The 58,800-nt window shown below is 36.7% G+C and overlaps 3 protein-coding genes across 3 annotated transcripts; 2 read left to right on the top strand and 1 right to left on the bottom strand.

Moving 5' to 3' along the window:
* The first annotated feature begins 317 nt into the window (after window positions 1-317).
* On the top strand, window positions 318-4,460 carry LOC149008584 (C2H2 and C2HC zinc fingers superfamily protein). Its single transcript, XM_089167478.1, has 5 exons — window positions 318-589; window positions 707-768; window positions 3,065-3,146; window positions 3,424-3,498; window positions 4,174-4,460. The coding sequence occupies exons 1-5, from the start codon at window positions 460-462 to the stop codon at window positions 4,281-4,283; spliced, it is 459 nt and encodes a 152-aa protein (XP_089023604.1). The 5' UTR covers window positions 318-459; the 3' UTR covers window positions 4,284-4,460.
* Window positions 4,461-9,424: 4,964 nt separating this feature from the next.
* LOC149008583 (polygalacturonase At1g48100-like) lies at window positions 9,425-11,610 on the top strand. Its single transcript, XM_089167326.1, has 6 exons — window positions 9,425-10,084; window positions 10,200-10,364; window positions 10,457-10,501; window positions 10,589-10,796; window positions 10,877-10,958; window positions 11,060-11,610. Exons 1-6 carry the CDS (start codon window positions 9,704-9,706, stop codon window positions 11,559-11,561), a joined length of 1,383 nt encoding a protein of 460 aa, XP_089023452.1. The 5' UTR covers window positions 9,425-9,703; the 3' UTR covers window positions 11,562-11,610.
* A 28,811-nt stretch (window positions 11,611-40,421) lies between these two features.
* LOC149008582 (putative boron transporter 2) lies at window positions 40,422-45,376 on the bottom strand. The gene is made up of 12 exons (XM_089165162.1): window positions 44,740-45,376; window positions 44,521-44,603; window positions 44,203-44,395; window positions 43,967-44,105; window positions 43,537-43,702; window positions 43,075-43,241; window positions 42,791-42,964; window positions 42,616-42,711; window positions 42,125-42,262; window positions 41,539-41,858; window positions 41,177-41,444; window positions 40,422-40,919 (listed from the first exon to the last, which is right to left on the bottom strand). The coding sequence occupies exons 1-12, from the start codon at window positions 44,841-44,843 to the stop codon at window positions 40,608-40,610; spliced, it is 2,160 nt and encodes a 719-aa protein (XP_089021288.1). The 5' UTR covers window positions 44,844-45,376; the 3' UTR covers window positions 40,422-40,607.
* Between the last annotated feature and the right edge of the window lie 13,424 nt (window positions 45,377-58,800).

Here is a 58,800-nt window from a genome sequence, read left to right as displayed (position 1 = left end):
AACCGGTGGTATTCCATTAGCCTGATAATAACAAACATGCTACCATCAAAGATCAGTTCAGTTGACAACATATTCTCCTGAGATTTTTTCATCACACGATAGTAGTCAGACCGATGTATAAATTTTGAAGAAAAATTAAAAATAAAAATCTTAATGGGTCCCATGTGGGCTCACCCCCGACTTTGTGGTTCAGAAACATTAGAGGGGCACTGTACAATTCCCTAGGGGCTGCCCTCAACTCTCCACTGTACAAAGAATCGGTATATGAATCGGCTGATCAACAGATTCTATTCCCGTTTTAAATCGTTGGAGTCGAAGAACACTTACTCGGAATCGCAGGTAATTCGGTTAGAGGGCTTCGACTTCATCTTTGGTTTCCCTTCTCCTGATTCCCAGAAGTTCTAGAGAAGAGCTTTTGATGGTGAGGAAAGAAAGGAAGGCAAGGAAGATCAGCAAATTATGCCGTTGACGAAGTACTACTGCGACTACTGTGACAAACAATTTCAAGATACGCCATCGGCTATAAAACGTCATATCCAGGGCGTACAACACCAAAGAAATAAAGCTCTCTGGTACGAAAGCTTCAGAGGTTAGTAATTCTTTTCCTTTATTAGAGTATACTTAGTGTCGCTTTTCCCTCATTTAATTGCTTTGTTGATTGATTTTAATTGATTTCGCTCGCACACGCATTGCTGGTTCGTGCCAGATCCAAATCAACATCAATTGGAGGGCTTCGGAAGAGGAGTCTGCAATCGTTTCGTGAGGACGGTAATGCCCATCATCTCTTTTCATTTGTTTCTGTTCTTGAGTTTCCTGCGTCAATGTTTTATTGTTTTCCTGTTAGAAATGGAAGTTGCTCTATGGTTGCTTTGCTTTGGGGGATAGTAGAACATACTCGTTAGGGTTATATTTCCCTTAACATTATTGGTCATCGTATGAAGTTCAAAGCTTACTATTACATTCACTGGAGTGGAAGGAAATTTTTGTTGGGTATCCACGAGTGCTTTCATTCATTGGGCATTTCATATTATTATTATTAATATTTGGTTCTTAAGAATGCCAGTCGCTTGTATGATAATTGTGTTCAACTCATATGATTGGACATAAACTATCCCCGAGCGATAATCTCGATTGGTTGATCAGCTGATTACACTTGGTGATTAGTACCTTGTAAACCAGAATAGTCTGATGAATTCCATTTGTCATAAAACTCTTTTTCTCTCAAAAATGCTAGATGACTTTGATGAGATATTAGAGTCCAGTACAAGAATAACAACTCAGCCATATCCCAAGTTTCCCAACTAAATTTATTGACCTACATGGACACTTCCTCTCCAGTTCTACTTGAAGTCTTCCTTTATACAGGGCCTCAGTTATACATTCATCACCATTTCTCCTAATGTCATTTTAGGCCTGCCTTGGGCTCTTTTAGATTCTCCAATCTAAATCAAGTCACTCTACTCTATACTGGGGCATCCTAAGGTCTTTCCTTACTTTTATCATTCCTATTTTTTCCATATCCTTCTAAATATCCTCATCTTTGCTATGCTGAGTATTTATACGGATGCTTCTTAGCTGCCTAACGTTCTACACTTACATCATAGTTGGTGTTATGACTGTCCTATACATAATTCATTTTAAAGGAATACTCCTATTGCACAACTTCAAACACACCTGTCCACTTCATCCATTCTATATTACAGTCCAATCAAATGTCAAATATACTTCATGACCAATTGCTGGGAATTCATCACTCAGCGGCTAAACATGACCTCTGTGGCAAGTTACAAATTCTTTTTTTTTCCTTTCTTTTCTCTGTTAGTCGTAGGGAATTTCCCACTAACTTCTCTTCTAAATTAAGTCAGTTTCCGGTACTGGGGCATCCTAAGGCCTCCTTTGAGCACTGCCTTGTAGTTTATTATGTGTTAGAGCTACTCTCCTGTCAGCTATGATATGATATGATCTTTCCTTACTTTATCATTCCTGTTTTTGCCGTATCCTTCTATACATCCTCTTCTTTGCTATACTGAGTATCTATATGATGCCTCTTAAGTCTTAACTGCCTAACGTTCCACACTTACATCATAGCTGATCTTATGACTGTCCTATACATAATTCATTTTTAAGTTTTGAAGGAATACTTCTATCACACAACTTCAGACACACCTTCCACTTCATCCATCCTATATTATAGTTCAATCAAATGTCAAATATACTTCATGACCAGTTGCTGGGAGTTCGTCACTTAGTGGCTAAACATGACCTCTGTGGAAGGTCATTCTATTTTCTTTTTTCTTTAAAGTCGTAAGGAATCTCCCACAGCCTCTCTTCTGTGGCAAAGTGTTTATGTAGTAGGAAATCTTCATGACCAACTGCTTCAAGCTGTGCAATGAATGTTAAAGTGGTCTACCAATTCTATGCATTACATACTTTTTTGTTCAAGAAATGCATGAAATGCACCTCCTCAATTGTAACAGTGTAGTTTGGTTATGTCACAGAAATGTTATGTTGACTTTACATAGGACTAATCAATTTCTCGGCGGCATCATTTGCATCACAGCTTCACAGGAGCTATTTGTTGTGAACTCAGTTTTTAAGAAAAAATAAATATGTAAAAATAAAAAAATAAAAAATATTTTCATGGACTTAACTTTGTTCTGCTGTCATTTGGCGATCCATGAGCTTGTTGAATGTTCAGATGTTCTACCTGATTTATCTCAAATTTTTAATTGTTTATTATTATCTTTGTTTATTTCTATGGGGATCTAGAAAATTGTGAGGAATGATCAATTGTTCGAGCTCAACCATTCATATCCTGACTGCAGTCTAGGCAGTTACCCTTTGGTTTATGGGATTTAGGTCCAGATTTCTGGACTAGACTTTGAATGCTAGGCTTCTTGCATATTTATAGAACCAGGTCCCTAATTTGTCTCAGCTTTATTATGCACATATTTGAAGAAAAAGAAGAGAATTCAATTTTGTCGGTCAGAAAATTTGCTTTAATTGTTTTTGCTTTTTTTTTTTTTCTTTTCCTTTTTCTTTTCTCACTTGTCATGTTCTGTAGGGTATATGTCATTACGGGGATTCCTGTAAATATTTTCATCCGAAGCAAAATATTCAGAATCCAAATATTCAAGGCATACCAGGTAAGTGCTGCTTTAATATGGTAACTTTCAGTATACTGTTTATTGATCTCTAATTCAAACTAACTCCAATTATTTCTTAAATTCTTTTTCTGAAGCTTAAAAAAATTGTGTATCTTTTTCCAATTAATTATGTAAATATGCATCAGAGCAATGAACTGAAGTGAGATATAGATTGTTACTTAACTCATTTTATTTGACAAGGCATGGCATGTGATGCCTTTTTTGGAGGCAAGTCAAATGATATTTCTGGTAATATATAACATGTTTCCTTGTTCAGGAGCAAACTTTGCCGGAAATTTTAATTTACCTGCTATGTTGGGAACTCAACTTACAAGTGGAAGCACTATGACAGGTAATTCTAGGTCACTGCCTCATTAATAGAAGCATAATATTCTCCTCCTTAATTGCTAAGGTGTCGGGTACAGTCATGAATTTACATTTTCAGTTGGTACTGTGAAAGCTATGGATTTTGTGCACCTGTTAGGTTTAAACAGGAGAAAGAGGGGGGGGGGGGGGGGGAAGGGTTTCGGGTTATTTTGTTCGATGCAGTGTTAGATGCCATCCTCCCCTCTTTTTGTGAGTACCTAGAACCGGAATACATATTACAAAAAAGGATTTAGATACTTAAAATGGCTTAGGATTCAATCATGAGATAAGGAGAACCAAACCGAGACTACTGATAAGCTAGCCTAAAGCTTGGCCGGCTCAACATTGGCTTGCTTAAAGAGCCTGGCTCGACCGAAACCCAGCTTGAAGTTTCATTGAGGGTCCTGTGTTTAATATCACCGTTTATGTTTTTGGGTTATACAATAAATGGTAAGACACTGAAGGGCATTTCGTGGAAGATTAAGGTGGGTAACTTAATCTTTGACCTGCACAATGACAACCTCTGCAGGCTTTACAGAGGAAGATATCAGCTCCTTCTCAATTAGTTGTAAACTTGTAATTGCTTATTTGCGTTGGATGTTTTGTCTTAAAAAACCCAGAAGGGTTCTTTTAGAATATTGACTAGTTGTTTATTTGGCAGGGAATGTGGTTGGAGATGCAATGGGAATTTCTTACGGTAATTTGCCTCCATCATTAAGGCTTCCTCCAGAGGGTGGTTATCCACCTCTTCCCTTTGTTGACTGGGGATAGATCTAATCATTTTCATTTTAAGTTCATGCGCGCTGTTGGTAATCTCATTTCCTTCATCCCTTGGTGAATGTAATGTAGAGTTATTATGTATATATATATATATCATTTGGCAGGATTTCATGTACATGGTGCAAATCTTGCTTCAAATCTTGCTTCAAATCTTGCTTCAAATCTTGCTTTATGGGTTGTTATCCTCTCAATTTGACTTGTCATTGGTTTGTCATCCTTCCGCCCGTGGTTTTTGTTTTTGGTTTCGGTTTCTTCAAAGGTTAGTGATCAGCCCACATGCAGGCGACTGACCAGTTGCTGTGTAAGCTTTTCTTTCTTTAAGAGGAAGAGGAAGGAGTGCTGATTCTTACCTGCATTATCTCACTCACGTAGACACCTACCTAGCTAGCGGCGCAAGAGACCCCAAAGCTATTGCTCAAAACAATAATCCCATCATTTTTAGGGTTTGACTCATCTCTGAGGACTTCAGCAGGGAATAGGGATGCATGTCTAGTGACAAAATGTGGGGTTTACATCAACTCTCTCTCTCTCTCTCTCTCTCTCTCTCTCCCACTGATGAATACTAGCATGCGGGTTTCTCTCTACGCTATAGACATGAAAACTTTTCTTTTCCTTAAATTAACTTTTATAGTTTTCTCATATCGATGGGATTGGTTAAGTCGTTAACATGTGCTTATTTTTGTTCTTGTTAGTATTTGGCCTTTTCTGAATGGAAGAAGCTCTTATGGTCTGAGTTGGAGTTGTGTTTTTTTTTCATGTACTCACTTAAATTGGATCCAAAATCTCCTTTGTCCACTTAAGGAGTTAATATTTTATTTTTGCTCAATCGGGTGAAGTAAACTATTTTATAAAACTTCATTTTATTTTTTCAAATTTACAAAACAACCCCATGTTCATTCGATTCAATAGGTACAACACCAGCGCTCTTCCCTTCTCTCCCTCTTGCGCTCTTCTCTTCACTTTTGGCTAAACTCCATCTCTCCTTGTCTACAGAAAACCTCTCCCAATCCTGAAAATTTTATAGGGCTTCTCTTCTATAAACCCATAGTTTTGAATGGAAGAATCCATTGTGCTTATTTTTGTTCTCGTTAGTATTTGCCCTCCAAGTGAAAAGTGAATAGGGAGTTGTTTTGTATATTTGAAAAAAATTAATGAAGTTTTGTAAAATATTTCCCTTCTTCCTATGGGCAAAATGGTAATTCAAATTTAAAGTTTGACAGAAAATTAATATTGGGTTTTTGTAATATTCCAAGTTCCTGCACAAAATGAAATATCGGCCACTTAAGTGGGCAAACAAGAATTTGGATCCAACGGAAAAAAAAAAAAAACAACCTCTATTTGAATGAATATAGAGGATTGTGTTCTCTTCAATTTCTTTACTACACATTTAAGAGGGGGATTAACTCTTAAGTACCGAAAAGATGAATCAGAGGTGAACTTCATTCATCTATCTAGGAGCTGGAGGGTACATAAGGATGCTCCTCTACAATATTCATGTTATAGTATTAGAAAAAAATGAAGAAAAGATTGTAGTTTAGGATACTTATAAGGATATGATTGATGGCGTGGTGGTTATGGAAAGCTAGAAATGATCGCATTATGGGAAAAAAGACTTGGAAACCCCAAGAAGTAATTGGAAAGGTGGTCTATACCATGAAAGAATTTTGAGCTAATTAGAAAATGAGCATACCAACTTCAGTTGGAGGGGTTGCTTGTGAAAGTAAATACTGATGCATCATGGGTTGATAAAACAAAAAAATGTGATGTTGGCATTATTATTAGAGATGCCAAAAGCAAACCCTTGGGCGCTTCATCATTACCTGGGCATTATAATTCTGCTGAAGAATGAGAAATTATTGCTTTTAGAACAGGTTTATTGGAGGCGCTGGCATGTGGATATGAGTCAATCCTAATTGAGTCGGGTTGCAAGTAGTTAATCCGGTATCTTGAAGGTGAGATTCAACCCCCGATGATAGTGGAACCCTTGATCCAAGATATCCACTATATGATGGATAACTTCCGCCATTGTATCCTTGTCTTTATTACTAGCAGTTCTAATGAAATAACAGATCTCTTAGCCAAGAAGACCCTTTCGGTTTCCGGCCCAAAAAAATGGTTAATTTTCGCTGAGTGATTGGTGGCATTATGTTCACCCTACCTCTTGCCCCACTTTGAAAGATTGATGGCAAATCTAAAAGGCCTTCACTATAAATATTTTAATTTTCCTTCTCTGACTTGCTGGATAAGGACATTAGTATTTATTAATAATCACAAAGATGCATGGAAGGGATCAAAAGCAGTACAATTTTTTTTTTTTAAAATCCAGAATAATAGGTAGTCAGGTCTTGGAACTTTACCACCTTTCAACATTTCAATGAAGGATGAATTTTTTTATTTTTTATTTTTAAATCTGCAGATTTGTGTTGGCCATTCTTCTGGTTACAAAATTTCACTCCCCCTTTGATATAGTAGCTCAAATGTTCAATGCTGAAGTTGCATAATACATATAAGAATCTGCCAATGATGAGTTTGCTCAATTTACAAGAAAAACCACCTATTGAGGGGAAGAAAAAAAACTGTAATTCATCCCATATCAACTGAAGTAAACAGCAAGAGATTCTATTCCTTGTATGCACACTCTTACAAGACTGTGCTGGTCCTTATTCGAAATGAAATCAATATTTAATTAATTACATCTGATTGGTGTTCTTACTTCTTCGAACTAAAATTAGAGATGACAGCAATATGCAACTACATCTTCTTGATTAGGGTTTTCAAGGAACGTGGTCAAATTTTAAATGATTATAATTCAATTCTATTGGGATTCTTTCTAATTTTGTAAAAGAAAGGCCGGCGGCATGTCATATGTGGGGTTTGAGGTGTGGAGTTTGTAATTTTGTCTTTAGAGACCAAAAAAGTGGACAGAAGTGAACTATATAAGTGGCTTCAATTCATAGTGGTTTTTACTCTTATCAAGTTGGTTTTGTTTTTTAATTTTTTTTTTAATGGGGTGGGGTTGTTAGAGAAATTAAAAATGGTCACCATTTCATAAAATGTAAAGTTCCATATGAAATTAAGCTATGTTATAGGGACACCAATATTTATCCAGAAGAAAAAAGTAACGCAGAATCAATATTAGAACAGTGATACATTATAAGTAGAGGGTAAATTGATGAAAAATACGATAATAATGCCTATTCGTTATGATGTCAAGTACTGAATTAAAACCCTAATCAGGACTGCAAGTACAAGCTTTCTTACTTGAATCCAATGCCAAAACCATCGTCTACAGTACATAGCAGAGCAGCACCACATGCTGACACTTGGATATTATTGAATTGAACGGCTGAGATTAAAATGAAATGGGTAAAGTCTTAGGAATTGAAATTTAAACCCATCATACATATCCTAACATAGAGTTAAGCTTGCAAGTACAAGCTTGCTTTTTTCTTTTCTTTTTTTTAACAACCTAGTGCTCCCCGCTATGCAATGTTCGGACTTTTAATCGAGTGAGACCTATGCAAGCATTAGCCCTCTGCAGTACTAGTGCAAGCACTAGCCCGATTAGCAAAACCCCACCAGAAGCCTAGTATAATCCACAAAAACCAATAGCACCCATGCCTAGGCCAAAAAACACACAATTGTTCAATGCAAGAAACAAAGGAGCAAAGGGAATTCGAACTTACCTTAGACATGAAGTTTATCAAACCACTTGGGAGTGAGCTTGGGACCACAGTCGGTTGACTCACAAAGGTTGGCAAATTTGATTCGAACGTAAAAGGTGAACCCAAAAAATAGGTCTAGTTTGATAAATTGAAACTCAAAAATCCTAATCACAAGATTGTAATATTCCACGTGACATTTCAAGAGAGTGCACCATTGTGCACAGCAGACGATGTTTTTCAATGCTGGGCCTGTTTATATTAAAATAATGAATTTAGGAAGATTATACTATAAAAGAAAAGAAAAAAATTAGGAAGATGGCCATAAGGATATATCAGTCTTTTTCACTATCTCTTATGAAAAGAGGACAAAAAAATTTAGAGACTATTTTAGTCTAATGCTCTAACAGGTTAGAAGTTTCTAGATTTTATGCACATACGCCTTATATCTTGTAGATAATTGTTTTCTTCCTCTCTCTCTCTTACTAACCCAAAATCTTTTATCTTATCCATCTTAATTAAAGAATCTAAAAACCTTCATCTCAATGGATGAAAACCTAAAAATTAAAAACCAAGTAATACCCATTCCAGACAAAAAAGAAATCTAAAGTGGGCACTAGTAGTTGTCAGCAAAAAAGCTCAAAGCAAACCCAGCCACACACAAGGGTTTTTGGTCGGTAGATTAAATTTCCATAGGCCTTCCATCTCAGGAAGTGGATTATCCACGTCCATGCTTCTATGTCAACAAAAAGTTGAAGTGCAAACCTTACTCCATGGCTTTGTCCAAATTAGAAAAATTAAGAATTTCAAATACCAAATCAGACTTACTCCGTTTTCAGCAACTGAACTTGATTGAAACCCACCTGCATTCTTAATAGGTAGTCAATCTCTTTCCTTTCTGGTAAATTTCTGTCATGGAACAAAACAAATAAAATGTTAATCCGGCTAGAACTATCAAATTTGATGCCCAAAAGAGCTAGAGTCACAAGAACTGATATAGTATCAACTCCTGCAATTGAATTGTTTGGTTCAGATGCTATTGGGAATTACAGATAAATTCTCTTGATATCTGTGCCCACCAAATTTCCGTTCTTGATTCTGCAACTGGGAACAAAAGAAGATTTGATTACTATAGAACTGTGCTGAAATAACTAAAGATTGGGACCAAAGAAACTGAAAGTTGTGGGCACAACATGGGGTGGGGAGGGGGTTGGGGTTGGGTGGGGGTGGAGGTGGGGGGTGGGAAGATCATCTATTACCTATCCAATCTACCCTTATTCAATCTCACCTTTTCCACAAGGGTGGCTTGCAGGTTCCACATTCTCCAAAAGGGACATTCTTAAATGGAATTGGTCGGTTCCACCATCAAACAAATGATTAAAAAAATATATTGGAAGGTGCAGATTACCAGGAAAGAGCCTATATAAATGGCTTCAAGCTAGTTTACTCTGTACCTGTCTTCCTCAAGCTGACTCAGTTCATCCCTTGCAACTTGTTTTAGTGCTTGGTTGCTTAGAGTGCTTACAACATACTCAAAAGAAATAGGTTGAAATCGACTTCTTGAGACATAGGTGCCCTTGCCTTGGTTCTGCATTCCCTTGTTCTAGCTGCAGAGTAGTGACAAACCCAACTTTGGTTCTCTGAAATTTGACACTGTATGTTGCCTATCTACTGCGAGAGACCACCCATAAGTTAGCTTAGTTCTCCTAGCAACATTTGTCCCCTGTTCAGAGCTACTTCAACCAAACAATGAAATTTCCCCGCGCGTTCTTTCTAGTCTTCTGCATTTCCATTTGTTTCTTCTTCCTATCTGCCCAAGCTAGACTGCATAACCACACAAAACACAAGCACAGGCACCAAATATCCCCAATTTCACAACCCCCCGCATTAGCACCAGAGCCTGCCAGCCCAATTTCTGAAGGGAACTGCACCAATTCTACTGGCATTTATAATGTACTATCATATGGTGCTGTTGGGGATGGCATTACCGATGACACACAGGCTTTCACGATGGCATGGGATGAGGCTTGTCAAGTCGAATCAGCAATTCTTCTAGTTCCGAAGGACTACTCATTCATGATACAGTCTACAATTTTCACTGGTCCATGCCAAAACAACTTTGTGTTTCAGGTAAAGTGGTTCAACCCTGTGGTCCTGGTCAATTTGCAATCTTAGTTTGTATCTTCTAATTAACAGAACAAAATGCAGACTAATTCTGACCTTGTTACTTTTTTCATCTGAGAAGATTGACGGGACTCTTATGCCACCTGATGGACCTGATTCCTGGCCACAAAGTAATAAACGCCAGTGGTTAGTCTTCTACAGAATTAATGACATGGCATTTCAAGGAGGTGGGCTTATTGATGGAAGAGGAGAGAAGTGGTGGAACCTTCCCTGCAAACCTCACAAGGTAGAACTACATACATGCATGTCGTTAAACTCTCTTGAATTACAGTTTTGAAGGCTTCTGTTGATTCTCTGTTGTGTTTATCAATGAAACAGGGAATAAATGGAACAATGATGCGGGGACCATGTGATAGCCCTGTTGTAAGCCCACTTGGAACCCAATGCATTTCCAACTATTCTTCTTTTTAACTACAGCAATGGCTAAGTAGTCACTGTTTCTGATTTCAGGCCATAAGGTTCTTCATGAGTTCCAATTTAACTGTCAAGGGGCTCAGAATCCAGAATAGCCCCCAGTTCCACTTTAGGTTTGATGGTTGCAGAGGTGTTCATATAAATGGAATCACCATAAAGTCACCTGCTCTAAGCCCCAACACTGATGGAATTCACATAGAGAACACAGACTCTGTGGAGATATATAATTCAGTTATCGCCAATGGTATGAACACAGGTTCCTCATCTTTCCATTCTTTCCATTTGCCAGTGTCACCTGCTTATACCAATTGAGACTTCCTGTAGGTGATGATTGTGTTTCAATTGGAACTGGTTCTTATAATGTAGATATAAACAACATCACATGTGGGCCAAGTCATGGAATCAGGTAATCTTTTTCTTCTTAGTTAATTGAATGAATGAGAAGTGAACATTAAGATAAAAACTTTCATTAAGCGATTGGCTTCCCTCTCTTTCTACTATCTCCAGCATTGGTAGTCTAGGCAATCACAACTCGAGGGCCTGCGTCTCCAACATCAGTGTCACAAATTCTCTCATAAAGCTTTCGGACAATGGAGCAAGGATCAAGACATGGCAAGGCGGATCAGGTTCCGTATCTCATGTGACCTTCAACAATGTTCACATGGATACTGTGAGGAATCCAATCATAATTGACCAGTTCTACTGCATCAACAAACCATGTACTAATGCTACATCAGCAGTCTTTGTTTCAGACATCTCATACACAAACATTAAAGGAACTTATGATGTGCGAAGTCCCCCGATTCATTTTGCCTGCAGTGATCAAGTCCCTTGCACCAACATAACACTGTCAGATGTGGAGCTTCTTCCATCCCAAGGGGAGATTGTGTCGGACCCACTTTGCTGGAATGCATATGGTGAATCAGAGACATTTACCATTCCACCTGTCTACTGCTTGTTGGAGGGCGTGCCAAGATCAGTCCTGCAGAGTGACAACGAGCAATGCTGATTCATCATGTTAAATTAGATGATGTAAAGCAGATTTAAATATGTACGATGCAAAAGAAAAGCTGTAGATGGATCAAATCAATCTCTGATCAACTAATTAGTGGTGTAACATACACCCAATAAGTGATTTTGGAGATAGCTTCTAGCTTCATCCATGGTGAACAGAGTCAAGGTCATAAATCTCCCTCTGGTATTGTAATATAACAAGTCCAACACTGTCCCTAAGGTCCCCTTTAACAGCAATAAAGACAATGGATCTCCTCACTGTGGGAAAAGAGAACTTCACTTATAACAAATATGTCGAAATGAAACAAGACCATTGAACTGATCAAAAGCCCAGCAGGCTTGCCCTATCAGTTCTGGACTTTTTTTTTTTTTTTTTTTTTTAATTTATGAAAAACGAGACTGATAAGGACCACTAAACTAGAAAATCAGTCCAAAACCGACCATCTGCCATTGTTAATAACAGGACAGCCGCAGCAGTCAAGACTGTAATCATCCATTTGATGAAGAATCGAAGAGGACCCAAAATTAATACAAGGGTCTTATAGCTAATTAAGCTTCTTTCCAAGATTTGATGGGCATGTTCCATCATTGTTTTGCTAGTTCCAGAAAGATTCCATTTGAGCCACAAAGGAAGTGTGGAATCCAAATTTGGTATCTATAACATGTTCCTGTGTTAACCCAAGTAGTAAAATATAATTTCACTTGCCCAATGAGTAAAGAGCCATCATTAACAGACGAATGAAGCGAACAGCAACCGAAAAAGTAACCCATTAACAGCAAGAGACGGCAAAAGAAGAGAATTATTTATTCATTTGAGTGAGTGAAGATGTTTCGTAAGTCGTAAAGCTTAGGTGGAGGACGGTTGTGGTTTCTTACCTGATTGAGTTTCTTCTCTCTCTTCTCCATCTCCTCCTTTCCAGTGTCACGCGCAATTTCACAAACAGATTGTATTCGATTTCTGTGACAGTGATAGGATGCTGCATTGGGTGGTGGAAGGGGAAGTAAACCTTTGTGTTGGTGGTCTGAGAAAGCTCAGTGAGTGAGGGCCGGTGCACGGGCTAAACTCATAAAGCAGACCCAAATAAGGAATCTAATGAGTCAAGTTGTTAGTTAAATTCCTTATATCCATTGATGGTCTCCTCCATGGACAAGCTTTTTCCTCTGCTGACGAGTCTTTCTTTGTCTCTACATGAAATTCAAATTGTTGGGTTTTGTTGTTTTTTTCCGTTAGAACCTTCAACTTTCAACTTTAAACTTTAAACTGTTAAACCAGAAAAATGAGAGAATGAAGTCAGTAGAAAGGAAGAAAGCTTTTAAACAAGAACAAGTGGTAGTAAGAATTGGTGGGTTTCCATCTTTGATGATGGGCAATCTACTGGTTACAGACGGAAAAAAGAAGAAAAAGGCAAAAGGAAAGCGGTTTCATTTGAAATCAACTGTGATTTGTAAGATAAAATAAAAGAAAAAAGCGTTTCGCATGAATATGGACAGAAGCCTGCGCAAAGTAGTCCAAAAGAAGAACCTACAGAGAATCTAACTGGAAACTCCTTGTCCCGAGAAAAATGTTCTAATTCTTGATTCTGGATTGATTCGCATCAGTTCTGGGTTTTTTTTTTTTTTTTTAATCATTTCTCGAAGGGTCCAATACTAATGTTCGATGTTTGTGGCGCCAATTGTAAACGTTCTTGTGCTGCATCTATTGGTCAGGTCTTCTTTAGTGTGTGTGTGTTTTTTTTCTTTTTGATAAAACAGATGATTTTATTAAGGCTAAGTGGAGGAAACAGTTTACAAAGATTTCATAGCCAGGGAGTGGATAAAGGCCAACTAATCATGCCTGTGAGTGACTTGGTCCTCCTTGCTAGATGATCTCATACATGATTGAATCTCTTAGAAATGAAAGTAAAATTGCATTCTTCAAAAGCAAAACTTAAATATCAGATGTCTTCTATGAATGCTTGAATCGAAATAGGCGGCAGCTTCTGACTTTGTAGAATTAAAATTAATTCTTCACAGTCAGACTCAAAAATAACATGGTCAATGCCTTCAGCTAATGCAAGAAGTGCTGCCTTCCTCATAGCCTCCGCTTTTGCCATTAAAACTGTTGATGCAAAACTAGGCTGAAAAACTGCAAAAGATGGTGCTTCTTGCCAATTGCACATGATGAAGCCCATCCCACTTTTCTATTAATATGATCAAAAGTGGCATCTGAATTTACTTTGTAAATGAGTCTCATTTTTCTCTTTTCCAAGCTAATAACTTGTCTTATAATGGTAGCAAACAAATCCAACATAGTCTTAAGCATGCAACATCAACAGTAGCCCTACATAATAGGAAAGTATCATAAGCAAAAAACAAATGTGAGATTCCAAGTGCATTTCGTGCAATTGCGATACCCTCAAAGGCCTCTACTCATTGGAAAGTACTTATGAGCCTTGAAAGAACCTCCATAACTAGTAAGAACAAGTAAGGGCTAATTGCACATCCTTGTCAAAGGCCCCTAGACCTTGCAAACCAGGAGTATGGGGTACCATTGATTTTTATTGAGAAAAAAGTGGTAGTGATGAGGCATTTGATGAGTTCGCACCACTTGGGCTCCAAGTCTAAGCTTCCCAACACTTTCAAAAGGGTAGGCCATTCTACTCTGTCACAAGCTTTAGACAAGTCAAGCTTTAGCGCAACATATCCTAGCTTAGCTCTAATCTTGCTCATAAAATGGAAGAGCTCTTGGCTATCATTGTGTTATTAGTTATTCATCTTTTTGGGACGAAAGCCCTTTGAAAAGGAGAGAGAACTTCTAATAACAAGGTTTGAGCCTTATAGCAAGCAGTTTGGTCAAGATTTTGCAAAAGACATTGCACAGGCTAATGGGTCTATGGTCAGAGACTAAAGTAGCATCTTCCTTTCTAAGGATGAAACAGAGTAATGTGTGACTAACCCCAATAATCTACTTCCCATTCCAATTGATACTAATATACTGATCTTAAAAAAAGATTGAAAATTTATTTTTTTAAGATTATCTATTTTTGAGTTTCCCTTTACAATATTATCAATTGTTTGAGTTTTGTTTTGCTCATACATTTTGACATGTTCTCCCCTCATCTTACGACAGGCTGAAAGCCAAAGTGTGTTTCTGTTGAAAATACTAGAAATAATTTTGTTGTTTTTTAAAGTAAAACCACTTTTTTGGCACTAGATAAAATTGGCTATTGAAAGCCAAAACACTTTGGTTTCGGCAGAATTCTTATGTTTAAAATGTCAAATTTTATGAATACCCCTCTCTAAGAGCCTGTTTGGTTATATGAGTCTAGAGATTTCAAATATCTAGAGATTTCAAATATGTGGAGTCATAATTTATAAAATTAAATGTTTGGTTGTGGAATGAAATCTGTGGATTCATCCTAAAAAACTATTTGATTGACGTGATTTTTATGAATGTGTAAATGCATAGCTTTTTTGAAATCTCTAGATTTCACCCCTCACCCATAAATCTACAGATTCACGTTTATTAGTGTAAAAATGTGAATCTCTAGATTTCATGAATCTAGAGATTTTTACAACCAAACAAGTATAATTTTAGATTCATGAATCTAGAGATTTGAAATCTCGGGATTCATGTAAACAAACAGGCCCTAAAGTCATTTACTTAAATCTAGTCTACACCCAACTTTTGCTTCATGAAAGAGACGCAACAACTATACAACAAATAGTTGTTGCATCAAAATTATTTCTTGAAGCAAAAATTTTCATTTTATGTTTCATAAGTTACTTGAAACAAAATAGTTTTGTCACATGCTATTCAACCGATTTTTTTTTCTCTAGGCAAGAAACACCAGAAACTGTTTTTCGATGGCCTAGCAAACTAATCATTATTCTCCACCAAGTTGCATAGGAAATATACTATGTAGGACTGCAATAGGGCCGGGCTTTTGTAATCCCAAGCCCAACCCTATATATTCTAATCTAAGCTCATTCCTGCCTTGATTGACCCTGTCTCTAGTCTGATTGGCCACATCCCTAGCCCTAATTGGCCCTATACTTGTCTCTGACCTTGATTGACCATGTTCTTATCCTTGTTCTTAATTCATTAAAATCAAGCATCAATGACAAAATTAGGGTTATGATTAGGGCTAGAATCAGGGCCAAAATAAAGGCCGTGTCAGGACAAAAAATCAGGGGAGGTCGAGACAGGCCTCGTAGGCCAAAGAGTAATCCCAAGCCCGCCCTTAAAGCCAAAATCTTGAGCCCAAGCCCTGACTCAAGGTAGGCTTAGGGCTGGTCAGGGCCGTCAAGGTTAAACTTGCACCTTTAATACTGTGTAGTTGACCATATGGCATGTATATACTCTGGTTTTTTAACCGGGCCGCCAACCGAATGACCACCTTCAACCAGACCAAACTGTTAAAACATGAATCAGCTTATTTATGGGTATTTTGGGTATTTGGTCTGGTTCAGTTTGATACGCAAGGCCTCTGGCCCAATGCAAGCCGGCCCAAAGACCAGTTACGTGGTTTGCGATTTCTTCGTTAGCCCATATTGAGAATGATTTTCTGTTATAGCCTTATAGGTCCATTTTCCAAGGCCCAGAGTGAGGCTAGCTACAAATGGGGGCCCACTCAGTTAAAACTAAAAATATTACTTTATCTATCCAAACGTCAAAATATTAATTACTCCGTTTTTTTTTTTTTTTTTTGGCAAACAATTGTATTCTATTAGTCGACTAGAAAGTAGTATTAATTTATAAGTAGAGCGATCCATCTTCTACATGGTATAAATATAATAGATCCCTAACTGGTCATGTGGCCTCTGGGTTGAGATCACGGTACTGTGTGTCGGCTAGGTATTGCTAGGGGGCGATACGAAACCTCCGATAAGATTTTTCTAAAAATCGATGATAAATCTTCAAAATATTGAAAAATATAGCGTCGAAATATCGCGATATATCCCCTTTTTGGCGATATATCGCGATAAATTTTCAGAATATCGAAAATCTTAAAATTAAAAAAAAAAAATCGCATTAACTATTCTTTCTCTCTCATCTATTTCTTTCCTTTCTCTTTCTCTGCAGAACAGAAGCGACAACGGAAACCATGGTGGACGGTTGAAGAAGCCGTGAAATCTCGTACTCTCTTACCGGCGAGATTTATTTTCAGTAAGTAAGAATGAGAAAAATTAGTTTTCTTATAATTTCTTACCTGCAACCGTGACGGGGTCATGTTTGCATTCAGGATTTCAGTTCTTTCCTTTTCCCTTCAGGTCTGATTGCATGCACCCATCACCATAGTATAGTTGTAGGTGTCTGTCGAATGTGCCAGATGCGAAGACCACTGATGCAGTGGCAACTGAAGCTGCATCACTCAAAAAATCGCCAACATGTCAGCGATATGTCGCCATGTTAGTGGTGTCGCCAGCCACCGACACAGCAACTTGGTCGGACATGTCGGACCGTGGTTGAGATCCTCTCTGCAAGGACATGGCGTCTGCCACCTCACCCCCCGCCCCCAATAGGGTTGGGCCACCCGTGTGCTAGGAACAAGTCGTGTGTCACTCATTCAGTAGGTGAGTGAATTAACTAATGACTTGACCAAGCGAAAAGGATCGGGACTCACCGTTTCTCTACGTCTAACTTAGAAACTAATGAAAACGTGTCTCAAGGAAATGAATTAAAATGAATATTTTATAACATGAAAGATGGGATAAGAATTTCTTTTGACCCAAACAAAACAAGCACAATGATTTCAATATCAACATACACGACTTAGATAATATTTTTTTTGTTTTGATCATCACTATTAGCAAGTGGATTACACCCAAATTAATGAAATTATGGGTTATCATTCAGCTGCCACCACCTAGAAAGCTTGGCTCTTCTCTTTGGAGGTAGTCCCTCGATAAATGTCCAATAAATTATAAGACTTAATGACTATAATATTTATATTTTAGTCATAGATATAATAGAGACATTTTATGGGGTCAGCTTATACATATAAGTCTTAACTACATTATTAAAGGGATAACTTTTTATATGTATTATTTAAATATAATGGAGGATTTTGTCCCTAATTCAGAGGAGATTTGAACTCTTTGGTTTTTTGGCCAACAAAGCAACTTCTCGAGGTTCAATTTGTAAATTTTGAATTGTGTTTACCTTTCACCATTTATCTTAGAATACTCTTAAATTTTGTCAAAATTTAAACAAAAGAGCTTAAATTTTTTTATTCTTTTACTTTTTAGTTTTGTAATTCATCCAAACCAGTTTAACATCTTTAAGATAATATTTATATAATATTTAAAAAACCTCTAGGGAGAGTTAACCCGTAAGCTCTTTACTAAGAAGTGTTGGTCAAATGACTTAATTTTGATTTTTTTTTTCAAGCAAAAAACTAAATGATTTAATTTTTTTTTGGTAACTATCAAATGTCTTAATTTGATAACACAGAAAGTCTAGTTTGTTTATTTTCAACACCATCCCACTTGCCCCTCATACACGGTTTGCTTCTAGTTAGCTATTTTCATATTTTTATTTCGTAAAAACCTGATTATTTTTTCACCAAAAAAAAAATTATTTGTGATATTTTCAAATATTACCTTGGACGATGTCCTTGCCATTTTCCACATCCTTAAGAAGCATGAGATTGTATCGAGACAATAGCTGAATGCTACAAAGTCAACATGTCTTTAGCCCAAGTACCTCCACATAGGTCAGAGGTGCATCTCTTTCATTATTGGAATCAAAGAGGTCTAGTTTTTTTTTTTTTTTAAATGAAATTTATTTCAAAGAGCAAGCATCATACAAGGTGTCAGAGTTACACAAATCTAACCACCAAGAAGAGAAATTTGGCCAGATAGTCCTCCTTACCGAGGTAACAGCCTTCCCAGCTAAGGAATGAGCAACAGTATTGCATCCCCTAAGAACAAAAGAAAAATTACATGAAATAAAATAGAAAACCAAATGAGTGATGTCTTCACAATGTTTAAAAGACCCACTGGAGTAGAAACTTGTGAATTAATAGTGTTAATCAGGTCTAAGCAATCACTTTCTACCTGCAAATGATCAATCCCTTCAGCTGCTGCAAGTAGCAAACCTTCTTAAATGCTTAGGGCCTCGCCTTCACATGACCTATATCTAGGTCTTTCCTCATCTTTCGGGCACTCTAAAAGGTAGTGCCTTCAAACATCAAGAACAAGAAGAAGAAATCAAAGATGCGAGCGTGGCAAGAGAAGTATCTATCACCGGTGGGGAATCAGGTGTTGATTTGTGTGGTGGCTTTCAGTTTGCCTTTCATGTGCCATGCATGTATGTGTCGCTTCTCCTTCGAAGTCCTTATGCCCAAAGCTCAAATTCCTTTATTCCAAGTTTTTGGTGGAAGAACAGCACGACCCAGGGGATTCCTTGGTCAAAGTGGTCCTTATTCTGAAAAGCAAAAAAGAGAGAGGTTTAGATTTAGGTCCAGGCCATCATATATATCTTCTTCTCATATCCAGACAAATTTTATGCCAAGTCCTCTAGTTGTGGTCCATCCTTCATTCTCTAACCATTTCAAATGCTTATGGATGCATGGGGCATCGAACTTAGATACTTCAGTTGGAGGGGAAGGTTGTTTCATTTGAGACCCAGATGAGGTTTTCATCGTTGCTCTCTTCGCCTATAAGGATTTCTTCGACAAAGGTTGTGCAGACAAAGGCAGTTAAAGAGGGAATTTACTTAAGCCTTGGGAGGTGAATCGACTGTAGGTTTTCAGTAGTAGATGAGATTTTACAGCTTTGCAAGTTTTTGAATTGGCTAATTACTGTTTCACTATAAGAGATCTAAAAATCTCCAATCACACTTCCTGACCTCAGGTAGCACTAGACGAATTCAGATCATCAGACCGTCAGAGAAATATTCTGTACTCTCCAATGGTTTTTTCACCACAAATCCTGTGAGACCCACAAGTAAAAAATAATAATAAAAAGACTTACCCAACCCCTGGGTCTCCCTGTATTTATGGTGGTAAAGTCGTTGGGGAGTACAGAGTGCTCCCCCAACGCCCCCAACAGGTAACTGATCCGGACTCGCTCTAGACAAGGGCTGGCCCGCATTTGGTGGCTTGGGTCCATCCAACTTTATTTATTGTCAACTAGCACTTAACACCCTCTATGAAGTTTGTTCGGGAAGTTTTCTCTTCTTAATAAAATTTAGAAGTTTTTCATTTCCTTACGACCAAAAAAAAACTATTATTCCTAAAAAATGTGTATCACGGCAATAAAATAAAGATAGTGTGGAATGACGTCATCTAAAACACGTCATTCTAGGTGAACGACGTGATGGCTGATGACGATAGCTCGTGACCTCCTTCTCGGGCAGGAAATGACAGAGTGATTTCTTTTTCTTTGACCAAAATGCCCATAATCAAACACAATTAGGAGGGTCGTTGGCAGACTGTTTCCGTCATTTCATGCTTCCAGGTGGCGATCTCGGAAACGAGTCGCTGTGAAGACCGATTCAAACCGGCAAATAATAAAGTCCATGCCGGCACAGAAGAAGAATCTAATCAGCTATAAAACGGAGGGAAACGTGAAGAACGACGAGACACGAGAAGCTGAAATGGAAGAAATGAAGCAGGAAGGCAAAGATGCGACCAAAAAGCTGGAAGTTATAAAACCAGAAGAAGAAGAAGATGAAGATGAAGAGGAGAAGATAGAGCAGTTCTTCGCTTTGATCAGAAGCTGTAGAGAGATTCGTGATGGTACTTCTGGCAGGAAACGAGCATTCAACGATGAACCCACAAAGAAGAAGGAATCTGGTGAGTCTCCTTGGGTGCCCACCTTCAGGTTGGAAGATTTTGCAGAGCAGATAGAATTCAAAGAGCCTTCTTCGGTCCTCACTGATCAAGGAGATGTTTACATTAAGATGAAGAAGCAGAAGAAAAATCACAGAGAAGAAAAAGAACAAGGGGAAGAAGGACTGAATCTACAACTTGCCTTGTAGAAATTGAATTAGCTTGAAATGTAGGTAGCTTAGTGGGTTTTATCACAAACGTTTTTCTCTTTCTCTTTTCTTTATCTGCATGTACTGCTTGCTTCTTTCTGTAGGTTGTAGCACTCATTCACAGTAGACATGCAATATATGGTGGTGGTTTCTAACCCATTTCGACAGATCACCGATAATCGTCAACCATGGTTTCAGAAATCCTAATCGGAGCAATCAGATCAGCTTATTTAGATCAGAATTAGTCACGATACATTGTCTTGATTCTGAGTGTTTCAGAACGGATGATTCTAACATTTCTGAAACTGAATCTTATGGAGTGATTTGGGAGTGTATATTAACATATTCAGGTAATCATGTATTTACTCGAGAATCGAGATGATTATATATAAAGAAAACGACTTGATTATAAGTTTTTGTGCAGAACAATTACTTTGAGGAGGGGAATAACATGTTCACGTGATTAAGGAGCCAGATTTAACATCGGGAGGGGGAAAATATCAATATTAATTTCTCACACAACCACGGTTGGAAGTGTCGATATATTGTCATGTCGGAGGGAGGCAACATGACACCCCCTTGGACACGAAGTCGATGATAGATCACCAAAAGTTGCTGATATGTGGCCAATGTCGTTTCTTTCTCCTGTTTCTTGCATTTTAACCATATTTTGCTCCGATTTTCAACATTTATAAGTACATTTTGCTTTGTCATCGCCAACTATTACATTATTTGGTTCATACAAATTCGTGACTTTTTCAGACTTCAAGTTTTGCCCGTAGATAGCCAAACATGTGTCGATTAGAAACATTAATTTAGGTGATGTTTTAGGTCAAGCTAATGCTCCCAGTGTGTTTGTTGGACACAAGTTAGGTTACACAACAAAATTCAGACTAAAATGACCAAAATACCACTTGAAACTAGGAGTCGGTTTTTTATCGACACCCCTCCAACTATTGCCTGACATATCACGATATGTCGTCGTTTCGGTGGTGTCGCCAGCCACGACAAGGCGACACAGAGCGATTTTTCGAACCTTGCACAAAATATATATAACTTTTCTACTCATTATATGTATTGTGAAAAATGTACTCCAATTGAGAGCTAGGATACTTATATTTCACACATGAAAGAGAGATGAAAATTTTCAAAATTTTGAAAACAAAATGGGAAAATTTTCAAATAATTTGAGGACGACGAGTGCTATGTTGCTATGTTTCACACATGGAGAGAGGATCTTTAGGGGGAATTTCAAATATTTAAAAAAACTGTAGGGGCCAATGTAGCTCAGCCACTGGCTAGACCATAGTAAATAATATCACTAGCAATGGATCGAGAAAAAGAACATAAATTATATTCCTCATTTACTGAGTTCCCTTAATCAACTGAGTTCTCTTCCTTGCTTAAGGAAGCTAAGTCAAGTCTTGGATTCGACGATTTGCATGCTCATGGGACCCCTCACACAGGGTATTTATCATTCTTCATTGCTTTCCATGAAAGTTGAATAGGTCTTATTCAGAAGGAGGTGGTCCATGAACTGTTGTGGAGTTAGCATGAACTTGCAGGAATATCATGCCAAAACTTAGAAAAAAGAAAACCAAACAAGGTTTTCTTCCTAGTGTCTTTTTATGGTAGAAAAGTCATTCATTCAAGTAATTGAACTGAGGCTAAGGTACAAATATCAGTTATTCATTCCATTTATTGAAACAAGGAGTGGAACGTGACCAAAGGGTACGTGGTGTCCAAAGGTCAAGTGGGCCTTTCGGGCTAGAAAAGCTTCATAGCTAGTGCTTTTTTGGACATACGTTACAGAAGGGTTTGTATGGGGGATTGGAGGAAGCATGCCATGTGGCCGGGTTAGGCACCTAAAAATGCCCTGTAGATGTGGATTTTAGAAGATATCCACGGAGGCTTTATGGGAATCATGACTTTGAAAGTCTCTTGATGGCAAAATTTGATGAAAAAATGTACATGTATGAAGGCTTCATGTGAGTTTTGTCCCTCTCTCTCTCCAACGAAAAGCAAAAAAATTAATAATGTTTCCTTAATTGGTGTTATGGTCAGAAATTATGGTTCAAGATAAGGAATCATACCAGATTATTGGGCCAAGATCAAGGGTTAAAATCTGGGTCAAGAGGAATCGTCCGGCACTTCTCAGACTTGTCACTTCTGCCTACTTCATATGACTTCTCAGCAGAGAATAGGAGAAATATGGTAATCAGTATACCTCTGTCCAAAGTTGTTCACTCAACATTAAATGGCTTGACAAAGCTCTCAACTCAGCATTGAATATCCCAAGAAGCATTAAATGCTATTGTTGACAAAGGAGTTTTCACGTGACTCAAGCTTGTCTTGGACATTGTATCCATCTTCTTGTCCTCTCAACTACAGACATGTGTCATATCAAAGCAAAAGCTGATGTTGATATCTCAACTCTCCAACAAAGTCTTCAGCTGGTCACACAACCTAACTTGTTGAACAAACTACTCCAAGAAGCCATCTCCACCCTCTATCTGATAAAATCAGCATTCAAGGGCTGTGAAGCATATTATCTCTTGAGGTATGGATCAAGTGTATAACCGCTCACCAAGCTTGAACAGGGTAAATTCTGAACATTTCAGCCACCACCACTCTCTTGCTTTCTAACCTTTGAAGAGTATGATCTTCTTCATCTCTTTAGGTTTTTACTTTTCAATGGAGTCTTTGATTTGCTAGCTTTGACTAACTAGATCGTCGGAGGTGGCTTCTCGTCCTCAAAAACGGCTCAGTTTCACCATGTTTTGGTCTCAGGAGCAAAATCTGAATCAAAAACTAACCATGAAGCTAAGAACATATTTTCACACCAACAATTGGTATTAAATATTCTAAATTTGAATACAAGCAAAAGATTTATGGTCCCTTATCAATTATTGCATCTAAGATATTATTTTGGGGAAGCATGTGGCATTAGGTGGCATTGGAAAGAGAGCCAACTAAGACTCTATATAAATGCATTTTTAAATTTTAAAGACATTTATAAGAACTGTTTTTTCAAATACATAAAGCAATGATTGCAAACCCAATAGCAACTCTTTGGTAGTAAAATGACTTTCTTTATGATTTTGTACAAGACATTTATAAGAATTGTTTTTTTCAAACAGATAGAGCAATGATCACAAACCCAGTAGCAAGTGTTTCGTATCAAAATGACTTTCTGTATGATTTTGTATAAAATACAAATTTTGTATATTTTGGGATCACACTTTGAAGAAACGATAATATTAATTTTAGAGTTATGTAGAGTTCCAACAAACTACACAGGAAGACAGATTTATCTTTGGAGATCACACCCGACCAATAAATTACTTTGAAGCAGCTTGCAAAACTGCGTAAGTAACTGATTCCCAATTGATGGTAGGATAAGAGATCCAATAATCTATTTCTTTTTGAAATAATAATAAAAAATAATACAGTATTTTAAAAATTATTAGAAATTTTTTACAAGCATACTTTAGTAAAATTTAAATTCTATGTTGCAAGTTTAATATTTTAAATTATAGATTACACACTCTCAAAATTATAAGTTGTACACTCTTAACATTTAATTTAATATTTTATTAACTCATTATTAAAATAATTATATTATTTTTATCAGAGTCAAATGACATAACTATCCCTATTTAAATTCTCTCATGTCTAACTTTTAGGTGGGTGAAGGAAGAACTGCTTACTCCTCATTGAAAACTGCCCATCTTTTTAGGAAAAGATCCTTCTTAATTTGCAGACACTTAATTATGGCGGAGATGAGTGACAAGAATCACGAGCACCGTTTGAGCTTCGCATAGGAAAGAGAAATCAAAAGTGCAAAGCTAACACCAGAAGGAGATCGAAGACGAAACGCATTGCCTTAGGCCCTCAGTAGACATCTTTAGAGGTCTCACACTTGTTGTAAATTGCTGGGGAGATCAATCACACTATTAAAGATTAGTTTGGTATTGGAGTTCTTGAAAGTGCTTCCATCTCATTCATGAATATGATCAATGGTGCTAAATATTCTATAAATTTAAGTCTTATGTAAATGATGGATGATCTTTTCTGTCAAATACATAAATTTTAGTTTTGTAGATATTTACATGTGGTATAAGTGACATTTGAAAGAATTTTATAGCAACTAATGATATATAGAATTATATTGCTCAAGCTTGGACAAAGATTAGGTTTTGAAAATAATATAAGCAAAGAAGCTCTAATGTTGAAAAATGAAATTACGTACATTCTTTGTTCCGACGAACATTCATGCCCACATGTGGAAAAGATGGTGCACTATGGCACAACAAAGATAATTAAACATTAACGGTTAAGTATTTGATTTGAAGAAAAATCATCTCAATCTATAAGAATTTTGTCATTTGAACATCAAATTGATGGAATTGCCACATATGAAATTGAGCACAATTTTGCAAAGAAATACCCCACTTCTTTCTCAAGAAGAGACGGGAAACGTGATCAATATCATTTGATTGAATAGTTGACTCAGCTCCTTGTTGCTTGAAGAAACCCTCCACTTCAATTGGTCTTTTTTCATGAAAATCAGAAATGAGATAACAAATCCAGTGTTTCGCTAAGATTTCGAATAGCTGTCTCAAATTCAAGTTGATTATGTTTCGCTTCTTCCTTGGAGAAAGACGATCAAACAACTCCCAGGCTTAATATTTCTTTATCACTATTTATTTATTGGGAATTTGAAACCCAGATTTTGTTGATTAATTAGAAAACTAAATTCAGAATATCCAAATAGATCTTTGGGGTGAATCTTCTGGGTTTTCTTGTTGTGAACATATAGTGTGTCAGTTAGCTCCAATATCTCAAAATTATCTTTTGAAGTGATCGATACACTAAAAACCATGAGCATAATACAAAACTTATTTATATTCTAACAAAATAACTTAGTTTCTCTATTTAGAGCAAACACAATAATGAGGATTTTATAAAAATGTTCGTTATCGCTATCTTCATGTAAAATGTGCCCATAGTTCTCTAATTGAATCATAACGTATAAAGCATTTAACTCTCAATTAGCATTTCACTCGAGCCACTCCCAGTCATCCACAAAGAATGTAACTCTTCTTTAATTTCACAATGATTAAACAGTTACTTATTCAGGGAAGTTAGAGCAAATTCATTACAATTCACTCTTGGATGAAGTTAAAACCAAAATATACAATTTTTTTTTTGGTAAAAAAAATATACGATTTTAAAGGAGGACACAAATTTATAATAGAAAGTCTTTTGATGATGAAAATTTTATTTTCCTACCACTAGAGAGAAGCTATATTATACGAATCCGGATCATCTCCCCGTTACGGGTCCAGATCTGCTCCCCCTAAAACCAGTGGGACCCACTGGGTAAAAAGTTTTTTTTCTTTTTCAAAAAGTGTTTTTTACCGTGGGCCCCCCCCTTTGTGGTCGGGCGGCCGTCACAGATCCGGACTCATATTATACATCACTCTGTTTCTTTTTCCATTATTATTGCTCTATCGAAGCAAACATTTCAAGAGAGAAAATTTGTTAGGATCTGAAATCCTAACAGCTTAATTTAGAGTTGTATGTGAATTACTCCCCTTTGGAAGATTTTGTACCTAAAGCAATAAAAACCCAGTAGCACCTTCCATGAATTTTGTTTTCTTCATCTCTTTCTTTTATAATAAATTGAATGATTCACAGAAATTAAATTCTATAATGTGATTTTGTTTTGATTTATACTTCCCAGAATTTTCAACGCACAGTTTTATTTTTTTTATTACTTATTTATTATTATTATTATTTATTATTATATTGAAGTCTTTTTTTTGGGAAACAGTAATTTAGTTTAGTTTAAAACCTCTGTTCTGCTTACAAGAAAAATAATCAAATAACAGAGTCCACACAAGGAAGTGGGAAGGGGCAGTGCTAGAAGAAAATAAATTTTGTGATTTTTCTCCTTGAAAGGCCAAAAGGTCTGCAGCATGCATGAGTTCCTTCCCTTAAAAGTGTGATTGAATTTGATCTCATCAAAGCCTGCATCCAGTGCTCGAGCATCTTGAATGATTGATTTTATTCATTTTTGTGAATCTATTGAGTGCTATCTTCATCACTGAATTCCCATGTCATTTGTTTTGTTTTCTGGGCAATCTCCCAAGCCGTATCTATGCTAGCTATGTCTGTGAATCTTGTTGTTGTAGTTGTTCCATATAATCCACAAACCATTGAGGTGCCATACAATGTTGTTCGATTGTTACCTATTTTTCTGATGTTCTGACTGATTAACTGCTGCACCTATAGGACTTCACTGTATCATGAGATTTCCATAGTGAAAGAGTGAAATGTGACCAAACTTGGTTACTAAATCTGTATTGAAGAAAAATGTGATCCGGTGTTGCAATATTATCCTTCTGTATCGCATCCCATTCTGGATCAGTTGGGGCTTTCTCATGAAGATTATTCCATAGGAGCATCTCTATCATTCAGTTGAGGATATTAAGTAAGTTTCACTCCTGGAATCCATGGATTAACGGAATGCCCTTTCCCTATCAGACATAGTAGACCTTCTTTCATGAAATCCCTGGTTTCCTACCCCCAAGAGGCATTCACTTTTACTTTAGCTTGCAGAAAACTATCCAAATTGAGTGTCTTTGCTTCATAAGCCTTCTTCAAAGAGATTGATTGGGATTGAGGAGCTCCCACGCCTTCCGAGACAAAAGGGCTAACTTCAGAAACCTTAGATAACATCCCATTAATGGTCTAAATAAGTGACTTGTCTCCACTAGACCAAAAAAAGTCTCTATTGGTCTTCTCAGGTGCTTTGATAGTGGCTTGAGACACTACAAAAAAATCCATTTTTGGCGACGCTTCTTTTTGCAAGCGTCGCTAAATATAATTTCTTTATAGTAAACCGTTGCCAAATATTAGAATAGGGCAACTCTTATTTAAAAACATAGGTAAATCATTGTTTTCAGCGATGGTTTGTTATAAACCGTTGCCAAAAATGCTTAAAATGCCGAAATCTAAACATTTTCCCGACAGTTTACACAAACCATCGCCAAATATTAGGTGAGGGCGACACTTATTTAAAAACATAGAGAAATTGTTGTTAAGGCGACGGTAAGAAACCGTAGCCATTTATTTTTGGCGACAAAAGAAAAGAAAGCCCTAGTTTTATGGATGTTCAAGAGTTGGCCTGATTGTACACATTATTACCAATCACCTCGTGAAATTTAGATATTTCTTGCTGAGTTGCTTGGTGAAAGAGGATGATGCCGTCTGCAATGCTAAGTGGGTAACTCTTTCTCCTCTTTTAGAAATCTTGATTCCCTTGATCTTGTTCTTCAAAGCTGCTTCCTTGAGTTGATAGGACTTTGGCATATAAAACAAAGAGATATGGGGAGAGAGTCTCTTTGTTGTAATCCTCTTGATGGTTTGAAGGATTCAAGCGGGCTCCCAGAGTAGATTGGAGTAGTTACACAATATAATCCATCGTATCCTTTTGCGGGGAAACCGTACTTGTATGGTGTAGCCTCTAGAAATGACCACTCAGGCTTGTAGTAGGCTTTACTCATATCTAGCTTTATCATATTGAAATCCAAAGCAATAAAATTGTTAAGCATACATACATGGGAATTTAGACATGTAAACGGATAGCCAAAATCCGCCTCCGAATTCGCCTTCATATTCGTTTAAGGGTGTTCAAATCCAAATTTTTTCTTAACCGAAAAATATATGTATTTGTCCAATAAGCAATCGGAATCGGATTGGATAATTGCTTATTGGCTCGAATAATATACAAATTAAAATTTTATCCCGTTAGATTAAATTATTTAACATTTTTTTCTTACAAAAGGACTGATAATCGAATTTGGAAACCATAACTTTTTTTGAGATTTATCATTTGACTAATAGAGTTAGAAAATATCCATAATTATTTGAATAGATACATTTTCAACAAAAGCCTTACAAAATATAAAAAGTATCATCAGCAAAGAAAATATGAGAAATTTCAAGCACATGTTTAGCGATAGAGATTTCTTTAAATGCATTCACCTTTCTGAATTGATCTAATAGTCTAAACAGTACCTCCAAAACCAGTAAGAACAAATAAAGGCTAATAGAACATTCCTATCTAAGGCCCCTCGAGCCATGAAACCAAGAAAAAGAAGTGGGCCTCATTTATTTTAACAGAAAAAGATGTCGTAGATATTAAGCTACAGATCAAATCACACCAGTATTGACAAAAACTAAGACAAGATAAAACTCTAATAAGAGAATTCTATTCTATTTTATCATCGGTTTTGGATATGTCTAGCTTTAAAGCAATAAAAGTTTGCTTAGCTCAATGAGAAAGGTTGGCACTTCTCTTTGGAGGCACAATGATTATGAGTTGATCAAGTGCATAGACTCAAGGCACTATTAACCGAAGCATGGTGTAACATGGAAGAAATCCTTGATTTCCTTCCAAAACCAAAACACAAGTGCATGGCCTCTTAATTTGATTAATTTACTAGCTAATATTATTAGTAAGACTTCTAATAGCCATTTCCCTAATTTTAATTCCCAAAGTCTACTATCTTGGTTTGCTTGGTTTGCTGAAAGCTGAGGAGACGAAATAATTTTGGTATAGACCCTAAACCCTAAAACTTAATTATTTTTCAATTGAAAATAAAAATGTGAATCATCACTAAAAAATAAAATGTATAGAGTGACGTCATTCAAAACACGTCACTTTAACTTTTTTTTTTTTTTTTTTGGGACAAAGGGGCTCTTTATATATGGGGATAGGGATATTACATATGCCGCCGGCAGGAGTTGAACCCATGACGTCACTTTAACTTTTAGATGAACGACGTGATAGATGATGACGATAGCCCTTGATCTCCTTCTAGGGCAGGTGCCAGATAGAGCCGTAGAGGTAGTGTGTATTTTCTCCTTTTTTGACCAAAATGCCCATAATCAATCCCAATTAGGAGGGTAGTTGCCTGGCTGTTTCCGTCATTTCAGCTGCTTGGTAACGATCTGAAAAACGAATCGCTGAGAAGACCGATTCAAAGCCGGGAAATCAAAGTCCATGCCGGTACATAAACAGAAGAAGAATATTCTAGTGAACTATAAAATTAAGGGAGGGAAATGTGAAGAACGACGAGAAGCTGAATTAATGGAAGAAATGAAGCAGGAAGGCAAAGACGCGACCAAAAACCTGGAAGTTATAAAAACAGAAGAAGAAGATGAAGAGGAGAAGATAGAGCAGTTCTTCGCTTTGATCAGAAGCTTTAGAGAGATTCGTGATGATACTGCTGGCAGGAAACGAGCACTCAGCTGCGATGAACGGGAACCCACAAAGAAGAAGGAATCTGGTGAGTCTCCTTGGGTGCCCACCTTCAGGTTGGAAGATTTTGCAGAGCAGATTGAATTCAAAGAGCCTTCTTCGGTCCTCACTGATCAAGGAGATGATCATGACATTAACATGAACCAGAAGAAAAATCACAAAGAAGAAGAAGAAGAAGAAGAAGAAGGGGAAGAAGGACTGAATCTGAAATTTGCCTTGTAACTAACCTCCGGTGTTTATTTTGGTAGGAAGTAGCTAGCTAGCTTGCAGGATTAATGTAAGTAGGGTAGCTTAATGCATGGTGTTGGTGTTTATCAGAAATATTTTTCTATTTTCTTTAACTTTACTTCTTCTTAATTTCTCTGCAATATATGGTGAGTGGGTCTCCACAGATTACCGAAATATAGAGGATCAAATTTATTAATATGAAGAAGAAAAAAAATGCAGGAGCAATCTTCGAGGGTTCATATATCAATATATAAAACCTTCCAAAAAAACAAAAATACAATTCAAGTTGCTTAACTAAAAGGAAATCTTAATTTTTCATAAGATTTACCAAATCAAAATCTTGATTTTTGCATAGCATACCAAATAATCACTAATCGTACTTTGAGAAATTCAAATTGGATCAGTCAAATCAACTTATTTAGATCCAAAATCAGTCACGCTTTGTTTCGGTTCTGAGTGTTTCAAATCTATCGGTCACTCTAACACTTACTGAGATTAAACACAATGGAGTGATCTCGGATTGTTAAATATTCAAGCAATCATGTATTTTTTCTATTCAGATGACTATAAAGAAGACGACACGTTTATAAGTTTTAATAATGAAGATTAGTTAATATATGATGAGGAAAATAAAATTGTCACTTGATTAAGAATACGGTTACAACCACAATGAACAATGTCACTAATAATCGAGGAACAAAAAAAAGTCGAGTCTTGGATTTGATTATTTATATCCATGGTTCCACTTGCACAGGGTGTTTAATGCTCTTCATTGTTCTCTGTTATGTTTTTTACCCGAATTCTTATATCCAATTTGGAAGATGGACTTGTACTGATATATTTTAATTTGATTGGCAACCCGAATGATCTGTGTTTGTGGAGATCTATGGAGATAGTGCAGTGGCAGAGCCCCCACGATGTGCCATGACCTTACTTGATAGATCGACCCGTTTATTTGATTGGAGTCTATATATATGTATCTTATGTTTGTATACTACATTATTAAGAGATTTGTGATTTTCGATTAGGATTTTGGATGAAAGTTCTTGGAACACCATTTTTGGCGATTGGTTGTGAGATCTCCCTCTGTTTTTCTTCTACATTGTAAAAATTTTTTCTTATTTGTCCATGAACATATCATGCCATATCGGTGTACGAACCATATTAAATCTTGGTGCATTTTCATTTTTATTTATTTATTTATTCATTATTTCGTGGTGTTTATTTTCATTCAGTAGTGAAATGAACCAAACTGTATATTATTGTGAAGTCGGTATGAGCATGCAAAGAAGTCGGTATGAGCATGCAAAGAAATGGTATTGATGCCAAAAACTTAGAGAAAACAAGAGGAAGGGTTTTCTTCCTTTTGCTTTATTGTGTTTACAAATAATTAATTCATGCTTGACACCTTTGATGGTTCACAATAATACAGAATTTTAAATAATAATAAATAAATAAATAAATAAGCAAGCATGCCGCATGGGTTGTCTTCTAAACATGCCCTGTGAATGTGGGTTTTAGAAGTCACTTCATGGGAATGACTGTTAGGTATTTTGGTGGCAAAATCGAAGGGTCTTATGAAAACAAAGAACAAATTAATTATACATATGAAGGATTTCTGTGAGTTTTGGTCATCTCTCCAAACCTCACTTGTTTTTTTGGTTTGCCACCCATATATACTGTTCTAAACAATCATAAAATCGTTATATGGACAGAAAAGATATGTAGAAAGAAGATCATAGAGAGAATGAAATTAAGTGGAGTTAGTTGAAAATGCTTGGATCCGACTTTCTATTGTTTTTTCAGGATATTATTTTGTGGAAATACATGGTATAGGTGGCATTGGAAAGAGAACTAGAATTGATTTAGCTACTATGATCCTTCATAGCACTCAACAAAATAGATTAAATTACCGGAAAAAAATACAGAAAAGAGTTCCAATGAACAAATATAGTTTAATATTTGTCTGAAATTGTGTCATTGCTCAAGAAATCACTTGGTGATAAGTAGATGATGGATTTGATGATGCACAACAATGTGTTTGAATTTGAGATATTCACCAAAAAAAAAAAAAATTTGACACCAAAAGGATAATATGAAATTTAAAAAATATATAATAAGTACAGATTCATCATTTAATAGGGTGCAGTTAATATTTATAATTTTTTTTTCCAGTACAAAGACGAGGTTAACCAACCCAAATGAACAAACATAAAACTTAACTTGAACAAGACTCTCTATGCACCATGAGAATTCCTTCTAACCCAGCTGGAGGATCTGGGAAGAAAGCCCATGGGTCTAAGGGACAAAGCTGCACCATAGCCCATGGATTAATATTTATAATTTAAAATATAGAAATGTAATTATAACTAAATAATTTTAAGTGGTGTTGTCTCCAAGTTTAAAGAAATCCGATTCCACATTAAAAGGAATCCAATATCCTCCAAAACAGCCTGAAGAAAGGCTTCCCAAATCGTCATTGATTCACCAAGAGAATCGAATAGAACTGGGCTGGAATTTACATTGCAACAATTATGGAATTTTCATGGGCCCCCATAATAAATCCCAAGTCCGATACACTTGCTTAAATCAGCATTTGGGTTAAAATAGGGGGCCTCCTATGGGCTCCTTATAGTGGGCTTGTTAAGGATAATGGGCTCTGACGCTGGCTGGGCTGAGACAGTCCTTTTTTCCATTGCATTCCTGTAAATCCCCTATTCCTACAGGCCCAGTTCATCGATTCCATGGAGAGCCCACATTCTACATGGTCACGAAAGACTAATCGGCTCCTAGCATTTATGTGCTCGCTTGACACTTCTTCACTAGGGTGAGATCCACATGGGACCCACTGGACTCTCAATTCTAATTCATTTTATCAACATTCAAAGGTGGGCCCTACTCTTGTTGTGTGATGGAAAAGTATCGGAAAAGCATATACCTCTACCTTGACTGGTAGAGGATCCGGACTCTTCTTCCATGGACCCCAGCAAATATAGGCTGCCATAACTTCCATTGCATCTCCTTCACGTCTTTGCTCCTCTTTCTCCAATGTTCAATGAATTTGTGAAATTGGGGATCTATAGGGTGCCATATACCCGAGAGGAGAGGCCTTTTGAACTGCTCTACCAAATCACAATCAACTATGACTTGGTCAGAGGTCTCGATCTTCTCACCACATCTAGGGCATGACACGTCTACTTTAATCATTCTTTTACTCAAAATTTCCCTTGGCTACTCCTTGTCCACAAGCCTTCCACATAAGAGAGTTACAACAAATAGTCTCTCAAGATACAAGAAAGCCCCAACGAAAGTTGTTCTTCAAATTTTTGTTATGCACTAACTAATATGAATCAAGGTTCGACATGTTAGCCGGTGTCGCCGTGTCGGACCCTGGCAGCATGGCGACTCGGGCGACATGTCGCCAAAATGTCGCCCGACTTGTGTTTGAAACTTGCAAATTTGTAACCCATATTTTATAAAAAGAAAATTTTCATTTCAGTATACTGAGTGGTGTGTCCGTGGCAATAAATGCCTTTACCTTTAATTTATATTTTATTAAACAAAAAAACAAAAGATCGTGGCAACAAAACAAGCAACAATCAATCACTTTTCAACTTTTACCAAAAAAATCTATTTTTTAATGCCATCGTCTTCTTTCAAGAACTCAGATTCAAAAGCCAAAAAGAGAGAAATACAGAAAGAGAGACTTAGAGCGAGAAAATCGAAGAGAGCTGCCCTGGCCCTGGAGTGGAGTGGAGTGAATTCTGTGTTGATGTTGGAAGTCTGGGTGCGAGAGATTTGGGCGGCGTCGTCGTCGACTTGGGTGCCAAGATATATCAGCCAAGGCATCAAGACTCGCATTCAGTGTTCATCACGGTCTTCCCCATTGGTGGTTTTCTGCTCACCTTGGCTGGTATAACCTTGACCGTCCCCATCATCGGTTTAGCTTTGACAACACCATTGTTTGTGATCTTCACCCTGCGGCGTTCGTCATCGGAATAGTGCTGATGGGGTTTCTTGTTTCGGGTGTATTTGGACTCACGGCAGTACCTTCTCTATCGTGGATCTTCTATTTCTTGCGTGGGACGGTGATGATAACCACCGGCATACCTCGTCAGGCAGAGCCGCAGAGCATGCAGAGGCGACATGTCGACTTTTTCGACCGTCGGCGATATATCGCCGACTTAATGTAAATTCGATGTCGCCGGGGGTTTTTGTGTCGCCCCCTAGTGACACCTCGATATTTCGACCTGTGAGAATCGTCAACACAAGGTACCATGATCTGAATATTATTAAAAAAAAAGAAGAAGAAGAAGAAGAAGAGCTTGTTTCGTAATGAGGTACCTTTTAGTGGAGAAGTACCTATTATGGGGAGGTACCTATTAGTAGAGAGGCATCTATTCTATAAGTTCATGACTCTATACATATAGGTACCTCTTTATATAGAAACATCCATACAAGGTCAAATCTGAGCCATCAAATAGTTCGATCGCATGATCCGATGATTCATATTGATTAGATGTATTAACATCAATATTCCTTTATTACGGCTAGATTACTCATGTTAATTTAAGCATTGAAAAAATTTAACCGTTATTCCAACCACCAGCGGAATCGAGTGTTGTTGTTTTTTTTTTTTTTGGAAAATTTAAGGAGTTGATAGAAGGTTATCTTAATTAACACATAAATAATAAGAGAAAAATAGGAATTTTATCTAACAATTCAGATTTAGTCAACATATATGACGGTAGAAATTTATAGATATTCACATGTCCGTTCAGCTACCCCTTCCCTTATTTTATTATATACAAAATAATACAACAATTTTATAAATCCATCGCGTGATGCATACAAGATACCTAATCAATAATCACAATAATTAGTTCTAAATGAAATAAAGCTTGTTCGCAATCAATTTCAAAATAAGAAAAAAAAAACGAATTCTTAAAAGAAAACCAGGGGAAAAAAACCAAAGAATGATAAATTTGACTTTATTTCTATAAATTTGACAGTGAAACAGTTCAGAATTTAAAAGAAAAAACGAAATTTCAAGCGAGAACACACAAAAGCTTACTGTATTGATAGAACACTAACACACCTTTGAAGTTATTAGAAATTAGAAGAGAACTGCAAGTAATAACTCTTTTATATGTTGGATCTATGACAAAAACAATATAGGCTTTCTCCACCTGCAAGTGTAAATAATTCATATATGCTTGTAAAATTCTTATAATTGTGAGTTTTGACATCCAATTCTATTAATTGTTGTGGTGATCAATCTCAGTTAAGAATTAAGATTAGTTGACATTGGAGTTATTGAAAGTGTTTTCCTATCATTGGTGAATATGATCCCCTTATTGGTGTTAAATATTCTATTAAATTGAACTCCTACATAAATGATGGATCATCTCATTTATCAAATACATTAAATATTAGTTCCCTGGGTATTCATATGTGGCATAGGTGGCATTGAAAAAAATTTTATAGCGACAAGAATTTATAGAATTATATCTCTCAAGATTCAACAAAAAGATACAATTTTGAAAAAAGACAAAGATATATAAAAGAAAGTCTTGCAGATGATGAAATTTTTTTTTCTTCCTTCTTCTAGAAAGGAGCCACATTATATGATGTGATGTTATTCAATTTTTTCTCGATTGTTAATACCTGTGTGGCTGTGTATCTGAAACAACAAAAATCCTATAGTGTCTTCCATTATATTTTGCTGATTAATTAGAAAACTACATTCAAGATATCCAAATAGATCTTTGTGGTGAATCATCTGGGTTTTCTTTCTGTGAACATATAGTGTGTCAGTTGGCTCCAATATCTCAAAATTATCTTTTAAAGTTATCAATACACTGAAAACCATGAGCATAATACAAAATTTATTTATATTCTAACAGAATAACTTAGTTTCCCTATGTAGAGCAAACACAATAATGAGGATTTTATAAAAAATGTTCATTACCCTATCTTCACGTAAAATGTGCCTATACTTCTCTAATTGAATCATCATGTAATTAGCATTTAACTCTCAAAGGCCACTTTTTTGGTCATCCACAGAGAATGTGACTCTTATTTTATCACACAATGATTAACAATTATTCATTCAGGGATGTTAGAATGAGTTCATTACAATTCACATGTATTGCTTGGATGAAGTAAAAACTAAAATATAAAATTTTAAAGAAGGACAAAGATTTATAAAAAAAGTTTCCTGATGATGAAAAATTAATTTTTCTACCTCTAGAGAGAATCTATATTATATCATTTGATGTCACTCTGTTTTTTTTTTTTTTCCATTGTTATATCTCTATCGAAACAAAAATTTCAAGCGAAAGAGAAATCCTAACAGCTTAATTTGAGTTTGATGTGAGTTACTCCCTAGGGTGATTGATGTATTGGGAGATTTTGTACCTAAAGCAATAAAAACCCAGTAGCGCCTTCCATGAATGTTTTCTATTTTATTTTATAATAAATAGAACGATTCACACAAAATTAAATTCTCTAATGTGTTTTTGTTTTGATTTGTACTTCCCAGAATTTTCAACACACAGATGCACCGGAAGCCTTTGTTTTACAGGTTTTATTAATTTATTTATTTATTTATTTATTATTATTATTATTTTATCATATTGAAGCTCTTTGTTTTTGGTGAAACAGTATTTTATTTCAGTTTAAAACCTCTGTTCTGCTTACAAGGAGGATAATCAAATAACAAAGTCCACACAAGGAAGTGGGGAGGGGCAGTGCTAGAAGAAAATAAAATTTTGTGATTTTGCTCCTTGAAAGGCCAAAAGGTCTGCAACATGCATTAAAGTGTGATTGAATTTGATCTCATCAAAGCCTGCATCCAGTGCTCGAGCATCTTGAATGACTGATTTTATTCAATTTTGTGAATCTATGGAGTGCTATTTTCACCGCTGAATTCCCATGTCATTTGTTTTGTTTTCTGGGCAATCTCCCAAGTCTTTGAATCATGTTGTTGTAGTTGTTCCATATAATCCACAAACCATTGAGGTGCCATAAAATGTTGTGTCGATTGTTACCTATTTTTCTGATGTTCTGATTGATTAATTGCCGCAACTAGGACGTCATTGTGTCATGAGATGAGATTTCCATAGTGAAGGAGTGTGAAATGTGACCATACTTGGTTACCAAGCTAGTTTTTAGCGTTTGTATCTCACACATTGACGTTGAGCAGAACCTTTGTAGATGGAGTTTCAAGTCTAGATCTCTTGACCAAATTTGAGACTTTGCTTAATTATCCAAAAGCATTGAATTCACACAAAATACCTACAAGGCTCCAATGCAGATTATCTAAGGGATCATAATAATGGTAATATATACTTGTACTTTTGTGATTCCTGCATGATGATATTGATAGGCTAACTTGGTTGATTTATTCTAGCAATCATTTCAGTGTCTTAGCTAATGAATTAGCTAGGTAGCTAATAAGGTTTTAGTATAGCAAAATCAATTCACATTTTCTTCCCCAGCAACAACCACCACCAGCTTTGGCATCACTACTACTTAGCAAAAGGCAAAAGAGCCACCATCATGATCACTCAGCTCGCCAATGTTGCCATCATAGTCCCAGCTAATCTGAAGAAACAAAAACGAGACCGATCAGAGGAATTACAGAAGAAACATCATCAAATGCTAATTCAAACCCCACCAATAGAGGTTTCTACTTTCTAGTAGCAGCAGTAATAAATTAATTAACCTCTCTTAAAATAGTGTTGGGTGACATCATCCAAAACACGTCACTTAAACTGTTGGATGAATGACGTTATACATGATGACAATAGCCCTTGACCTCCTTCTCGAAACACCATTTTTGGCAATTGGTTGTGAGATCTTCCTCTGTTCTTCTTCTACATTGTGAAATTTTTTTCTTATTTGTCCGTGAACGTATCATGCCATATCGGTGTGTGAACCAAATTAAATCTTTGTGCGTTTTTATTTTCGTGGTGTTTGTTATAACACACTCTCAATGAAAATTGAATAATTTTTATTCGATTCTAAAATAAACCGAACTGTATATTATTGTGGAGTCAGTATGAGCATGTAGAGAAACGTACTCATGCCAAAAACTTAGAGAAAACAAGAGGAAGGGTTTTCTTCTTTTTGTTTTATTCTGTTTAATTACAAAGAATTAATTCATGCCACCAAAAAAATACAATTTAATTCATGCATCCCTGACACCTTAGATGGTTCACAATAATACAGAAGTGTAAATAATAATGAATAAAAAATAAATAAGTAAGCATGCCGTATGGGTTGGGCTTCTAACATGCCCTGTGAATGCGGGTTTTAGAAATCACACGCGAAGGCTTCATGGGAATGACTTTGAAAATATTTGAGTGGCAAAATTGAAGGCTTCATGTGAGTTTTGGTCATCTCTTCAAAACTCACTTGTTTTCTTTGTTTTTGCCACCCATATATGCTGCTCTAAACAACCATAAAATCGTTGTTTACATGGACAGAAAAGATATGTAGCTAAAAAGAAGAAGATTTTGAGAGAATGAAATTGAGTGAAGTCGTCGAAAATGATTGGATCCGACTTTGTATTGTTTCCTTAGGATATTATTTTGTAGAGATGCATGGCATAGGTGGCATTGGAAAGTGATCTGCGATTGAGGTAGCTACTATGATCCTAAATAGCATTCCAAAAAATATAATAGACTTCCAAAGAATTACATAAAAAACAGATGAGTTTTCAAATATCGTCGTCACAGATCAAGAAATTACTTGCGGATCTGAAGGTGACAATGACTTCGGTTTGAATTTGAGACATTATCCATAAAGAAAAAAAAAAAGAATTTGAGATAAAAGAGAAATAATATGAAATTTTAAAAAATTTATAATAAGTATTCACTCGCTATTTTATAGGGTGCAGTTAATATTTATAATTTGAAATATATGAATGTAATTATAATTATAATAATTTCAAATAATGTTAACTCCGAGTTTAAAGATCTCAAGAAATCCGATTCCACATCAAAAGGAATCAGATAACCAATATCTTCCAAAACAGCCTGAAGAAAGGCCTCCAAATCCTCTTTGATTCACCAGGGAGGACCGAATCGAATTGGGCTGGAATTTTCATGGACCCCAATAATAAATCTCAAGCCCGATACACCATTTCTAAGGCTTAAATCAGCCTTTGGGTTAAAATAGAGGGCTTCCTATTGGGCTCCATATAGTGGGCCTGTTAAGGCCCTACGAAAATATGGGATGTCCCATTTGGTTATATGTTCTCATTTTCTCTCTAGTTAGATTAGATTGTTTTATGTGTAACAGTGTTATCTGAAAACTAGCCTTTCCCTGGAGGGACCCTTTTCCATTCTTCAGACCTGTCAACAGAAGCAAGAAGTGTTTGATTAAAGTTCAAGGTCATCCAATTAAAATGTTTAACAGTACTTCTGGATCACATTCCACACGAGGCCAGAGTCACCATAAAAGAGAATGTCTCATATCACTAATAAGTCTTATATCAAATCACAATGAGTGTTGCTTACATGCACTGAACCAAACACAAAGAATTTCAAAGAAAAAGGAAGCTAAGACATTGATTCTTGAAATCATTACCTGAGTGTAAGAAGACCCTACAATTCCAGACAAAAGATATGAGAGACGGTTCCCACTAAGTTTTTAACCAGAGACATTCAACTTAAAGTTCCATGGTGTATGAATTTTGATGATGATATTGTTTTGGTAGATGCGACAAAAGCATGGTTCTCTTAACCAGAAGTTGGAAGTTAAGGAGATCAACCTTAAAACCAAAAGATATTAAGATAATATAACAATGAAATACATGGTGTGTGATCTTTATTACTCTAGGACAAATAATGAAATGGTAAAAACTGGTGGATGAAGATTCTGAAAAGCAATTATTTTACAAACAGAACATTTTTGCTAACTTTACAAAGAAAAAGCCAAATATCTAACACATTTTTACTGTCTTGCCATCTAGCAAGTTGAAATGGACATAGGTAGACTGACTGAGTAATGGAAATTATCATTCTTCTTTTGATAAAGTAGCCATGACAGGACACATCAGTTGAACTGAAACAGAAATGTGTGGTTCAGTTACAAAGACAAATTACCATCTAAATGACAGTTACTTCATGACTATTGATATACTCATCTGGACAATTATGCATATCAGTGTCTTTGTTTAGATGGATTCTTAATTATTTTTTCCTTGTTCATAAGATTCAATTTTTCCTTTCCATTTTTCTTTGCTCTAGAAACTAACTAGGCACAGCCTTTGAGCACAACAACATTCTTTTATAAACAAAATGGATGGAACAGAAAAGAAACCCACATATGTATTATTGCTACTATTCTATGCTTAAAATTCTTCTTTGGGTTGACAGAAGAAGGCAAGGGATTTTACTTGAAAGTCAGTCCACACCAAGTACACACAAAAAAGAAAAAAGAAAAAGAAAAAAGGATTACCACAAACAACCGACGTGTATGTGTCCTAATCTCAGTCCTTCCTATTTTGAAGTTGAGCTTCGAGGACTTTGTCCCAAAGTAGATGGTTTTGCTTCTTCAGTCCTTGGACTGTTGGGGCCTCTCCCACTAAGCTGGAGGCTTTTATCCCTTCTTAGTTCACTTATACGAGGGCCATATACCGTGTTCGAGATCCTAGGACTTTGAAGGCTCTTGGGATCTTTTGTGGGAGTAGCTGTGGAACTTGTTACTTTTGGACTGTATATACGCTTTATCTCACCTCGGCTCCTAGTAATGAGGTCACCTAGAAGTTCTTCCTCTGCAAAAGCGGCTCTTCCAGCCATCTCTCCCACCTCCTAACATCATACCAAGAATGCAAGTGCATAAGTTAAGTTGAGAATATGAACACCTCAAGAATGTAAATCAGCTTGAAATAATTCATTGTCTTAGGAATAATAGGATCACAGTTTCTTAGCAGGTACCTAGATGCAATATTTATCTTAAAGATTTACAGTAATATAAAGACAAAAATATTCAAAATATTAGACATAGAAGATTCATAAATTTGAGTTTCTCTGACCTTTCTTAGCAAGAAACAAAAGAGAAAACTTACAGTTGCCATGATCATTGGTAAAGCTGGTGCTTCCTCATATTCTGCTGCATCTAAATCTGAAAGGAATGCCCCTTTGAAAAACTTGGGCAGGATATACTGTCTGACAGGGACCAAAAGCATGATCATCAAAGGAAAAAGGAGCCCAGCAATTGGAATCCATGTAATACCAAAACAAATAAGCAAGTATGCTGTCTGGAAAAGAGTGAAAAATGCAATTGTCTTGAAAGGAACAGTCTCCACAAAAGTAGCATGGTACTCCTCAAGCACTCTGCAAAAGCATGATTCAGGTTTATTATCTTTTTAGAAACTCGGTGGGGGAGATAATATAGAAATGCTGAAAAAAAGAAGACAAATGATAATACTTGTATCTTCGGCTTGGAGCAGTGAAGAGCAATAGGATCCTCTCCCAGAATTGGTTGCCGGGTAAACTTTCAATAGCCATGAAAGCATAGTAGCCCCAAAGTACTGAAGTTGGAATCATCTTAAGAAAAGGCATGGCTGCAACACATCCTCCCACCATCAAAGATTGAAGCAAGTTGCTAAGCCTCTGTTCTTTGACCTCAATAGGCAGAAGATCATCGATCTCCTTCTCAACATCAAATACCGTCTCGTCAACTGAAGCATCAATATTTCCCATGCTTGAAGCCAACTGAATTGTAGACTCCTTCAGTTCCTTTAGTCCCTGATCAAGAAACTGATGTTTCAAGCCAGGTCACAAAAGCCTAAACTGTAAAAAGAAATACTATGTACAAGTTGTCACTGTTGGATTTCCTAGCTGCTAATCATTCTCAGAATAGACCATCTCAAAAATGACTTGATGATTTCTCGGTCCTCAACTGAACTTTTAAGTTCTAACAATTTTTATCCATTGCTTCAAGAGAAAAGAAAAACAGAAATAGCAGTAAATTTATGGTTAATAGAACTCAAAATTGAAGACATCACACATACTAGAGCTGCTGGTTGCTGGTAGACCAATGGAGTCTGCATTTGTTGATAAGCCTCTTGCATACTTCCATATAACTGCCCCAAGCTTGAATTCTTACCCATAGCTTTGCGTGCTGTGGCCACAAGTCGGTTGCGTAGCAACTGAAAATAAATAGGTTTTGTTGTAAATTGAAAGAAGTAATTCTGAACATCATATAAAAGAATGATACTGCATAGATTAAATAAATTGAGGGGAACAGAAAAACAGAATTTATGTAGCTGAACCCCCTTTATTTGTAATAAGGCTCTGTTGAATTGAGCTTTGTATGGAAAAATAAATCAGTGAATTAATTTTCAGCTAAATACAATCAAAAGTAAAAATTCCGAGAACATCAAGTAACATTCAATTCAGCTACTGGATCAACCATGACTGGTGGATAAACTCAAGGATCCTCAACAATCAAACAGATCTTATGTCTGTGTGAATTCCAAAGATGTGGTTCTAGATGATTTACCTGGTGCTTGAGTGTAGCTAAACTCTTTGTATGCATTGGTGATTGTGGAATGACTCCATTTGCTGGAGGGACTCCAATAAGACCACATAATAAGACCTATTATACATGTATGATAAAAATTAAAAACAGCACTTGTGTGAGCTATGAAAGCATATGATGTGAGAGAATTTCATACCATGAACCCCAAAAGAAGTAAATCATAATGGAAAGAAGCTGGCTTTCTCAAATTGAATTCCTTCTGCTGAGCCAGTTGAGATGCTACACTATGGTCAAAATAGTACAGCACTGCAATCATCGTGGCTGGAATAAAAGCTCCAATTATGTAAAGAACAGGCACATTTAGCATATCCTGTCAGTTTTATGAGTTAAATTAGTCATATTAATGCCTGGTGAGGCAAAATGAACCTAGCTATAATTTGTTGGCTTCAGAAAAGGGAAAAATAAGTAAAGAAAGCATGCCTTAATGACAGTCCAGTTCTCATATGCACCAGGTGACCATGGATTTGGGCTGGAAAGACGCCGAGGAATTCTTGTGGGGACATTGCCAGCTGGTATGTAGGAAACAGCAGTCCAGACTAGGACCATTAGGGGAACACCATAATCTGCTATAAAGCCTCGAAGTGAACCTGTGAAAGGACAAAACTTCAAATTTTTCCACATAAAAAATAAGTTTCTTTTACAAAACTAAGGGTGAACTGGTGCCAAAGGCTTCTGCCCTAAGTAGAGTCTTGGGGGGGGGGGTAAATTTTCCTACGCAACCTTACCCTAGCTGATTCTAATCACAAAGGTTTTGCAGGATTTAGTTTTATGTGGCAGTTGAGAAGGATGGTTATTTTTCCCCCTCCTAAATGAAAGCACAAACAGCTAAGTCACTATTACTACACTTAAGAATCAAACATCTTTTACATTCCGTAAACATACCAGATCCATAGCGCCATGATCGTGCTTTCCGGCTTCTTAATGCAGAAAGCAGCAAGCCAAATGATAATACTAAGGAAAACATTCCATTTGCAAATCTCCAAGAAGGCAGAAATTCTGTTAACTTTGGGTTTTCTCTTTTGGGTATGCGAAACTCTTCCACAAGTCCCTAGAATACCCCATTCACAACAGAAATGTTAGAATTGATGTGTTTCTACTACTAAGATGATTTGAATTGTTTAAAGGAATTGCAAATTACTGTACTATAAGTACAGAAACAATCTAAATAGTCAGATAAGTCTAGACAAATTATAAAACCAAGTTTAGCTTGAATGCCAGTTGTGCAAGGTGAAAGGATAGCTTTGTTCTTCTAAAAATTTCAAACATAAACCAAAGAAAATAAGAGGAGAAAAGGTAAGAACTATTGCATTACTTTGATGGCTTGCTGCATGAAGAGCATTGCAATTAGCAGACCAAAGAGTTCGCCTGCTAATCGAGTAAACCTATTGATAATCGAGCAAGCTCCTAGAATAGACAACAAGAACAGAAAAACTGCAGTCCATACACATACCCTGCAGATTTAGATGACTACCAAAGTCAGTATTCAAATCAGATCTATCAAAACCAATACTGTCACTTGTCTCTGTAGAGCTGGACTAAACAGTTTACCATCCAGTCCATGCTAGGAAAAGGTTTGGCCCCAAATCAGGTCTATCTTTTGCGAAGTTAAACATAAACTTGTACATAAGCACAGTAGGCTCAGCAACTCCTAGAATCAGCAAAGGTTGTCCTCCAATAACCGAGTGTATAATTCCACACAATGCAGTAGATGCTAAGGTTTGAACTGTTGTCAGAATCCCATCTGCAACCATGAGTAGAGTCTCTTGAGCGATAAATTTCCCAAAAATTCTTGCTTGAAATCATATTTCATAAGAAGTTGACCAGAGAAGACTGAGGACAACTAGAACAAAAATTTCTTTTAGTTACCCGTATTTCTCTCCAATTGTTCACCGAATGCAATGACTGGGATTGCAGAGGCAAAGAATATGTAGAGAGTGGGAGCCAGTATCCTTCAAAAAAGCGAGGGTTGTGGGGAAATAAGATCTCAAGTCAATAAGGAAATTAGAAAATTTCAAGTTCCTCACCAACTCACGAGCAAAGTAGAAAGAGGGAATGAAAGAGGGAATGCAAGAAGTAGATGTTTACCTGAAACCTGCCTTTAAACCTCCTGTCCAGTCTTCCTTGTAGCACATCAACCTTCCATGAAGATCATTCTTGATACCTTGGAATGGTACAAAGGTCTCCTCCATTGTTTTGTGTCACTCAGAAAAATGGTCTATTGGGTTTCGCAACAAACAGGGGGAACAAGAAATAGTCCTTATGGATGTCTCCAAATTGATTAAGAACACAAGAAAACATCAAATGATTATAGGACTCATTGCATGATTCAGTCCAGGAAAGAGAAGTCAGGCATGAATATGCAAAACTCAACCAGTAGCAAACACCACTAGTAGATTTAAAATGAGGAAAGAAACAGAATGCAGCTTGGGTTTGGCCAGGAAACAAGGCAGCACTTCTGCTTGAATTGAAGTCTTCTTTGCAAGCAATGTGAACATAGAGGTTTGAGAGAGTGCTGCAAATATATAAAGCCACAAAAGAAATGAAAAAGGGGAACAGTAGGAATTGATCTGTAGTGGCAATGTAGCCCTGTGGGGGTCAATACAGAGCATAGTAATGAGAGTAAAACTTCACTGTCTCAGTGCTCCACTGCAAACATTCATAAGAAAATACCTTTGCAACTTTGGATTGTTTAATGGAAGAACATATACAAATACAAAGCACATGCTCTGTTAAACTACATTGTTTTTTTTTTTTTTTTCTTTTCCAAAAAATAAAATAATAAAAAGAACATCAAAAACTCCGAAAAGCTGAAAAGAAGGAGGTCAAGACAAATCGAAAAGGATTTAAAGCGAAAGGTCAAATATGATTGCACTACAAAAAAAACAAGGGTCAAACATCAAAGCAGCAGTCACAATAACACACAAGGGTTCCGTTTACACTACATACCAGCTCACGTAGTCGGAGTTTTTTAGGGTTCCAAAGTGTGAATGAAAGAAAAACAGAGCCACAGTTGAAGGGGGCCAAGGGACAAATCTTCTGGGTTCTTCCCTGTAATTGGTTTCTGGGTCTACTTCCTAGGTAATTTATACTAACAAATTTAAAAAAATAAATAATTTAAATCTGCTACCCAGCTAGCTCTTCACTGTGTATGCCTCTTTCTTTAGATTATCTTCTGGGTAATCTACTCTGTAATTTTCATGGGGTCATTGTTGTTGTAATAATTAATAAAAATGTGTAGTTTGTTCTTTTCTATTAGTTTTTTCCAGTGCTTGACATCAACCCACCCGTGGAACAAAGAACAACTTCCATTTGATTATCATTGTTAAGAGGAGTATTATCCCTGCCATTATTAATTGGGAGATCATCTCTTTTAATAACTGAATCAAACGTGGGATATGTCAGTACCAGGTTGTCTGAAATCAATATTGGAACTTGAAGAGATCATGCATTTTTTGTTACTTCCAAAGCCTATTTGATTACTTTATTTGAGAATCTGTTAGCAATTTGATATGACTTGCCTTCCGCTTAAGTGTGGGGGAGGTGGAGCTGTTTACTGGTGAGAGTAATGATTCCAAGTTTCCATATTTCAATCCATCTTCATAGATGCAAGTCAAGATGGGTGCAAGTCAAGATGGGTTGCAGAGATGACGTTTAGATGATTTAAGAATCAAATGGGCATTATATCTTCCTTTATACTTCTACAGATCTACCAACTGAGAGTTTAATGGACATTATATCTTTTAATCTTTGTAAGATCTGATGAAAGTTTTGATGCCCAATTGTAATCGATATTTCCGACCGGAATCTTTGAACCAGAAAATAGTCACTTGAGCCGGAACTGAGGTCCGTGGTTGAACCGGGGAGGTTCAGTGATCGCTTCTCGGACAAGGCATTTTTCAGAGAATTCACTCATAGAGAAGCTTAATGGAGAATTTTTTTTTTTTTTTTTTTTTTTTGGTCTAAAGCTTAATGGAGAATGACGTGATGATGAGGTGCTCCTACCCCCATGGGACTTCTCAACGGAAAGAAGAACAAGAGTAAGGAATCCCGCAATGTCCATTCCCACATTTATTGCACTAGGAATTTTCAATATCCCGCTGTGGATAAGGAAACTTCTGACCCGCTCAAAGCCTTCCTCGAGCCCAGAGCTGGTGACTCATTTGTCCCCTCAATCGTGGATCACTGTCATGTTATCGTCAGAATGACGATGACCACTGATTCATTGATAAGACCACCCAACGGCAGGATCGCCTGGTCACCAAGCTTGTCTCTCAAGCCCCTTTACAAAGTCATCTCCACTTTCCACTGAATAAGATACGCATCTAAGGGCCGTAACATGTCCCTAATTGCTATAGGTATGAATTAATTATACATCCAACCTGGAGCCTGAACAACAATGAGGCTTGGATTCCCTTTCAATGATTTATGAATTCATCCCTTTCATTCTTCCTAGAGGATCCATTCCTCAGGAGGAGTCTCTACTTTCATTACATGAGTTGATTCAACCATCGGAGGTGGCTTCCAGTCCTCAGAGGAGGCCCACTCTCACTCTTGCTTTTGTCTTAGGAATAAGAACTGGACTAGAAACAAACTGGATGAACAAAGAGCACATTTTTCACCTCAACATCAATCAAATCAAAGGATACCTGATAGACAGTCGTAATATTTTTCACATGCACCCAAAGATGAGATCGATGCCAATACATTAATATCTATTCCTCTCGACTATGATCATATTTATTCCTAATACATCAATTAAAACTAAATTATTCTCGAAAATTAATTAATGATACTAGAAGGTTTTTAATATGACATACTTGCCTTAACCCAATTCACCTACATGTGATGCAAAATTTGCATGCATGAGATTATTATTATTTTTTAATATGCTTCTCATTTATTTTATGGATTATGAATATATTAGTAATTTTGAGCCCATACTTACCCATTGTTAATTTATTAGGGTTTGACTCTGTTGCATGGATCCATCAATTAGGAAGATCAGGTGAGCATGGTAACCTAGTACCTTGGAATTTGAAGTACGGTAACACTTTAAAATAAGGCAACTTTTGCAATAGAAAATATTTGATGAAAATATTCTCTTTGAATTGGTGTGAATATCTCAGAAAAAGTCTAAGGTGATGCATGAATGATGATAAGATTAATCCACTGCAATTAATATTTTAGCACGAACAGCTGGTACCAAGAGATGGTCTGAGTTCATCGATCAAATGATTCGAATCTCCACCATGCATGCATGCATGCATGATTTTATGAATTTAAGAATTTTAATTATATAAGGTGGTGAAGGTGAAGCATTGGGTCCTGGGAATTTTGGTATCTTCTATTAATAATGCATTGCTTGCATGAATTTGCTGATTCCAAAAGCTATTAAAGAAGTCATAAAGAGTTTCGATATGATTTTTTTTTTTTTTTTTTATATCTTGGTAGTCAAATCTAAAAAAAATAATGTGAATAAGAACGAATGGTTTTAATTTATTTTCTGTTGATAGTGCAGCAGATTTTGTAAGGACAATTTTGTTGAAGCACATGAATCTTTTTCACGTGTATTGTTCCAAGTATTCATTTTCAATTTCATTTTTATTGTATTGTTTAAGCCTTTAAGGGTGTTTTTTTTTTTCGGTTAATTTTTAGATAATATAATATTAGTTATTAAATGATAAAATAAAATATATAATAGGAATAAATGAAATCAATTCACCCACAAGTAGCGAGTTACATCAACTTAATCAAAGAATCTAAATCAGAGAATCTAAACCGAGGTCAACCCATTGCATCCTTTTCTGTCTCTTGAGTAATCCCTGCAGGCTAAGTTGAATCAGAGTAGATGCTTGATCTATTGTTGTAGACTTGTAGGGTTGCTCGGTTGGTATGAGTCATTTTCCAATGTATTGCTTCCAAATTTGGATAGAGAGTCCCTAGCCGCTGCAATAACGGATCAACCCTTCCACTTCAAAATTACTCCTTTTACCAATGAATAATCAGAATGCATGTAGTATTTTTGCATTATCATCTCTAAAAATACCACCATAACCAACATTTCCAGGGTTCCCTACTAAACACTCATTAGCATGTTCCAGACACCCCCTTGAAGGGCTCCAAAAGACTTCCTCCAGCCTCTTTTACGCCTTCACTTGCAACACCACCCCTAAACAACTTGCTTGCAATAGATTTTATTCTGTAATGCTCCACCCCTTAGCCATGATACTAGTGCATGTAAGGCCCTTTTTTATTATTATTAATTTATTTATTTTTCTTTCTAACTGCTTGCAATACCCATTTTTTATGCCATCATTTCCCTTCATATCTTTTTGAACACCGTTATAGCCATCTAAAATATGTCATCATAAGAATGTTAAGCATTGTTTAACTTCTTATTTTTGCGACACAATTGGAGATATACATAGAGGCAGAGCTGCCCTAAGGCTGTGCGGTCATGCACCCCACCCCCCAAAACTTGCCGGGCAAATTTTTTTTTAAGATTTTGTTTTTTTAGCTTTTATTTATTATTATTATTATTATTATTATTATTTTGTTCATATGATTCTCTTTCTATCTATGAAATATGAACACTTGTCCCCTCATCTTATTGGAGAAGATTTTCAAAGGGAAAACGATAAGTAGAAAAGTTATTGTAGTTCCCTTCACTTGAGCAAAAATAATGTTGAACCCTGACTCCACCTCTAATGATATAACATTACCCTTATTTTTGTAATGAAATCCTAATGATAGAACGATCTCCATATTTCTTCAAAATCCAAATATATTTTCATCTCATACGGGGGAAAATCAGAATCTTCATGAAAATGCCAAAACTAAATTTATTATGACAAAAGATTCAGTTGAGTCCTAAAATATCAATAATCCTCAGCATCTTTTGTTGCATTTAAATATCATAATTGCTTTAACTTTACTCATTTCGATGACAAATTCGCACCAAATCTTATTGAAAAGGATCAATTTGTTATTTTGATAAAAACATTTAAAGAGATAATTATATAAGAATAATTTATCTTAAAATAAAATAAAAAATCACCAAATTGAAATAAAAAAATATAGTTTCTCCTCAGGTCTATAATGTTGTTCCCCAAATCACGGATTAGACTTAAAACAGAAAATTAGAAAAAATATAAACTTAGTCAAGAGAAGGGAATATGCATTTAATGATGACATCCTCATTTAACTTACATGTTCCATTTGTCTTCTTTTTCATTTTAATTATCCAAATAAAAAGGAGAAAAAAACACAAATAAAATTAATAATCAGAGGAGATGATCATAAGCCATATTTTCAACTGTGATCCATGATTTTTTTTCTTTTCGGATTGAAAATGACCACCAATGTCATAAGAGATTAATTTAATAATTAAAGATATTATCGGTTGGTACAACTTCAAAGAGAGGTGAATAGGTTGTAACTAGTGGAATTATCTAATTTTTTTTTTTTGTAATTGTAAATTAAAAATTCAAATAAAATTAAACAATAACAAACGACAACAACATAAGAATTTAAAGTGGTTCGACTTTATAAGTGTGCATTTACTCCTCTCTTTGGCATCACTACTACTTAGCAAAAGAAAGCCACCATCATGATCACTCGCCAATGTTACCATCATGGTCCCACCTAATCTGAAGAAACAAAAAGAGATGAAGAGATGAGAGGTATTAGATTAGAGAGGAAATCATCAAATGCTCAAACCCCACCAACAGAGGTTTCTATTAGCTGCAATAAATTCATTAACCTTTGTTGAAAATAGTGTGGAATGACATCATCCAAACACGTCACTTAACATTTGGATGAATGACGTTATAGATGTTGCCGATAATAGCCCGTGACCTCCTTCTTGGGCAGGTGCCAGGTAGAGGTAGTGTGTAACTGTTTATTTCTCCTGCTTTGACCAAAATACCCATAATCAATCCCAATTAGGAGGGTAGTTGGCTGACTGTTTTCGTCATTTCACCTGCTTGGAAAGATCTGGAAAACGAGTCACTGAGAAGACCGATTCAAAGCCGGCAAAATCAAAGTCCATGCCGGTACAAAAACAGAAAGAAGAATATTATTCTAGTCAACTATAAAATTAAGGGATCGAGGGAAATGTGAACAACGACGAGAAGCAGCTGAATTAATGGAAGAAATGAAGCAGGAAGGCAAAGACGCGACCAAAAACCTGCAAGTTATAAAAACAGAAGAAGAAGAAGATGAAGAGGAGAAGATAGAGCAGTTCTTCGCTTTGATCAGAAGCTTTAGGGAGATTCGTGATGGTACTGCAGCTGGCAGGAAACGAGCACTCAGCTGCGATGAACACACAAAGAAGAAGGAATCTGGTGAGTCTCCTTGGGTGCCCACCTTCAGGTTGGAAGATTTTGCAGAGCAGATTTATCAATTCAAAGACTCTTCTTCGGTCCTCACTGATCAAGGAGATGATCATGACATTAACATGAAGAAGCAGAAGAAAAATCACAAAGAAGAAGAAGAAGAAGAAGAAGGGGAAGAAGGACTGAATCTGAAATTTGCCTTGTAACAAACCTCCGGTGTTTATTTAGGTAGGAAGTAGCTATATAGCTTGGATTAATGTAATTAAGTAGGGTAGCTTAATGCATGGTGTTAATTGGTGTTTATTACAAACATTTTTTTATTTTCTTTATCTTTATCTTTACTACTTCTTAATTTCTCTGCAATATATGGTGAGTGTGTTCTCCACAGATTACCCAAATATAGAGGATCAAATTTATTTTAATAAGGGAAAAAAAAAATGCAAGAGCAATCTTCGAGGTTTCATATATTGCATATATCAAAATTTAAAACCTTCCAAAAAAAAATACAATTCAAGTTGCTTAACACTAAAAGGAATCTTAATTTCGCATAAGATTTACTAAATCAAAATCTTGATTTTTGCATAGCATACCAAATTAAGAAATCCAAATTGCATCAGTCAAATCAACTTATTTGGATCGAAATCAGTCACGCTTTGCGCGGTGTCTTATGGTCCGACACCGGGAAACCATGGGGTAGCGGGCCCCCTCCCCTTGCTCCCCCGGCTTTCTCTTCTCTCCCTTTTGGGCTCTATCCAAACTCTTTGCGCCCGTCCCTGGTCTCGGTTGTTTTTCCTCTGTGTTTTTTCCTTTTGTGACTTGCGCTGTTTGTTTTTTGTGGGGTTCTTTTATTGTGAGGCTTTGTCCTTGTTACATCGGTTCCCTGTGCTTCCTGTTTGGGGTCGTCTTGGTTTGTTATTCTATCCTGGGTCCCTTCCGGTGTTTTGCTCTTCTTGCTTTGTGTTTGTTTTTCCCTTCTTATTTTGTTTGGGTGCCGTCTTCTTTTTTTTGTTGGCGCTGATGTCCGTTAGTGGGTCTTGGTTGCCCTTTCCCCGGTCTATTTTTGTTCTTATTCTTCTACCCCTTTGGGTTTGTGTTTTCGTTGGGTTTTGGGTGTTCTTGTCCGTGCGTGCCCGTGGGGGTGCCCGTTTCTCGTGTTTCTTTTTGTTTCTTTTGTCGTTTTCGTGGTGTTTGTTATAACCTCTCTGAAAATTGAATAATTTTCATTCAGTTCTGAAATAAACCGAAATGTATATTATTATGGAGTCCGTATGAGCATGCAGAGAAATGGTACTCATGCCAAAAACTTAGAGGAAACAAGAGGAAGGGATTTCTTCCATTTGCTTTATTGTGTTTACAAAGAATAAATCCATGCCTGACACCTTTGATGGTTCATGTACAATAATACAGAAATGTAAATAATAAAATAAAAAATAAATAAGCAAGCATGCCGTATGGGTTGGGCTCCTAACATGCCCTGTGAATGCGAGTTTTAGAAGTCACCCGCCAATGTTTCATGGGAATGACTTTGAAAGCATTTTAGTGGCAAAATTGAAGGCTTTTATGAAGGATTCATGTGAGTTTAATTTGTTCATCTCTCCAAAACTCACTTGTTTTCTTGGTTTTTAACACCCATATATACTACTCTAAACAATCATAAAATCGTTGTTTACATGGACAGCAAAGATATGTACCTAAAAAGAAGAAGATTTTGAGAGAATGAAATTAAGTGGAGTCGTCGAAAATGCTTGGATCCGACTTTGTATTGTTTCTTTAGGATATTATTTTGTGGAGATGCATGGAATAGGTGGCATTGGAAAGAAGATCTACGATTGATGTAGCTACTATGATCCTACATAACACTCATAAAAATAGAATAGAATCCCAAGCATTTGCATATTAAACATATTGGTTTTCAAATATCCCCACATATCAAGAAATTACTTGGGCGATAAATAGAAGGATCTCGTATGGAAAATGACTTCTGTTTGAATTTGAGATATTCACCATAAAGAAAAGAAGGGGAAAAAAATTTTGAAATAAAGGAGAAGCAATATGAAATTATAATAAAAATTATAATGAATCGTGCATCATTTGATGGGGGTGCAATTAATATTTATAATTTGAAATATATGAATGTAATTATAATTATAATAATTTCAAGTAATTTTAACTCCGAGTTTAAAGATCAAAGAAATCCGATTCCACATTAAAAGGAATCAAATAACCAATATCCTCCAAAACAGCTTGAAGAAAGGTCTCCCAAATCGTCATTGATTCACCAGGGACCGGCGCTGGGCTGACCTTGCTGCTTTGGTTTTCTGGGCCCCCATAATAAATCCCAAGCCCGATACCCCATTTCTAAGGCTTAAATCAGCCTTTGGGTTAAAATAGGGGGCTTCCTATGGGCTCCATATAGTGGGCTTGTTAAAGATAATGGGCTGAGACAGTCCTTTTTCCATTGCATTTCCTGTAAATACCCTATTCCTACCGGCCCAGTTCATCGTTTCCAATGGAGAGCCCACATTCTACATGGTCACCAAAGACTAATGGGCTCCTAGCATTTATGTGCTTGCTTGTCACTTCTTCACCGGGGTGAGATCCACATGGGACCCACTGGAGTCTCAATTCTAATTCACCCACCGGGGTGAACCCTACTTCTGTTGTGTGATGGAAAAGTATCAGGGAAGCATGTACCTCTACCCTGACTCGTAGAGGATCTAGACTCTTCTTCCATGGACCCCCAGCAAATATAGGTTGCCATAACTTCCATTGCATCTCCTTCCTTCACGTCTTTGCTCCTCTTTCTCCAATGTTCAATGAATTTGTGAAATTGGGGATCTAGGGTGCCATATACCCGAAAAGAGAGGCCTTATGAACTGCTCTACCAAAATCACAATCAAGCATGATGTGGTCGGCGGACTCAATCTTCTGACCACATATAGGATGTAACACATCCACTTTAATCCTTCTTTTACTCAAATTTTCCCATGGCTACTTTTGGTGCACAAGCCTTCCACATAAAAGGGTTACAACGAATAGTCTCCCAGGATACAAAAAAGCCACAACTAAAGTTGTTCTTCAAATTTTTGTTATGCACTAATTGATCTCAATAAATAGTTTTTATAGAAAGAAATTGCTCTTTTCGTAATGAGGAGGTACCTTTTAGTAGAGAGGTTCCTATTATGAGGGAGTACCCATTAACAGAGAGTTACCTATTCTGAGGGGTACCTATTAGCAAAGGCCAAAGAGGTACTTTTTCTCTCTTCACCAACCTCGAACCTTGGTTCTCAAGGTAGGTACAGGCCAAAGAGGTACATAATATGTAAGTTCATGTCTCTATACATACAAGTACCTTTTTATATAGACACATCCATACAAAGTCAAATTTGAGCAGTTGAATCGTTCGGCCACATGATCCAATGGTTTAGATTGATCAGATGTATCAACGTCAATATTCCTTTATTACGGCTAGATTACTCATGCTAATTTAAGCATTGAATCTACTTGGATACACACAAATTATTTTATTATATACAAAATAATACAACATTTGTATGAATCCATCACATGATGCATGCAACATACCTAACCAATAATCACGATAATTAGTTCTAATTGAAATAAAGCTTCTTTCGCAATCAATTTCAAAAGAAAAAAGAAAAGAAATTTTAAAAGAAAACCATGGGAAAAAAACCAAAGAATGATAATTTGGGCTTCTTTCTATAAATTTGACAGTGAAACGGTATAGATTTCAAAAGAAAAAACAAAATTTCAAGCGGGAATACACTAAGAGCTTACTGTGTTGATAGAAAAGCACTACATTACTTGTGAAGTTATTAGAATTTAGAAGGGAATCGCTAGTATCTTTTAAGGATTTCTCTTTGTGCAACTCTGCATTTTGTGCAATCTCCAGAGCTAGAAGGGGACCCAGCAACTAGAAATGGCAAATAATCTATAGGCTTCATTTGTTTGATTCTTTCCTGCATTTATTTCTTCTGTGTCTATATACCTACCTTTCAAACTTTTTAATTTGTCTCTAATTTTGAATTATGGGTTTTGCACTTATGGTTGTGAGAGGTTACCTAACTATCTGTGATCCAACTTTTTTCAGAAACCCTAATTTTGCTGGTACATAATCTAAATGGACTAAAATGAAGATGAGGAAAACGACAATGATGACGAAGAGTTTTCTAGATGGAATTGAAATAGTTGAACAAGATGAGGATTTTTAGGTCAGGGATAAGAGTAACATGAGAATGTTTGGTGTGAGCGAAGGGGTGATTTCAGTCGGTGGAGAGTTGTATGTTGAGGTGGTGGTGGTGAGAGTGGTGCCATCGGAGTCAAGAAACAAAGAATCAAGAGAGAAAACATAAGGGACGAGGGTAAAATTGAAATTATAAAAAATACTTCGAAAAAGAAGGGTAAAACGGGTATTTCAGATATTTTTCTAGTGACGATATTGTCATTTTACTTTAATCTTGAACAGTAGAGGATGTTTGTAATTGATTATTTTTCAGGGTTAATAGATGTAATTGATTACAATTCTATATATAATTTGCCCTTATGAAAATAAAGAATAAATTCTATATGAACACTTCATGTGAATTTGGATTTTCACCCATCATGTACATGTTTTCTTCGTTGGCATCTTCACAGGGTCATGAAACTCATGCTTTCATGGACAACACAAATCTGGGTGAAGAAGAAATAAAGATAAGAGTGGTTCAGTTTCCACCTATGACACAAACAATACAACCTTTCTCCACCTGCAAATGTAAATAATTCATATAATTGCGAGTTTTGACTTCCAATTCTGGTAAATTGCTGTGGTGATCAATCACAGTTAAGAATTCAGAAGATGGTTTTCAAGGGTGTTGAAAGTACCATATGGGGAAGGACCTTCCAAATACCTTGTTACCCTCGAGTTTGGTGAGTCAAAAGAAGGTGTTAAATTAAACAGGTGATACGTGGAAATTTCTTTTTTATTAAATGTTTTGTTACTTTTTGCTCTTTAACTCCCAGTACTCCGGCTTGCTCTTTTTTTTGGGGTTTGGGTTCTTCTTTTTGTTGGGGTGGTTTGGCTTTTTCGCTCTCTTGTTCTGTTTGGTCCCCCACTCTTTTGGGCCTTTTGCATCTTTTCCTCGGCTCTTCTGGGGCTTTGGGTGCTCTGGGCTGGCTTTTGGGGGGGTCTTGTGACTTGTTGGGGTAGGTGGTCTGTTTGTGGGTGGTTGGTCCCACTCTCCTTTGTTGGTCTGCGTTGCCGTATATGTTTGACCTCTTGTCAGCGTGTGGGGTTGTTTTTTCTTTGTCTGGGAGGGGGGAGGTTCTCTTTCTGGACTATTTCCCCGCTCTTGGGCATCTTCTGGTCAATTTTGGAGTCTCTATGATATCTTTGCCGAGTTGGATGTTGCGGCCTCTTCTTCGCTCGTGGCTGTGGGGATGGTTTGGACTCAATCTGGTCATGTGGCTCCCCCTTAGACAATTGTTATGGAGGGTGTGTGCCTAGCAACCGAAGGCCTTCGTTAGGTATTGATGTGGTCCGTGTTGTCCTCTTGTGGGCGATGTTGCGAGACCATATTTTCTTGGCTTGTCCTTTGCCGTGCGTGTGGTTTGGCTCTCCCTTGTCATTTGTGGTTCCTCCGGATGAGATGTTGAGTCCATTGGATCGGTCATGGAACTCTTTGAGTTCTCGGTTTCGATCAAGTTCCCGGTTTGGGGCCTTTCTAATATGGCGGATTTGGATTTCAAGGAATGATCTCATATTTAACAAGAAGATCATCTCGCCGGGGAGACCATTGATAGAGCGGTATCACAATTTGGAGATTTCATAGAAGCCAACAAACCATTTGTGAGGGGAATCCGAGATACAACAAAGGGAGAAAAGATCGGAGTGGAGGCCTCCCGATTGTGGCTGGGTGAAATTGAATTCGACGCTGCTATGAAAGGAAATAAAGGCAAGTATGGTTTGGGCTTCATTATTAGGGATTCAAAGGCAATGTGCTGGCGGTCTCTAAACCGGCCCGGCCCGACTCCTCTTGAAGCGAAGCCATGGCATTAAGAGATGGAATGCTCTACACACTAGGAGAAGGATATGATTTTGTGATCCTAGAATCTGACTGTGCCGTGTTGATCAAGGCGATTAAGGCACAAGACACTCAGGGCCCATTGAGCAACCTCACGGTTTTGGATGATATTCTCTATCTAAAATCCATGTTCATTGAATGTAAAGCCCAACATGTTTTTAGGGAGAGTAACGCATGTGCGGACGCCCTATCCCGGAAGGCGCTATCTTCTTCGAGCGAGATAGTTTGGCCTAATTCCACTCCTTGGATCCTTTCTCTTATAGAATTGGACTCCTCGGTTGTAGCTCGCAATGTTCTTCTATAAATGAAGTTCTTTACCAAAAAAAAAAAAAAAAAAGAATTAAGATTAGTTGACATTGGAGTTATTGAAAGTGTTTTTCTGTCATTGATGAATATGATCCCCTTGTTGGTGCTAAATATTCTATTAAATTGAAGTCCTACATAAATGATGGATCATCTCATTTATCAAATACATAAAATATTAGCTCGCTGGTATTAATATGTGGCATAGGTGGCATTGAAAAGAATTGGCGTTGTTTGGTTTGGAAGTCGTGAAGACAGAAAATGTAGAATTTTAAGGAAAAACAAAGATTTATAAAAGAAAGTCCTGAAGATGGTGAAAAGTTTATTTTCCTTTCCTCTAGAAGAAAGCTTTGTTATTATATGTTTTTTCTCCATTGTTAATCCCTTTGTTTTTGAAGCAACAAAAATCCTATAGTGACTTCCATGATATTATTTTCTTTTTTATAATAACTAGAATGATTCACACAAAATTCAATGTGTTTTTGTTTTGATTTATACCTACTACCCAACATTTCTAATACACACAAGATGCTGAAGCCTTTGTTTAAAGGGTTTTTTGTCTTCATCATAATTGAAGTCCAAAGCAATAAATCTGGTAAACATACAGGGATACATGGAACCCTGAAGTTTTCATGGGGTGGTGGATACATGGATTTGAAAAATAAGCCCTGCGAGCGAAAATATGGGGTGCTCCACTTGGTTATATGTTCTCATTTTCTCGCTAGTTAGATTAGATTGTCTTATGTGTAATAGGTTAGCTGAAAACTAGCCTTTCCCTGGAGGGACCCTTTTTCAAACTTATCCATTCTTCAGACCAGCCAACAGAAGGAAGCAAGAAGTGTGTGATTAAAGTTCAAGGTCATCCAATTAAAATGTTTAAAAGTTATGGATCACATTCCACACAAGGCCACAGTCACCATAAAAGAGAATGTCTCATCACTAGTCTTATAGTCAAATCACAATGAATGTTGTTTACATGCACTGAACCAAACACAAAGAATTTCAAAGAAAATGAAGCTAAGACATTGATTCTTGAAATCATTACCTAAGCCTAAGAAGACCCTACAATTCCAGACAAAAGATATGAGAGACAGTTCCCACTAAGTTCCAAAGTCAATGGTATGAGAACTACCCTACCATGACATCCACATTGCTCTGCAATTGAGGATCTCATACAGTAAGTACCTCAGTGCTAGTCCCTTTTCTATGTCTGGACATGGCTTGGCTGCTACTCTTTTCTTTCTTTTACAGCTCTTCCAACCCAATTTTGGGTTCTTCCACAACCTTTCCACAATATATTACAGCAACACAGCAGTTGACAATTGATCCTTCTTTAGATTTCTGTTGAGTGGATTTCCATGTGGATAAATCACAGCCTGAAGACTCTATTGTTGAGAAAAACTACCCTATGCTCTATGCTTGTA

This window comes from Hakea prostrata, chromosome 8 (assembly GCF_041222555.1).
Source record: "Hakea prostrata isolate BN-2017 chromosome 8, UWA_Hpros_2, whole genome shotgun sequence".
In the NCBI taxonomy this organism is placed as follows: Eukaryota; Viridiplantae; Streptophyta; class Magnoliopsida; order Proteales; family Proteaceae; genus Hakea; species Hakea prostrata.
This window is presented reverse-complemented; position numbering and strand designations above follow the sequence as displayed.

Bases quoted from the DNA above. Each gene is read 5' to 3' on its own strand.
- LOC149008583 (XM_089167326.1), top strand. From the start codon at position 9,704: ATGAAATTTCCCCGCGCGTTCTTTCTAGTCTTCTGCATTTCCATTTGT. The intron at 10,085-10,199 runs GTAAAGTGGTTC...TCATCTGAGAAG, and splicing joins AAAACAACTTTGTGTTTCAG to ATTGACGGGACTCTTATGCC. The intron at 10,797-10,876 runs GTATGAACACAG...GACTTCCTGTAG, and splicing joins TAATTCAGTTATCGCCAATG to GTGATGATTGTGTTTCAATT.
- LOC149008584 (XM_089167478.1), top strand. From the start codon at position 460: ATGCCGTTGACGAAGTACTACTGCGACTACTGTGACAAACAATTTCAA. The intron at 3,147-3,423 runs GTAAGTGCTGCT...TTCCTTGTTCAG, and splicing joins AAATATTCAAGGCATACCAG to GAGCAAACTTTGCCGGAAAT. The intron at 3,499-4,173 runs GTAATTCTAGGT...TTTATTTGGCAG, and splicing joins AAGTGGAAGCACTATGACAG to GGAATGTGGTTGGAGATGCA.
- LOC149008582 (XM_089165162.1), bottom strand. From the start codon at position 44,843: ATGGAGGAGACCTTTGTACCATTCCAAGGTATCAAGAATGATCTTCAT. The intron at 42,965-43,074 runs GCATGCTTTCTT...TAAAACTGACAG, and splicing joins AGAACTGGACTGTCATTAAG to GATATGCTAAATGTGCCTGT. The intron at 41,445-41,538 runs GTATTATCATTT...ATGCTTTTGCAG, and splicing joins GCTCCAAGCCGAAGATACAA to AGTGCTTGAGGAGTACCATG.